The sequence below is a fragment of the Pistacia vera genome, unplaced genomic scaffold (genome assembly GCF_008641045.1).
Source record: "Pistacia vera cultivar Batoury unplaced genomic scaffold, PisVer_v2 Contig299, whole genome shotgun sequence".
Classification (NCBI taxonomy): Eukaryota; Viridiplantae; Streptophyta; class Magnoliopsida; order Sapindales; family Anacardiaceae; genus Pistacia; species Pistacia vera.
The window spans coordinates 194560-266648 of record NW_022196111.1 but is presented as its reverse complement, the minus strand read 5'-3'; the positions used below and the strand labels follow the sequence as shown (position 1 = coordinate 266648).

Genomic DNA, 72089 nt, shown 5'->3' with positions numbered 1-72089 from the left:
TATATTTAAATATAATCTCACTTATTTAATTTTAACATCAAATTAAATATAGGCAACAACCTCAACAAATTTAATTGCACTGTGAGATTACAAAAATATCCTTTCGCCCTAAAAGACAAAAATGCCCCTTGCACAAACTGATTCTTAAATTATCTTCTATGTGTGTGACCCATAGGCTCTTTATCATATCGGCAGTGAGTAGTATCGCGATTAACAACAATTAATCGTCTCACTACACACAGACCAAGATTGGCCCTTAACGAGACATCATGGCCACCCGACAACGAAATAACTACCTGTCAACGATATGGTTACCGTGCAATCAAATCATTTAATCATCTGTTATCTCAACGAGACTGGGGTATAGAAATAGTGTCAACCTCAGTTTATTCTCGATATATTTATATTCAGTTACTAGACTAATTACCAGAATATTAAATTAGATTGAGCAACAACTCAATCCCAGTGTGATCACAGATTTAGTGTCATTGTCATTAACTGAATTGCGCCGTAAGATAACTTCTCCCATACCCAAGAGTGATGAATCCTCTGTCGATCTACCATAGTCTTGATACACTTCTCGATGCAGCCAATCACTATTGTATTAATAGCTCTGAGTAGAACGGCGTTGGGCTAGTGTCAAACTACACCAATCGGTGCACAAGGCGCTCTGATGATCTCAAGTCTACGGATCACATGCACCACCATTCGTTAGAGGATTTGTTCCATAGACACTAGGGTTACCATCTATATGGAATCCTCTGGTGGGTCAGTCCAGTGAACTTGCCTACAGCAAGCACCCATGTTGTAACACACACATTGAGGTATGTAGCTTTCCGTATTCCCTAATATCCTTAGTTGAATTTTGTTAAAGTTATCTTGAACAAGTGTGAAGAAAATGCCTTAAAATTTCATTAGGGGTAAAATGGTCTTTTCACTCATAATTAGTTGAAAAAGTGGAAAGTAAAAAGAGATAGAATTTCATGGAGAAGTTAATAAAAATAAGGGCATTATTGTAATTGACTAAGGGACATAGATGGAATTTCATAGAAAGTGCAAGGGCAAAATGGGAAAGTAAAAGTAATAAATGAGATATTTTGAGTTCATTCTTGAAAACCCTATCATTCTCTACTCCCTTACATGCCACTTTCATCTCCAAATTCTCTTATTTTCTTCATCAAATTTCCAAGGCAATTTAGAGGATTTTTGGTTGGATTTTAGTAGATATTCAACCTAAGCATCCAAAGGTAAGAGTTCTTGCAATATGATGTGAGATTAATTTTTAAAGTGTTGAATTCTTATAGTTATATGCTTAGGGTTTAAGAAGAAGAGGAGATCTACCCAAAGAGAGAGTTTCTAGTATGGAACTACCCAAGATCAAGGTAAGTAAATCCAACTCTAAGTTTGATTTGGGTAAGTTTGTAGAGATTTGTACATGTATGTATGTGCTTATGTTTTTGAGAAGTTTTAATGAGATTGATACTTGAAAATAATTAAAATTAAGCCATGAAAATGTAGACTTTGCCTATATGGTGATTGATGGAAGTTTGGTTGAATTTAGAAAGAGTTTGAGTAGACTTTATGGAGTGTAGTTTCCTGGGCAGGTTTAGAGTTGATTTAATGGAGTTTTGCTCCAAATATTGGTGGCGTGAGAAAGAAGTAGAAGTGTATCCAAATAGAGTTTGAGTATGCATGCAATTTGTTTGATGAAAATCCTAAGAGAAAACATGTTACCATGGTTGCCCTATCACAGCCGTGACCTTCTGAGTGATTTTTGGGCATTTTACCGATTGAACTGTGTAAGAACTCCTATATACTAGGATACTCATAGAAATACATAAAGTAAAATACATTTATATCAACAAAAATAGATGGGCCCAAAATTTTCTTTTAGTACATTTAAGAGTTATGGGGACAGACGAGTAGAGAATTTACTTACTGAGCATCATTTTTGTGCGTACCCCGTTGTTTTTCTTTGTTTTTACAGGATCTAGGTGAGGACGCAGTCGGATTGGCGTCGGCAAGCGAGGAGCAATAGCTACACTGTCCACTATTTTTGATAACTTTTTGTAAAATGATATCTTATTTGGTAATAAGAATGTTTATATGTACTAAAAGAAAATTTTGGGCCCATCTATTTTTGTTGATATAAATGTATTTTACTTTATGTATTTCTATGAGTATCCTAGTATAAAGGAGTTATTAAATTTTTTGGTATCAGAGCAGAGATTTTGGGATTTGACAGTGTACTATTCTCATCGCCACGACGTCCGATAATTGACTGTGTGAGTTAATTCTTTCCTTACTATAAGTGTTTCTCGAGTTGATTAAATGTGGTTGTTTTGTAGATGAGGCGTAGTAACCGAAAGCGTGGTAAGGGTGTGATGAATGAGGGACAACCTTCTAACCCACCAGAAGCTACGTCCCCTTCCTTGGATGAAGCTAGAGTTCGAGGGATTGTACAGCAAGTTATGGCAGAGAGCTAAGGGAGAGTTGGAACCCCCATGCAGGTACCACCAACCACTACTGTAGAAAGAGAACAATCGGTACCTCCCCCAGTACAGAACAGAATTGAACCAATTTATGGTCTTCCCAATCAATATCAACTGTCAGAGTTTAAGGGTACTACGGACCTGGTAGTAGTAGAGGAATGGTTTAAGTCCGTAGAACATATAACAGCCTTGTTTCCCATGATGGACCGGGAGAAAATCTGATATACGAGTTTCTTATTTTGGGGTGATGCCCGAATTTGGTGGGAATTAATAGAAGATACCCATGATGTGGCAGTGATGACTTGGGAAGAATTCAGACAAGAGTTTGAGGCCGAGTACAGAACAGAGGACCGAGTTCATGAGAAGGTCCAAGAATTTATTAGTTTACAGTAGGGGTCTAGTACAGTGAAAGAGTATTCAGTGAGATTTAATTCCCTTGCCAGGTTTGCACCTGGAATAGTCAGTACTCCAGAATTGAGAAGAGATAAGTTTGTCCATGGGTTGAAGCCGGAGATAGATATGGGAGGGATCACTTATATACTTGCGAAGCATCAAGACATGAAATACATTGTGAACTCTGTCCATATTGGGTGGCAGTGCTAATCTGTAGGCCACCTTTCCTACTCGCTGCAACACCTCAAATGGACCAATGAATCTTGGTGCTAATTTTCCTTTATTACCAAAACGCATCACCCGTTTGTGGGGGAAAACTTTCAGAAAAGCTTTGTCACCCACTTCAAACTCAACTTCTTTTCTTTTTAGATCAGCATAGATTTTCTGCCTATCCTAGGCTTGTTTCATTTTGCTTCTGATCAGCTTTACATCTTCTATCATTTTCTGAGTAATTTCTAGCCCAAGAGCTATATTCAACTCATCTCTCTCGCCCATCTCATCCAATGCAGTGGAGATCTACACCATCTACCATACAAAGCCTCATAAGGAGCCATCTTAATTGTAGACTGGTAGCTGTTATTATAAGCAAACTCCACCAAGGGTAACATCTCATGCCAGGATACTTTATAATCCATACAGCATACTCTCAACATGTCCTCAAGCACTTGATTTGTTCTCTCTGTCTGGCCATTTGTCTGAGGATGATAGGCAGTACTGAAAGCCAATCTGGTACCCGAATTCCTCTGTAAACTCATCTAGAAAGCTAAGACAAATCTGGAATCTCTGTCTGATACTATTGTCTTGGGTACACCATGAAGTCTCCCTATTTCTTTAATATACATCCGGGCCAATTGATTCGAAGTGGTACTCTCCTTTACTGGAAGAAAATGGGCTGATTTCGTCAATCTGTCTATTATCACCCATATAGCATTGTATCCTTTCTGCACTCTAGGGAGACCTGTAATAAAATCCATCAAAATACTCTCCCATTTCCATTCAGGAATACTAAGTGGCTGAAGCAACCCTGATGGCCTTTGGTGTTCTGCTTTCACTTACTGACAAGTCAGGCATTTAGCTACAAACGCTGCAATATCTTTCTTCATCCCTAGCCACCAATAGCCTTTCTTTAAATCTTGATACATCTTGGTTGCTCCAGGATGAGCAGTTTACGGTGTATCATGAGCCTTTGTCAGGATTCTCTTTCTCAACTCATCATCCTGAGGAACACACAACCGACTCCTAAAATAGAGAACATCATCCAACAATCTAAACTCTGATGTCTTGCCCTCATGCACTTGCTGAACTGTTTTCTGACACCACTCATCAATTAGCTGCTTTTCTTTAATTTCTTCTAGTAAGGTAGACTGAACCTCTAATCTGGCAATTTTTCCTGGTATGACCTCAATCTGCTCTTTACACAACTCTTTTATTAACTTTTTCTAGCCTTCATACTACTAATCAACATACTTAATTGATGGCCCTCTCTAAAACTAAACTTATCTCCATTATCAAGATTAAATCTCGCTTTCTTCTTCCGACAGTCAATTTCTACTCCATACTTCCCTAGGAAATCCATACCCAAAATCACATCAAAGTCGGGCATATCAAACACTATCAAATCAACTGCTAACTCCTGACCATGGATCACTACGGACTCTCCTGACAGCATCTCATAGGTCATAACACTAACCCCATCAGGTAACTCTATCTTAATAGGTTGGCTCACTCTAGTAGGTTTCAAACCTAACCTCTCTATCATCCCATAAGATATAAAAGAATGAGTGGCTCCTGAATCAATTAAGGCATATAAAGGAACAGCATGGAATAATAACTGACCAGTAACTGCTGATGGGCTAGCCTCTACTTCACCCTGTGCCACTGTAAACACTCTGGCATTAGTAGTACTTCCAGAACTCTGTACGGGTGATGGAAGAGGAGCTTTACAATCTCTCATCAAGTGCCCTGGTTGTCGGCATCTATAACACACCCTCTGGTACCTCAAACACTCTCCTGGGTGGTTCCTCCCACATTTAGGACATGGGGGAAACTCCACTGTTCTCGGCCGTTTATTCTGCCAATCGTTTTTGTTCTTCTTCGGCTGAAACTTCTTCTTATTCTTCACTTCTCTGTTTCTTGCACTTTCAAATCTTTCTCTCTCTAGGGCAGGAGATAGTTCACTTGATCCTCCTATCGAGGGACCTACTGGGGTGATTTTGTTCTCAAATATTTCTGCCCTCATTGCTCGCCTCAAGGCCTTACTATAAGTTCAAGGGGGATCAGCACCCGTCAACTAATTTTGAGTGAAAAGACCATTTACCCTTAATACAAGTTTAGGGCATTTTCTTCATATTCTCTTAAAAGAACTTTAATAAAAATTAACTAAGGGCTATAAAACATAATTTAAATCATGTACCTTCATGTTGGGCTTTACAATTTGGGTTGAGACCTAAACATAAAAGTTGTAGCCTTGTCTCTAAGCTTTAAAACGAGACCAAGATCGTAGCAATCCGATGTGTATAACTCGAGATATGCCTTCTTGAATATAACCTGTGTAGAATGACTACCTCAAAATATTTTGTAGTCTAATAATCTATGATTGATTTCAAGTATGGGAATGTTGTTGGTAGAAAATATTAGTTCTCTAATGATAGTTTTATATGCCATAATGCATTCTCATATTCTCACATTTGCACTTAGAAAGAATAGCAAAGAATGAGCACAGTTCCATGCACATACACATGGATGAGAATAGTAAAGAATAAAGAAAAAGAAATAAAAGAAATAATTGTAGAAAGATAAGAGAAGAGAAGGTTGTTACGATGGGGAACCAGTGAGTGGCAGAGAAGAATAGTCCCATATACACGCCGCCTTCAGTGAGTGGCCTCAGAATCAGAAAGAAGTAAGTGTACAGTTTTTTAGAAGTGTATAGATGAGATGCAGTCGCTTGGAATGTCAAGATGCGGAAGGGTCGGGCAACACTGTCGAGCTTCTTGAGAAATTTATTTACACTATGTATAGTTTTGTATATATAAAGAAAAATTAGGCCCATTATTTTATACTCATCTACATGTACATTTTCGTAATATTTATATTTAGTGAGTTTTACTGTTTATTTTATGAATATACTAGCTAGAGAGAGAAAGTCATTACACATGTGTTGTACCAGGTTGTCACCAAACAACTTTGACAAGTGAGATCTGTCACTGCCTTTCGACAGGGTCGTTCAACATTATGATAGCCTTACCGTATTATCTGTGCCTTTGGTCAGAATAATACTAGGGCTATGAATGTTTCTAGAATGGCCACCATATGTGCTCATAGGGTTCCCACTATCAAGATTTGAAACACTTGATACCGTCGTCATGGTTCTACCATTTTAAGGACATATATCAATACATACAACTATGGTTTGCATGATATAGTAGATAATGACTTTTATTGATTAATAAACATTATTACAAAGAGTCAATTTCACAATAATTGATTGGCTTTAGGGCACCTACTGCAATAGAGTGATCATCAAATAAGTTCTAGAATTTGGGGGATCTCACAATGTCGTAGGAAGATTACACACAAAACATCTATAAGTGCTAGAACTAACCAACTAGACAAACTACATTCTTGAGAGTTTCAAACTACAACAAAACCAACATCCAGAATAATTCACAGACTAGAGTAAAAATTGACTTCTTCTAGACACTACATGTCATTGCAATCATGTTATATCATAGAAATATGAAATAATCCAGGAAACACAAATTCCCACAAACTAGAAAAAATTTATAAGCATATTTTATATCTTCCCCATCCCTAACCAAAATCCTACATTGTCCCCAATATAGTCATCAAAACAAAGCAGAGGTAAAGGGATAGAAATACCGAAAGTAACTCTATTGAATGTGCATCTTGTAATCAACATGAACATCTACCAACACAAAAAATGAACACATGGTGCGTTTGGAATAGAATCCATGTCATCGGTTAATCAACATGAGTTTGTGGGAGTAGAAATAAATAGAAAACAAGAAAGTTATGAAATCAACAACTATAGTAAATAAAGTTTATACAAAGACCAAAAACATAAATGAAAGCAATAAACAAGCATCAGAAACAAAATAGAAAATAGAAACAACACAAAATAGAACAAACAATAAAGTCAATAGAACATCTAGATTATTAGGAATCGATCTACCCAACATAGTGGAAAAACAAAATAAAAGATAAATCAATTCCTTTAAAACCCAAAATCAGAGTAAAGATTATATAGTTAATGTGTTAAATAAAAAGTTATGCAGAATATAAATAATCCACACATGGATCAGAGATCTTACGCACGTTTGGAGGCTCCTTCACTTTGTCTTTGATTTGGATTTGCTACCGATTCAAAGTAGAATCGAACAAACGGTGATCCACACGAAGACAATTCAAAGAACCAAAGAGGGATTTGCTAGATCCTCTTTGGCTTCAAGAATCAACTTGAATCAAAGGAAACTTTGATTCAAAAACCCAAGGGTGGCTTGAGAGAGTAAAAGGAAGAGAGAGGGATGCCTTTTCTTTTCAATAATTGAATAATAATAAGATTAGACCCTTTTCTCTCAACACACATGCGCTTATATAGTGCATGTGTGAAAACCCTAATCCCTTTAGGGATAGGATTGGGCTCCACCCTAAATTAGCCCTTGTGTCCAAACACTCTCAATTTGTATTTTATTTTAATTATTATTATTGTAATTAAAATCAATTAATATATTTATAAAATATTTTAACATTTAATAATAATAATAATTCATTTAAATATATGCGTAATATATTTTAATATAACCTCACTGATTTGATTTAACATTAAATCTAGGCAACAACCTTAGCAAATCTAATTGCACGAACTGATTCTCAAATTATCTTCTATGTGTGTGACCCGTAGACTCCTCATCATACTGGTAGTGAGTAGTATCGCGATTAACACCAATTAATCGTCTCACTACGCATAGACCAAGATTGGCCCCTAGCAAGACATCATGGCCATCCAATAGATTCATATTTAGCGAAATATCTACCTATCAATGATATGGTTACCGTGCAATCAAATCCTTTCATCATCTGTTATCTCATCGAGACTAAGGTACAGAAATAGTGTTAACCTCAATTACTCTCAATATGTTTGTATTAAGTTATTTGGACCAATGATCGAAATAGTAAATTAGATTGAGCAACAACTCAATCCTACTTCGGCCAAAACTTTAGTGTCATTGCCATTTACTGAATTGCGTAGTGAGATAACTTCTCCTGTACCTGAGAGTGATGAATCCTCTGTTGATCCACCATAGTCTTGATACACTCCTCGATGCAGCTAATCACTATTGTATTGACAGCTCTGAACAGAACTGCATTGGGCTAGGGTCAACTACAACAAATCGGCTTGCACACGGGCTGTATGGTGATCTCAAGTCTAAAGATCACATGCACCACCATTCGTTAGAAGATTGTTCCATGACACTAGGGTTACCATTAATGGAATCCTCTGGTGGGTAGTCCGTGAACTTGCCTACACAAGCACCCATGCATTGCATCAAGTTGTCCGGCAAATAACCTTGACAAGTGTGTTAGGAACGATCCATTAAGGCAGTGGAAACAAAACATTATAACAAGGATGATCGTTCCATAGAACCAAGATCAGGTACAATTTTTACAGTTTATATCAAAGGAATCTGCAGAAAATTAATCTAGAGTTTTAAGAAACCATACGCACGTTTGGAGGCTCCTCCAAATTTGTCTCTAATGTATTTTGCTACCGACCCAAGTATAGGGTCGAACCAACTAGTCCCACACGAAGACAATCGCAAGGATCTAAGGAGGGATTTGCCGAATCCCTCTTTAGCTTAAGAATCAAGAAGAATGAGAGAAATTGATTTTAGGCAAAAACCAAGTCTGGCGTGGAGAGAGTTTGGGGCTGTGTGGTTTTTCTCTTTACAATGAAATGAACTAATGAAAAATCTCTCTCTCTTTTTTTTTAACTAAAAACATTTCTTTTATAGAACATTTTAATTGCCTATTCCCATATGGAATAGGCTTGGGCTCCAACCAAACACCCCATGTTTCCAAACACCTCCTAATTAGATATTTATTTAATTCATCATTGTCTCAATTAAAATCCATATTATATATTTAATATATAATATATATATATATTATATATATATATATATTATATATATAATAATAACATTTAACAATAATGATAATTTATTTAAATATGTAACACTATTAAACGTAATTTCACTTATTTAATTTTCTAAACAATTAAATAAAAGGCTACGACCTTAGCAAATTTAATTGATGGGAAATTACCAAAATATCATTTCGCGTAAAAAAAAAGCGAAAATGCCCTTCTTACTTCCTAAGTCTTAAATTATCTTCTATGTGTGTGACCAAAGGGTTCATCATACGGTAGTGTATAGTATCGCGATTAACACCAATTAATCATTCACTAATACACAGACAAGATTGGCCCTAGCAAGGCATCATGGCCACCCGATAGATGCGATTCAGTAAAGTAGCTACCTGTCAACGATATGGTACCGTACATTGATCCTTTCATCATACGTTATCTCGAACGAGAAGGCACAAAAAATGTCAACCTTCGGTACTCTCGATATTATGTATTCAGTTCTGGACCAATGACCTGTATTTAAATGGATAGAGTAACAACTCAATCCCATTGTGGCCACAGTTTTGTGTCGTTGCCATATACTGAATTGCGCGTGAGATAACTTCTCCAATACTCGGGAGTGATGATCCTCTGTCAATCCATCATAGTCTTGATACACTCCTTGATACACCAATCACCATGTATTGACAACTCTGAATAGAACTGCGTTAGGCTAGTGAAACTGCTAATCGGTGCACAAGGCGCCCGGTGATCTCAAGTCTAAGGATCACATGTACACCATTCGTTAGAGGATTTGTTCATAGACACTAAGGTTACCATCCATATGGAATCCTTGGTGGGTTAGTCCAGTGAACTTGCTGTGGTGTATTCGCTACAGCAAGTACTCATGGTTGCCACTGGTTGTCACCAAACAACCTTGATAGTGAGACAGTCACTGCCTTTCGATAGGGTCGTTCAAACACTATGATAGCCTTACCGTATTATCTATGCCTTACTTCAAGAATAATACTAGGGCTACGGACGTTTCTAGAAGGCTACCATGTGGCTTATAGGGTCTTACTATCAAGATTTGAAACACTGATACCCTATCGTGTTTTACCATTCTAATGTTAGAGAGATGCCCTAGAGCCAATCAATTATTGTGAGAATTGACTCTTTGTAATAATGTTCATTAATCAATAAAATGCATTTTATTCTATATCGTGTAAATCATTATTATTGCAATATGTATGATATATGTCCTCGAATGGTAGAACCGTGACGAGGGTATCAAGTGTTTCAAATCTTGATAGTGAGAACCCTATGAGCACATATGGTGGCCATTCTAGAAACGTCCATAGCCCCAGTATATTCTGAAGTAAGGGCACAAGATAATATGTAAGGCTTCATAGTGTTGAAGACGCCCTGCGAAAGGCAGTGCGATGACTCATTGTTAAGGTTGTTTGGTGACAACCTGGTGCAACACATGGGTGCTTGCTGCAGGCGATTACACGCAGCAAGTTCACTAGACTGACCCACCAAGGATTCCATATGGATGGTAACCCCAGTGTCTATGAACAAATCTCTAACGAATGGTGGTGCATGTGATCCTTAGACTTGAGATCACCGGAGCGCCTTGTGCACCGTTGGTGTAGTTTGACACTGCCTAATGCAGTTCTTTTTCAGAGCTGTCAATACAGTGGTGATTGGCTGGCATCAAGGAGTGTATCAAGACTTGGTGGATTGAGAAAGGATTCATCACCCCGGATAGGGAGGAAAGTTATCTCATGGCGTAATTTAGTTATGACAATGACATAAAACTGTGGCCACAGTGGGATGAGTTGTTGCTCTATCCGTTTATAATACGGGTCATTGGTTAGAAACTGAATAAATAATATCGAGAGTAAAAGAAGGTTGACAATATTTCTATGCCTTCGTCTCGTCAGATAACGTATGATGAAAGGATCGAATTGATGGTAACCATATCGTTGACAGGTAGCTACTTTGCTAAATCCGAATCTATCAGGTGGCCATGATGCCTGCTAGGGGCCAATCTTGGTCTGTGTATTAGTGAGATGATTAATTGGTGTTAATCGTGATACTATACATGCTGGTATGATGAGGAGCCTATGGGTCACACACATAGAAGATAATTTAAGATCCAAGAAGAAAGAAGGGCGTTTTATCTTTTAAGGCAAAGGGGATTTTGGTAATTTCACAGCAACAAATTTGCTGAGGTCGTAGCCTTTATTTAATTTGTTAGAAAAAATTGAATAAGTGAAATTACGGTTAAATTGTGTTCGACATATTTAATTAACCTCATTATTAATGTTAATTAAATATTAATGATTTTAATTGAAGATAATCATGAATTAAATAAATATCTAAATGGGAGTGTTTGGCAAAATTGGGGTGTTGGGTTGAGCCAAGCCCATTCCATATGGAATGGGCAACTGAAATAACACTATAAAAAAAAAGGTTTTTAGTTGAAAAAAATAAGTGTTATTTTATTATTTTACTGTTTCTGAAAAGAAAAAAACCCAACCCTAAACACTCTCACTCTCACGCCACTTTTGCTTTTACAAAGAATCAAAGTCTTTTTGTTTGTTCTTTTGATTTCTTAAGGCCAAGGAGGATCTAGCAAATCCCTCAGTGGTTCTTGTTGATGTCTTCGTGTGGACCTCTAGTTCGATCCTAATTGGATCGTAGCAAACACGTTCAGAGACAATATTGGTTGAAGCCTCCAAAAGTGCGTATGTTTCTAAACACAGATATTAATTTCTGCAGATTCTTGTTTAATATGAAGTGTAAAATTATACCCTTGATCTTGGCTCATGTAAACGATCCTGTTATATTAATTTTTGTTTCCGCTGCGTATACGGGACCGTTTACTAACATCTAAGGACATATATCAATACATATTGCAATAATAATGATTTACGCGATATAGAATAAAATGCTTTTTATTGATTAATGAATATTATTATAAAGAGTCAATTCTACAATAATTGATTGGCTCTAGGGCATCTACTCTAACAAAGTGAAATCAGTCAATGCCTTTTAACAGGCTCATTCAACACTATGATACCCTTACCGTATTATCTGTGTCCTTGGTCAGAATAATATTGAGGCTACAGACATTTTTAGAATGGCCACCATATGTGATCATAGGGTTCTCACTATCAAGATTTGAAACACTTGATACCCTCGTCACGGGTCTACCATCCTAAGGACATATATCAATACATACAAATATGATTTACATGATATAGAATAAAATGCCTTTTATCGATTAATGAACATTATTACAAAAAGTCAATTCTACAATAATTGATTGGCTCTAGGGCACCTACTCCTAACAATCTCCCACTTGCACTATAGCCAATCATTCATGTATTTAATACCAAATGACCTCAAGTGTTGTTCATGCTTCTACTGTGATAAATGTTTTATCAGTAGATCTGCGAGATTGTCATCAGTATGTACTTTACTGATCTGCACATCTTTCCTCTCAACCATTTCTCTGATGAGATGGAATTGTCTAAGTATGTGTCTGGACTTCTAGTGAGATCGTGGCTCCTTAGCTTGAGCTATTGCTCCATTTTTGTCACAATAGACATCTATTGATCAACAATTATGGAAACCACACCAAGTTCGGTGACAAACTTCTTAATCTAGACTGCTTCCTTGGCCGCATCGGATAATGCAATATACTTAGCCTCCATTGTAGAGTCTACTACAGTTCTTTGCTTGGAGCTCTTCCAGCTCACTGCACCCCCATTGAAAAAAAAAATACAAACCCAGATTGCAAACGATAATCATCTTTATCAGTTTGGAAACTAGCATCACTATATCCTCATACAGTGAGCTCATCTTCCCCTCCATAAACCAAGAACATATCCTTAGTCCTCTTCAAGTACTTAAGAATGTCCTTGACAACCATCTAGTGACACTCACCTAGATTTGATTGATATCTACTACAAGTGCTTAATGCACATGAGACATCAATCAGAGTACACAACATGGCATACATGATGGATCCAATTGTTAATGCATATGGGATCCTCTTCATCCTGTCTCTCTCATCTTCTGTTTTAGGACACATATGGTTAGAGAGATAGACACCATGTGACATCGAAAGAAATCACTTCTTGGATTCGTCCATATTGAATCTCTTTAGTACTTTGTCGATGTATGTACTCTAACTTAGGCCAAGCAACCTACTTGATCTATCACAATAGATCTTTAGTTCGAGGATGTAGGTTGTTTCTCCTAAGTTCTTCATGGAGAAGCACTTGGATAACCAAGTCTTTACTGACTGCAAGTTTGGTATATCATTCCCGATTAGAAGTATGTCATCGGCATACAGCACTAGGAATGCCACTACGGTCCCATTCACTTTCTTGTAAACACAGGGCTTAGCTTCGATCTTGATGAAACCAAATTCTTTTATGGCTTCATCGAAATGAATGTTCTAGCTCCTTGAAGCTTGCTTGAGTCCATAAATGGACTTCTACAACTTGCATACCTTATCAGCTTGCCCATCAAGAATGAAACCATCGGGTTGTGTCATGTACACATCCTCTTCAAGGTTTCCATTCAGGAAAGTTGTTTTGACATCCATTTGCCAAATCTCATAGTCATGATATGCACCAATCGCAAGCATAATCCGGATAGATTTAACCATGGCAATTGGCAAAAAGGTTTTCTCATAGTCAATACCATTAATTTCTCTGAAACCTTTTGGCAACCAGTTGTGCCTTATATGTATGCACCTTGCCATCCATGTCAGTCTTCTTCTTGAAGACCCATTTACACCCTATGGGTTTTACCCCTTCAGGTGGATCCACTAGAGACCACACTTGGTTCTGGTACATGGAGTCCATCTTAGATTTCATGGCTTCAAGCCATTTAATGGAATCTGGGTCTGATATAGCGTCTTCGTAGGTTTTGTGTTCATTGTCTTGGTATACCAGTATGTCACCATGTTGAGTCACGAGATAACCATATCTCTTGGGCTCACGACTATTCTCCTAGACTTACATAGCTCCTATGCTACTTGAGGTAGTTCACTTTGATCCACAAATTGTGGAGTAACCTTTTCACAATGTTTAACCTTTTCTTGTGGCACATCTTCCCGTCCTTCGTCCAATGTATCCTATGGTACTAGAACTTCATCGAGTTCTACTTTTTTCCTACTAGAACTTCTTAGAAAAAATTCCTTTTCTAGGAAGACACCAATGCAAGTGACAAAAATTCTACGCTGTTCTGGATGGTAGAAATAGTATCCTTTTGTCTCTTTAGGATACCCCACAAATATACATTTGCAAGGTTTTGGGCCCAGCTTGTTCGAAGTCAATTTCTTGACATAAGCTTCACAACCCCAGATTCTTAGATAAGGCAAGTTAGGCTTTCACCCACTCCATAGTTCATATGGAGTCTTACCTACAAACTTTGACAACACACGGTTTAATACGTAAGTCGTATTCTCTAGGTCATAACTGTTATGAAACGACCCGGTTGCGCAGCGGAAAACAAAAATTTACAACCATGGATCGTTCCTTAGAACCCAAAATCAGGGCATAGAAAATTACAGTTTATATATTTTATAAGAATCTGCAGAAAAATAAATCCAAGGATTTAGATTCATACCCACGTTTGGAGGCTCCACCAATGTTGTCTCTGAACGTGTTTGCTACCGATCCAAGTATAGAATCGAACCAAAAAGTCCACACGAAGACAACCACCAAGAACCAAGGAGGGATTTGCTAGATCCTCCTTGGCCTTAAGAAATCAAGAAGAACAAAAGAAAAGTTTGATTTTCAATGGAACAGTAAAAGTGGCGTGGGAGAGTTTTTGGCTGGAGGTTTTTCTTTTCAAAATTAAAGAATGAATAAAATAACACACACACTTTTTCAACTAAAACCTTTTTCCTTTTATAGTCTTATTTTAGTTGCCCTATTCCCATATGGAATGGGCTTGGGCTACAACCCAAACACCCCCAAATTTGCCAAACACTCCCAATTAGATATTTTAATTTAATTCATCATTATTTCAATTAAAATCAATTAATATTTAATTAACATTTAACAATAATGATGATTTAATTAAATATGTGCGAACACACATTTAACCGTAATTTCACTTATTTAATTTTTTAACAAATTAAATAAAAGGCTACGACCTCAGCAAATTTAATTGCACTGTGAAATTACCAAAATACCCTTTCGCCTAAAAAGACGAAAACGCCCTTCTTTCTTCTTGGCTCTTAAATTATCTTCTATGTGTGTGACCCATAGGCTCCTCATCATACCGGTAGTGTATAGTATCGCGATTAACACCAATTAATCGTCTCACTAATACACAGACCAAGATTGGCCCCTAGCAAGGCATCATGGCCACCCGATAGATTCGGATTCAGCAAAGTAGCTACCTGTCAACGATATGGTTACCGTACAATACGATCCTTTCATCATACGTTATCTCGACGAGACGAAGGCATAGAAATAGTGTCAACCTTCGGTTACTCTCGATATTATATATTCAGTTTCTGGACCAATGACCCGTATTATAATCTGGATAGAGCAACAACTCAATCCCACTGTGGCCACAGTTTTAGTGTCATTGCCATATACTGAATTGCGCCGTGAGATAACTTCTCCCGTACCCGGGAGTGATGAATCCTTTGTCAATCCACCATAGTCTTGATACACTCCTTGATATAGCCAATCACCACCGTACTGACAGCTCTGAATAGAACTGCGTTAGGCTAGTGTCAAATTGTACCAATCGGTGTACAAGGCGCTCCGGTGATCTCAAGTCTAAGGATCACATGCACCACCATTCATTAGAGGATTTGTTCCATAGACACTGGGGTTACCATCCATATGGAATCCTCTGGTGGGTCAGTCCAGTGAACTTGCTGCGGTATATCCGCCTACAACAAGCACCATGTGTTGCACCAGGTTGTCACCAAACAACCTTGACAAGTGAGATCAGTCACTACCTTTCGACAGGGTCGTTCAACACTATGATTGCCTTACTGTATTATCTGTGCCCTTACTTCAGAATAATACTGGGGCTATGGACGTTTCTAGAGTGGCCACCATATGTGCTCATAGGGTTCTCACTATCAAGATTTGAAACACCTGATACCCTCGTCACGGTTCTACCATTCTAAGGACATATATCAGTACATATTGCAATAATAATGATTTACGCGATATAGAATTAAATGCCTTCTATTATTGATTAATGAACATTATTACAAAGAGTCAATTCCACAATAATTGATTGGCTCTAGGGCATCTACTCTAACAATAACCCCAAAATAAAACTCATCTTGGACCTAACCATATCATGTAAGGTCTTATTCCTCCTCTCAGACACTCTATTGTGTTGGGGTGTGTACAGAGGAGTAAATTGTGATACTATCCCACATTCCTTTAAGTATTCCGAAAACCCTGAGCTCAAGTATTCACCTTTTCGATCTGACTGAAGAGCTTTAATACTTTTGCACAACATTTATCAAAGACTTCAAATTTATGTCTCATAGGATAGACATAACCATATCTACTAAGATCATCGGTAAATGTGATGAAGTATGAATATCCACCTCTGGCTTCAACTGTTAGTAGACCACATACATCACTATGGATAATGCCTAACAGTTCAGTAGCCCTTTCACTTTGTCCTATGAAAAGAGACTTGGTCATCTTGCCTAAAAGGCATGACTCACATACCTTAAATGACTTGAAGTCAAAGGGGTCCAAAACTCCATCCCTTTGAAGTTTTGCGATGCGAATTTGGTTAACATGACCCAATCTACAATGCCAGAGGTATGTTTGGTTTCTATCGCTGTGTTTAGCTTTCTTGGTTTCAACATTGAGAATATCCTTATTGTTTAAATCAAGAACATATAACCCGTTATATAACCTTGCAATTCCAAATAGAATACCATTCAAACTAAAGGACAACAATCCATTAGAAATCTTAAAGTGATACCTTGTATTATCCAAAGTGAATACTGAAATAATATTTCTGGAAATAGAAGGTACATAATAACAGTTACGAAATTCCAAAAACAAGCCCATAGGCAAAGATAAACAATAAGTTCCTACAGTCAATGCAGCCACAAGTGCTCCATTTCTAACTCATAGGTCCACTTCTCCCTTGGCGAGCGATCTACTTTGCCTTAGTCCCTGCACGTCAGTGTAAGTGTGAGTACCACATCTTGTGTCAATGACCCAAGATGTTGGAAGACAAAAGTTAATCTCAATCATGAACATACCTGAAGTCAAAGCTTCTAACTTCTTCTTGCTAGGGAGAAAACCCTTACAGTGCTTTCTCTAGTGGCTATGCTTGCCGCAATAGAAGCAGACTATTTTCCCGCCCTTCCCAACACCACTTTTAGGCCTAAGAGCATCCTGTCCTTTAGGTTTGGACTTGGGTTTGGCCTTGGCCTTACCCTTCCCTTTACCAACACCAACCAGTAAAACAGGCTTGGACAGTTTCATGTCCTGCTCTGTGGGCATGTTCAGAAGCTCTAACAAGGATTTCACCATTGTGTTCACATTGAAGTTCATTATGAATGGTACAAAAGAATCAAGTAAGGATTGTAGAATTAAATCCACTTGTAAGTCTAAATCCAACCCAAACCCCAAAGTCTCAAGCCTCTCCATGTACTCAATCAGCGTGAGCACATGAGGGCCAACTTGGGCTCCCTCAATCATGCGGCTCCTAAACATCGCACTTGCCACCTTGTACCTCTCATGTCGAGCATTTCCTTTGAAAATCTCCTGGAGGTGCAGAATAATGGAAACTGCGTCCATATTCTCATGCTACTTTTGTAGCTCAAGTGTCATCGATGCTAACATAAGGCATTAAATGCCATCAGCATCATCAAGGAACTTTTGATAAGTGTCCTTTACTTCCTAAGTGGCATTAGGGTCAGGCTCAACCATATATGGTTCATCAAGGATATACAATTTCTTTTTGGACTTCAGTATAATCCAGAGATTACGATATCAGTCCAAGAAATTGGATCCATCCAGCCTGTTTTCTTTCTCGATTATCAGTTGTAGGTTCATAATGCTCATTTTGGTGAATCTACAATTGCCCATAAGTAAGAGTCAATATAATGTGTTAGAGTAGATGCCCTAGAACCAATCAATTATTGTAGAATTGACTCTTTGTAATAATGTTCATTAATCAATAAAAGGCATTTTATTCTATATCACGTAAATCATTATTATTGCAATATGTATTGATATATATCCTTAGAATGGTAGAACCGTGACGAGGGTATCAAGTGTTTCAAATCTTGATAGTGAGAACCCTATGAGCACATATGATGGCCATTCTAGAAACGTCCGTAGCCCTAGTATTATTCTGAAGTAAGGGCACAGATAATACGGTAAGGCTATCATAGTGTTGAACGACCCTGTCGAAAGGCAGTGACTGATCTCACTTGTCAAGGTTGTTTGGTGACAACCTGGTGCAACACATGGGTGCTTGTTGTAGGCGGATATACCGCAGCAAGTTCACTGGACTGACCCACCAGAGGATTCCATATGGATGGTAACCCTAGTGTCTATGGAACAAATCCTTTAATGAATGGTGGTGCATGTGATCCTTAGACTTGAGATCACCGGAGCGCCTTGTGCACCGATTGGTGCAGTTTGACACTAGCCTAACGTAGTTCTATTCAGAGCTGTCAATACGGTTGTGATTGGCTGCATCAAGGAGTGTATCAAAATTATGGTGGATTGACAGAGTATTCATCACTCCTGGGTACGGTTATCTCAGGGCGTAATTCAGTATATGGCAAAGACACTAAAACTGTGGCCACAGTGGGATTGAGTTGTTGCTCTATCCAGATTATAATATAGGTCATTGGTCCAGAAACTGAATACATAATATCGAGAGTAACCGGAGGTTGACACTATTTCTATGGCTTCGTCTCATCGAGATACAATATGATGAAAGGATCAAATTGTACGATAACCATATAGTTGACAGGTAGCTACTTTATTGAATCCGAATCTATCGGGTGGCCATGATGTCTTGCTAGGGGCCAATCTTGGTTTGTGTATTCGTGAGATGATTAATTGGTGTTAATCGCGATACTATACACTGCCGGTATGACGAGGAGCCTATGGGTCACACATATAGAAGATAATTTAAGACTCAGAAAGAAAGAAGGGCGTTTTCGTCTTTTTGGATGAAAGGGTATTTTGGTAATTTCATAGTGTAATTAAATTTGCTGAGGTCGTAGCCTTTATTTAATTTGTTAGAAAAATTAAATTAGTGAAATTACGTTTAAATGTGTGTTGAAGCATATTTAATTAAATCATCATTATTGTCAAATGTTAATTAAATATTAATTGATTTTAATTGAGATAATGATGAAATAAATTAAAATATCTAATTGGGAGTGTTTGGCAACATGGGGTGTTTGGGTTGGAGCCCAAGCCCATTTGATAATCCGAGGATTATACTATTTGAATTAAGCTTTTAGGCCGGATTTTAGATACTTCTTAGTCTATTTTTGCCTGGATTGATACTTAATTCCTTACATTTTATGTTTCAGGTTAAAATGGAAATTTTGAGCGAATAAAGGCAGATTTGGAGTTTTTGGACTCAGAAGCAAGCGGAGGGCAATTCTGGAATTTTAGAATTCTTCAGAAAGCTTCGCCGCCGCGAAAGTTGTAATTCGCCGCGGTGAAATGGGCCAATGACGCACTAGATTCAGATTTCTTTGTCGCCGCGGTGAAGTCTGCGTACTCCACTTTTTATAAAACGCACAGTTTCGTTTTTAGGCTAGGTTGTAATATTTTGGGCGAGGTATAAAAGTAGGACTTAGTCTATTTGTTTAGGGCGTTCGTGGAGAGATAGAGAGAGTTTTTACATTTTTTTTTAGATTCATTTTTGAGTGATTTTGCATTAACAAAGTTGGAAGATTCAAGGAAGCCAGTGGATTCATCAATTTGGGGAGATTCTTTTCCTTTTCTTTTGTTTCCATTATGTTGAACCTAGAGTTTTTCATTTCTTTTAATTGTTTTATTGATTTAGCCATGAACTAACCTATTTTGGGTTAGGGTTTTGATATAGTTCGGATTCTAATGGGTTAGAAAGTTGATGATTATTAATTTCATATGATTTTGCTTTGATTGTGTGATTATTCTGTATTTATTATTTGTATGTGATGAACATGATGAGATCGAGAGATAATTTATGTTAAGCATCTTGGGTAATCACCGTTGTATTATTGGATGCTAGAGATAGATTCAAGAACCAATGAAATCAATCTAGGATTCTTGTGCTTAATGAACTTAGATTTATTAACTTTCATTTTGTTGGGTGCGGAAGGTTAATAGGGAAGAGTAGGACAACATAGCCTGAGAAGGTATGTTGGACACTTTAGAGAGTTCGATTTACAATCAATGCATGAGAATATGAATTTAGTTTAATTCTTAAAGTTTAACCCATAGAGTCTGAATGAAGTCAAAACCCTACCCGTTTGTTTGAATTGATTTTATCCCGTTTTAAATCTTGCTTTCATAGTTTAACTTTATTTTAGTAAAATTTTGTTTTAATTATAGTTAAATTGCTCCTTTAAATCCAAAAAATTCGATTTCTTCAACTTGAAAACGGTAGAAAACTTAGTGCTTAGCAGCAGTCCTCGTGGGAACGATACTCACTCATCATTAAATTACTTGTGTGACTAGTATACTTGCTACATATTGCATGTTGTAGGAAACATGCATCAAGTTTTTGGCGCCGTTGTTGGGGATTGAGTTTTAAGTTAACATTGAGTTTTTCTATAGTTAGCTAGATTGAGGTTTTAATTTTTGTTTTAAATTTTCAGTTGGTTTGTGATCTCACTTTCTTTTGCTAATTCTGTGCAGTTTATGCGAAGAGCGAGACGTCATCCAGTGGTTTCTGTTGATCTTGAGATTGAGAGAACCGCCAGATGACTTAACAGAGAGAGAAGAGAAAGAGAGGACATAGTGGTTGAAACAGAAGAAATAGTTGTTGAAATGGCAAAACCAGAAAACAGGACACTAAGGGAATTCTCAGTTCCCACGGTTAATGGCAGTGGGTCGAGTATTAGTAGGCCTACAGTGCAAGCCAACAACTTTGAGATTAAGCCGGCAATCATTCAGATGATCCAGCAGTCGGTAAGGTTTAATGGTGATTTGAAGGAAGATCCGAATCAGCATATTGCGAACTTCTTGGAAATTTGTGACACCTTCAAGTTTAACGGANCTTCAATTGCTCCAATTTCATTAAAAATCACAAAGAAAGCTCCAAATTTTCAAAACCTAGGGGTTGCTAATAATTTCTTCAAAATGGGTTAAACTGGGGCAATTGAAAGGTACATGATTGTTTAAAGAGGTAAAGGAGTGGAATAGTGGGAAGAAAATTCAATGAAAACTCTCTAGATTGAAGGTGGAAGTGTTTGACTCTTGGATGTGTTTTGAAGTTTTTCGTGAAAAATGAAAAGTCGCATGGGTTTTTAAATAAAACAGTGTTTGCCGTGATGAAATTCTTTATGCAATACAAAAATGAAACCGAGTCAATGCCGCAGCGAAAATTTCCAGAGAGTACGTCGCCCCGGTGGCGACGGTGAAGAACAAAGTTCACCGGGGCGAAGTCTGGGACTTTTTGAATTCCTCTTCTTGCAAAATGTATCTCGCTGCGGCAAATAAAATGCTTCGCCGCTGCAAAACTGGATAATTCCCTTTTTTCGCCTTAATTCGATATTTCACCTAAAACACCAAAAAAGACACGAAATCAAAACCATTCTAATTCATAAAACAACTAAACAAATTCAAAACAACAAACAAATGAAAAACAAATAAAAACACTTGGGTTGCCTCCCAAGAAGCCCTTGTTTATAGTTGGAAGCTCAACTTTCTCATTCTTTCATCAATGTGGATCCTTGTGGGGGTTCTTCACTTCCCATTGCCACCTCTTGGTCTTTCCTTTGGAATTTCGAGCATTCTCATAAGCATCTTTTTAGAACTTCAAATTCGTGTATGCATACTTGAGATGAAATGGTGATTGGTTGAGTCCAATGTTTGGAGTCTCTTCTAACACCAATTTTGACTTGTGCACATTTACACCAAATTCCTCAAATTGTTCCTTGTGAAGTGAGTTGCTTGGTTGAAATTCCCCTAAGTATCTTGCACACATTTTTGCTTTGAGATTTTCCTCTTCATTAGTCGAGTCTTCATGTTCTTCCCACTTTTCTTCATTGTGAGGTTGCTCTAACACTATACCTCTCCTCAATGTTATGACATTTAATTGTTCTTTAGGATTTGTGACTGTTGTGCTCGGTAAAGACCCTTGAGATCTCTCTGTCAATTGTTCAACCAATTGCCCCACTTAAACCTCCAAATTTCGAATGGACACTCCTTGATTTCTGAAGTTTGGGCGTGTCTCATTCATAAAACTTATGGCTTCTTGCATGAACTTTTTGAACATATCTTCCAATTTTGACACTCTTTACTCTACTGGTTGAAGATTCCCCACTGGTTGATGGTTTGGCACTGTTCTTTGATTTAATTGATTGCTTTGATTGCTCCAGGACAAATTTGGGTGATTCCCCCAATCCGGACTATAGGTGTTGGAGAAAGGGTCATTTTGCAGCCTTTTTGAACTAACCATGTAATTCACTTGCTCGGTTGTTGAGAAGACTAATTGGTTTCCATCTTGGCATTCCACACTCCCATGGTTTCCTGCACAAAATTCACAAGTTATAAAAGGTGAGTGAATAGAATTTACATTCATACCTCCCAATTGGCTTTGAAATGATGCAATTTGTGCAGATAATGTGGCGAACTCATCGACTTCATGTAGACCCATTGTTCTCTTTTGCATTGCTCTCTCATTAGGTCTTTGATAGTTATTGTTGGCCATCACCTCAAGCAATTCATAATCATCTTCTGGGGTCTTGTTATTTAAGGCTCCGCTTATTGCCACATCTATCATAGATTGAATATTTGGTAACAACCCATTGTAAAACGTTTGGACTTGTATCCAAAACGGTAGACCATGATGTGGACATTTCCTTAACAACTTTGTGTACCTCTCATAAGCTTTATAAAGTGATTCATCATTGCCTTGCATGAAAGAGATAATGTCATTTCTCATTTTTGCCGTCTTCTCTGGTGGGAAGTATTTTGCAAGAAACTTTTGAGCTAATCCATCCCATGCGGTGATTGTCCCAATCGGGTGTGACATGAGCCAACCTTTCGCTTTCTCTCTCAATGAAAATGGGAACAATCTCAACCTAATTGCATCATCAGTCATTCCATTAACCTTGAATGTTTCACATATCTCTAGAAAGCTAGCGATATGCAAAATTGGATCCTCATATGAATATCCACCAAATTGGACTGACTGTTGGATAATCTGAATTATTGCACTATTGGTATGGCATAATCCATCAACGTTCTATGTACTTCTGCCATGATCTCCACATGCACTACAAGAAATAGTTAATTAACCTTAACTAACAAAAATAAAAATAAAAATTGCAAACAAAAGAACTCAAACTTACGACTATACAATATTTACGATTAACTACAAAAAATGAAATAAAAGCTTCAATTTAGCACTACACTAGATACTATCAATATTAATAATCAACTATCCCTGGCAACAGCTCCAAAAACTTGATGCGTGATTTCATAAACATGCAAATGTAGCAAGTGTACTAGTCGCACAAAGTAATAAAGTGATGAGTGAGTATCGTTCCCACGAGGATAGTGTTACTAAGTACCGATTTCTCTAGTTTAAGTTCTAATTGAAGCAACAATAAATTGGATTGATGGAAAATTAACAAACTAAATACAAATTAACAAAATAGAAATGAATGATAATGAAATTAAAGCAAAACCCAACAACTTAACTACCTAAACAATGCTAAAAAATGCTAGGGTGTTGATTTCACCTAGATACGCAAACCCAATTCATAGAATCTATTACCCAAGTTCTAATTCCTTGATTGAAAATGGAATTCCCTAAGTTGAAGAATCTGGATAAGCAGTTTTCAAAATTTATTGAAATTTTTTAAAAATTGCATATTAACATTCCTTTTGCAGATGCATTGCAGCAGATGCCGAGTTATGTGAAGTTCCTTAAGGAAATCCTATCTAACAAAAGGAAGTTAGAAGATGAGGAAACGGTGATGGTTACGGAGGAGTGCAGTGCCATTCTCCAGAAGAAGTTACCCCCGAAGCTCAAAGATCCAGGGACTTTTACTATTCCTTGCATTATAGGAGATATTATGTTTGATTGTGTTTTATGTGATTTAGGTGCTAGTATTAATTTAATGCCCTTTTTTGTTTTCAGGAGATTGGGAATTGGTGAAGTGAAGCCAACGACCATGTCATTGCAACTAGCAGATAGGTCCATAAAACATCTGAGGGGGATAGTGGAAGATGAGTTGGTGAAGGTGGATAAGATAATTTTTTTGATAGACATTGTTGTTCTGGATATGGAGGAGGATAAGGAAATTCCTCTTATTTTGGGCCGACCATTCTTGGCCACAGGGAGAGCACTAATAGATGTGCAAGAAGGAAAGTTACTGTTGAGAGTTCAAGATGAAACAGTAACTTTCAATGTCTTTAAGGCAATAAAGTTTTAATCCGAATCAGATTCGTGTTTTAGTGTCGATGTGGTGGATAAATTGGTTGTGGAATCTATTGAAGAAAACACCCACAATTACCTCTAGAAGCGTGTATAGCCAAATCAAAAACAGTAGAGGTAGATGATTCAACGAGTAATGAATGTGCTAGGTTGTTAGAAGCACTTGAACCGATTGATGAGAGTCAAGATTTAGAATTTGAGGAGTTTGATTTTGAACAAGAGAAGGAAAAGGAAAAGGAAAAAAATTAAGAACCTCCAAAGCTTGAGTTGAAACCTTTACCTTCCCACCTCAAATATGTATATCTTGGGGAATCAGAAACCTTCCCAGTGATCACTAGTTCAGGATTGAGTAAATTGGAGGAAGAGCGGTTGATAAGGGTGTTGAGGGAACATAGACTAGCAATTGGATGGATGATTTCGGACATTAGAGGCATCTCGCCATCATTTTGCATGCATAAGATACTCATGGAGGATGATATTAAGCCTAGGGTGCAACCACAACGAAGATTGAATCCTTCGATGAAGGAAGTGGTGAGAAAGGAGGTGATAAAACTCTTAGATGTGGGGATTATCTATCCTATTTCCGACAGTCCATGGGTGAGCTCGGTACAAATGGTTCTGAAGAAGGGAGGTATCACAGTAGTAAGGAATGAGAGTAACGAATTGATACCAACTAGGACGGTGACAGGCTGGAGAGTGTGCATTGATTACCAGAAATTGAATGAGGTGACAAGGAAGGATCATTTTCCACTACCTTTCATTGATCAGATGTTATAGAGGTTGGCAGGACATGCCTATTATTGTTTCTTGGATAGGTATTCAGGATACAACCAGATTGCCATCGCTCCTTAGGATCAAGAGAAGACGACCTTTAATTGCCCCTATGGCACCTTTGTTAACCGAAAGATGCCTTTTGGGTTATGCAATGCACCAGCGACATTCCAGAGATGCATGATGTCGATCTTTGGAGACATGGTGGAACGGTTCATAGAAGTCTTCATGGATGACTTCTTAGTTTTTGGTTTGTCTTTTGATAGTTGTCTAACTAATCTTTCTCTTGTTTTGTAGCGATGTAAGGAGATGAACTTGGTGCTCAATTGGGAGAAGTGTCACTTCATGGTCCAGGAGGGAATAGTGCTCGGCCATAGGATTTCAAAGGACAGAATAGAAGTTGATCGTGCAAAGACAGAAGTGATAGAGAAGCTGCCACCACCATCAAATGTCAAAGTCGTCCGAAGTTTCTTGGGGCATACGGGGTTTTACAGACGATTCATCAAGGATTTTTCTAAGATTTCTAAACCCTTTTGCAATTTGTTGAATAAAGATGTTGTGTTTGATTTTAATGATGAATGCATGCATGCCTTTCTAACTCTTAAAAAATTATTAGTATCTGCACCTATTATTGCAGTTCCCGATTGGGGACTGCCATTTGAATTGATGTGTGATGCTAGTGATTTTGCTTTAGGGGTAGTGTTAGGACAGCGGAAGAACAAAGTGTTGCATGTAATTCAATATGCTAGCAAAACACTCACTGATGCACAATTGAATTACACCACCACTGAAAAAGAATTGTTGGCTGTGGTTTTTGCTTTTGACAAGTTTCGTTCATATTTGTTAGGTGCAAAGGTGATCATTTACATGGACTATTCGGCACTCAGGTAGTTATTGGCAAAGCAAGAAGCGAAACCTCAGCTGATAAGATGGATCCTATTGCTTCAAGAGTTTGAGTTGGAAATTCGAGATAAGAAGGGGTCAGAAAATGTGGTGGCAGGTCACTTGTTGAGAATTGAGAGACCAATCCAAGGAAATGAAGAGGAAAGTCCAATTATAGAAACATTTTCGGATGAGAAGTTGATGAGAGTGGATGAAGCACCATGGTATGCAGATTTTGCAAATTATTTGTCATCAAGGGTGCTCCCAAGTGGTATGACATTCCAACAAAAGAGAAAATTCTTCTCAGATTTGAAGTGCTACTTTTGGGAAGAGCCATTTCTATACAGACACTGTGCTGATCAAATGATACGGAGATGCATCCCGGATGAGGAGATGAAAAGCATTCTACGGCATTGTCACAAGAGGGAAGTAGATGGCCATTTTGGAGGAACTAGGACAACAGCCAAGGTTCTACAATCGGGGTTTTATTGGCCAACCCTCTTTAAGGATTCTTTCCGGATGATTCAAGAGTGCGACCAGTGTCAATAGAGTGGTAATATTTCAAAAAGAGATGAGATGCTGTTAAACAACATCCTGGTGGTTGAGCTTTTTGATGTGTGGGGGATTGATTTCATGGGTCCCTTCCTAAATTCTTTTGGGAATACATATATCTTGATAACGGTGGATTACATGTCGAAGTGGGTAGAAGCAGTTGCATTGTCGACTAATGATGCTAGGGTAGTGATTAAGTTTGTGAGAAGGCATATTTTCTCAAGGTTTGGGGTACCACGGGCAATTATTAGTGATGGAGGTTCCCACTTTTGCAATAGGCAATTGGATGCACTGTTGGGTAAGTATGGAGTGACACATAGAGTTGCAACACATTACCATCCACAAACGAGCGGGCAAGTGGAACTGTCTAATAGAGAGCTTAAAGGCATTTTAGAAAAGATATTAATGCATCTAGGAAGATTGGTCACGGAAATTGGATGATGCATTATATATGGGCCTACCAACTGCATTTAAGAATCCATTTGTTGTCCCCATTTAGAATGGTTTATGGAAAGCATGTCACTTACCAGTGGAACTCGAGCATAAAGCTACTGGGCAGTCAAGCAGCTAAATATGGATTTAAGAGCTGCGGGGGAGGAAAGGATGTTGACTTTGAACGAACTCGATGATTCCATCTCGAAGCATATGAAATGCTCGAATTTACAAGGGAAGACAAAAAGATGGCATGCCAAGCATATCAGAGAAGGATTTTGAAGTGGGGCAAAGAGTGTTGTTGTTCAATTTCTAGACTTAGCTATTCCCCAGAAACTTAAGTTTAGATGTCCAGACCTTTCACGATTACAAGAATTCACTCATTCAGAGCAATGGAGTTTACACATGAAGAAAAGGGCACTTTTACAGTCAATGGACAAAGATTGAAGCCATACATTGACGGGTGATGAGTTGCAAATCCATCCAAACGGCTTGACATTCTGACGTGAAAAATAGCTTACCGACTATAAACAAACTCTTCTTGGGAGGCAACCCAAGTGTTTTAATTTTTGTTCTTCTATTTTTTTATTCAGTGTGTTTGATTCTTTTTAATTTGTGTGTTTTGTGGGTTTCAGGTGAAGGTTTTCAGCTAATGCAAGGAAAGAAATTGCTCCAGACTTCGCCGGGGCGAAGCAACCTGAAAATATATGGTAGCTATTGTTTTATCGCACCGCGAAGAAAAAGCGAAACAGGTTGGACAAAATTCCTCTAAGGCAATTTCGCCACGGCGAAGATTTTTACTCGCCGCGATGATTAGCAACTATATTTTTCGCCCTACGAAGTATTTTCTTTGCCGTGGCGAAACCTGGGTTTCAAATTAGGGTTCTATGAACGAAAACTTTGCCGCGGCCAAGACTGTTTTTCTATAATACCCCTTTGGTTTTTTCATTTTTTCACCGCGACTTTTCAATCCATTTGAGAGAAAAATTTTCCAATTTCAATCCTTGCCTCCCAAGTGTTTTCCCCACCAGTTTCACTCCTTACCCTCCTAACCACCAAAACACTCATTTTAAACAACAAATTTTTCGAAATTTCATGAAAATTTCAGGTTCAAATAAATTGGGCTTCCAATCTGGGCCGATTTTGGGTAAATTGGTGCGTAATCCTTCGTATTGGTAAATCTCAGTTCCCTAAACTCATTTTTCGCACACTTTCAAGTTTTAAGTTGTAGATCTGAAAATTGATATTGGCTGAGTTGCGAATTTTTTGGTGATTGTGAGTTCGATTTTGTTGAGGAAGGTTGATTATGCATGTTGTGATATTGAGGAGTATGGGTTTTGATTTTGGAGTGTTTTGTTGATTTGGAGAAATCGTAGTTGGGGGTCTGATTGGCGAATTTTGGAAGTTTTTTTCATTTTCCTTTTTAGGTTTGAAATTGTTTGTTGGGGGAACCTAGGCTTGAATTTTGGGTTGCGCTGTGAGTTGAATTATAGAAATGGCACCCAAGTTAAGGTTCCATACAAGGCAAGGGAAAAGGAATAAAATGGACAGCCCGCTTGTGAAAAAAGGCCAGTAAACGATATCAAGGGGCTATCCAATAAGTGATAGGGCTTTATTCCTGAGCACGGATTGACCACGAGTCAGGCGTTAGATTGGAGCGAGGGAGACATGGGAATTGTTTATGAGTGCTCCTGCATAGCCGACTATAGAGCCGCTAGTAAGGGAGTTTTATACCAACCTCCCGGATTGTGACAAGGGTACTGCATTTATGAGAGGGTTGATGTGCCGTTTACAGAAGATGTGATCAATGAGTTTATAACCTGCCTGGGTTTGATCAGGATGAGCACATAGGTTAGAGGGACACAGTTTAAGGATAGTATCTTCTTCTGTGTCTTGCAAAACCGATGCACTTGTCCATGGCGAAGAAACAAAAGAAGACCATAAAGGGAACTTACTTGACACCCGATGGCTCGACTGTGGCAGTATTTTGTTAGTGCGACGTTGATGCTGAAAACGCACTATAGCACGGTAACTTACGAGAAGGCATTCTACTTTTACTCTATTGCCAAAGGAAAGAGTACAATGTGTGGACGAATTATCTTGAACACACATTCATCATGCCGCCAAACTAGGGCGATCAAGTTCCTCTTTCCCATATCTCTTTACAGCCTTGTGCATTAGAGTTGGAGCCAAGGTAGATGGTGATAGCAACGTATTCATGCTGCCCCTATCCTTGATTCAGATTATTTTTAGAAGCATCTTGAATGTCCGGAAATTGAGCAACCAAACAGCGCGAACAAAAGACAGAGAACCACACAAGGCCCGGTCACATCCTCCAGCTCCACATACACAGAAGGAGATGATAGAGCAGATATGGGTATTGAACCGTATGGAAAAACGTCAGGAATGGTTGCTGAGCAACCCCAGATTTGTAGATATCAGGAGTAGCTTTAACAATCTCACCGTTGACACTTCAGGATCCAATGGGCTGACTCTGGATTCGATGAGTGGATGGGCCCAGAACGAAGAGGAAAGAAGAAGCAAGGGAGGCAAGAATAGCACCGGAACACCTGTTTTTTTTTCTTTTTTTATTTGTTTTAGTTGATTTTGCTTTTCATCAAACAGTAACTCATTTATATTTGGTTTGGGATTGTTGTAGTTGTTTTCGTGTGTTTCATTTTCTTTTAATGTTAGTTTGTGCACGGACCGAGATAGGTTGTATACTTTCAATTATGTCAATGGATTTTTCTAACCTAGTGGACACCAGAGGTTCATTTGTTTTGACAGATGTTGGGTGATGAAAAGGGCACAGATCGGTGGGGCATTGTGGAGCAAAACTTCACAGATTAATCAGGGACTATCTCGTACCTTTGTACTTTTGTTTTTTCTATTCCAAAAATTTATGGTAAGGGGACATTGGGGACAAGTTCATCTTTTTTGGGGTAGAAAATTTGAAAATTTTTTATTTGTTTATTTTACTTTTGTTTGTTGTGTTTGTCCCGAGATGAATTGTAAAATCAATGATGCGAATTGGATTGTTGTTGTTTTTAGTGGGGTAAAATGTTCACTTGCTTCAAGTTTAGGTTTATTGACTGAATTTTGATTGGTTTGTTGATGGTTCACCACCATTTTTGCTTTTGTGCACATGCATCTCATTGATTCCCCCCCCCCCCCCCCCCCCAAACAAACAACCCCCCCCCCCCAAAACCCCCCCCCCGTCATTCGATGTCTTAGTGTAAAGTCTGTTTGATAATGTGGTGGACTTTAGAACCTAGTAAGAAGTGGTTGAGGCGAAATTTCTGGATTTGACATGGTTGAGGAGATGATTTAGGCATTCTTTTGAACGAATGTGGCCTTTCTAGCACCCATGAATGAAATGGTCCCTAGTCACCCGTTGAGCCGTATGAATCTATTGCTTTATTTTCCTTGGCTAACCACAAATGTCCGATCACTATACCCTAACACTCTGTCGTGCCCTTTAGGAGGAATCAAGTATCCTAATGTAAACACAAAGAACGGTGAAGAGTTGTCAATAAATAAACTAAAAGAATAGTTGTGGGGGTTGTGAGAAGGGCAATGTAAAAAAAAAAAAAACAAAAAAAAAAAAGAGGTAGTGTCACCCCAATTTCAATTGATTTGTTTTGTTTGTTAAAAAAAAAAAAAAATTTCTTTTGCCAAGTTTAAGGGTATCTCGGCTGGAAACCATACTAACTGCCTTAACGAAAACTGCCTAGCAAGTACTTCACGACTTGGTTTAACAACGCCACGTACACCGTTAGATCATTCCCGAACCGCGACATTTACGGTATCAGAAATACAGAAAGATACAAGTTGAGGGTTGTAAATTATGGACATGATTGGTGGCGCTGAGAAGAAGAGAAGTTCGGATGTTATTTGATGTTGGCATAGGAAAAACCGTTCCTCGTACTTTGTTATTACCTATCCTTTTCTTGGAACCACTTCCCGAGACTAGTGTGTTATAAGCTTATAAAGACCTTTGTGATTATTATCGTGTCTAGCCTCATTGAGAGTAGTTCGATATTAGGCTTATGGAGTCTCCACCATTTGATTAAAACTTGGCTTCCTATTTAAAATAATCCGGGAGGTCGGAAGGTGGATTGAAGTAGGGATTACCTCTCGGGGGACCAATGAGAAAGAAAGTCGATGCAAAACTTTAGTAACTCTTGAGTTTTAAACATTCCTCTATTACTAATTTTGGCAACACTTTTGAGATTGGTATAAATTCTAGGCAGTTGTTTTGTGAGTCGAGTCTTGTGTTTCTCTTATTTAATTTTTTCATTTGCGTTTTTGTTTTTTGAACATTTGGGTTTTTCTTTTAAATCTTGTTTTGTACTTGATTCTTGGGGACAGCATGTCCTTAGTTTGGGGGTAGTTGATAATCCTAGGATTATACTAGGTTTCTTTAAGCTTTTAGGTCGGATTGTTAGATATTTCTTATTTTTTTTGCCTGGATTGTTACTTATTCCTTACATTTTTGTGTTTCAGGTTAATGGAAAATTTGAGCGAATAAGACAGCTTTGGAGTTTTTTGGACTCAGAAGCAGCGGAAGCAATTCTGTAATTTTCAGATTCTACAGGAAGCGTCGCCGCGGTGAAATGGGCCATCACACACCAGATTCGGCTCCTTTGTCGCTCGCGGCGGATCCTTCTTCGCCGCGTGCAAAGTCTACGCTCTCCAGTTTTGGTGAAACACATTTTTCGTTTTTGGAGGCTAAGTTTTTAAGATTTGGGAGGTATAAAGAAGACTTAATCTTTTTGTTTAGGGCGTTCGTAAAGAGATAGACAACAATTTTACATTTTCTTAGATTCATTTTTTAGGGATTTTGGATTAAACAAAGTGTGAAGATTCGAGGTGAAACCAGTGGATTCATCAATTGGGGAGATTCTTTTCCTTTTCTCTTGTTTCCATGATGTTGAACTTGGAGTTTTCCGTTTCTTTTAATTGTTTTATTGATTTAACCATGAACTAACCTTTTTAGGGTTAGGGTTTTGATGTAGTTCGGATTCTAATGGGTTAGAAAGTTGATGATTATTAATTTCATATGATTTTGCTTTGATTGTGTGATTATTCTGTATTTATTGTTTTTGTGTGATGAACATGATGAGATTGAGAGATAATTCATGTGAAGCTTCTTGGGTAATCACCATTGTATTACTGGATGCTAGAGATAGATTCAAGAACCAATGAAATCAATCTAGGATTCTTGTGCTTAATGAGCTTAGATTTATTAACTTTCAATTTGTTGGGTGCGGAAGGTTAATAGGGAAGAGTAGGAAAACATAGCCTGAGAAGGTATGTTGGACACCTTAGAGAGTTTGATTTACAATCAATGCATGTGACTATGATTTTTGTTTAATTCTTTAGGTTTAACCCATAGAGTCCGAGTGAAGTCAAAACCCTACCCGTTTGTTTGAATTGATTTTATCCCGTTTTAAATCTTGCTTTCATAGTTTAATTTTATTTTAGTAAAATTTTGTTTTAGTTATAGTTTAAATTGCTCCCTTAAATCTAAAAGAATTCGATTACTTCAACTTGAAAACAGTAGAAAACTTAGTGCTTAGCAACAATCCTCGTGGGAACGATACTCACTCATCACTCTATTACTTGTGCGACTAGTATACTTGCTACATATTGCATGTTGTAGGAAACACGCATTAATTTTTTGGCGCCGTTGCCGGGGATTGAGTTTTAAGTTAACATTGAGTTTTTCTATAGTTAGCTAGATTGAAGTTTTATTTTTTGTTTTCAATTTTCAATTGGTTTGTGATCTCACTTTCTTTCGTTAATTCTGTGCAGTTTATGCGAAGAGCGAGACGTCAGCCAATGGTTCCTATTGATCTTGAGATTGAGAGAATCGCCAGACGACTTAACAGAGAGAGAAGAGAAAGGGAGGACATAGTGGTTGGAACAGAAGAAATAGTTGTTGAAATGGCTGAACCAGAAAACAGGACACTGAATTCTTAGTTCCCACGATTAATGGCAGTGGGTCGAGTATTACTAGGCCTACGGTGCAAGCAAACAACTTTGAGATTAAGCTGGCAATCATTCAGATGATCCAGCAGTCGGTAAGGTTTAATGGTGATTTGAAGGAAGATCTGAATCAGCATATTGGAAACTTCTTGAAAAGTTGTGACACCTTCAAGTCGAACGGAGTGTTAGATGATGCCATTACGTTGAGGTTATTTCCATTCTCATTGGGGGATAAAGCAAAGGAATGGTTAATGGCACTACCATCGGGAACTATCACAACGTGGAATGATCTAGTACAGAAGTTCCTGACCAAGTTCTTCCCTCCAGCAAAATTAGCAAAACTGAGAAATGATATCACATCATTTCTACAAGATGAATCCGAGTCATTGTATGAGGCTTGGGAGAGGTACAAGGAATTGATGAGGAAATGTCCACACCATGGGTTGCTAGTTTGGCTTCAAGTCCAAACTTTCTACAATGGACTGATGGGTAACGTGCAAACCATGATAGATGTAGCATCGGGGGGAGCTTTACAGAATAAGACACCAAAGGAGGCTTATGAGCTGCTTGAGGTTTTGGCAAGCAACAACTATCAAAGACCAAATGAGAGAGCAATACCAAGAAAATCTACGAGTCTTCATGAAGTTGATGCCTTCATAGCCATCTCAGCCTAACTCACGGCACTTTAGAAATAGTTGGGAAGTATGCAGGTAAACTCTATTCAAGCACCTCAACTAAGTTGTGATTTTTGTGCAGGAAACCATGTGAGTAGTGAATGTCAAGTGGGCAACACATTTGCTTCGTCATCTTCATCATTGGAGCAAGTGAATTACTTGGCAGGAAATCAGAGGCAACCAAACAACCCGTACTCCAACACATACAATCCGGGGTGGAGAAATCATCCAAATCTGGCTTGGGGCAATCAGAACCACAAAATAATCAATGGAACCAAAGGACATTGCCAAATAACCAACCAGGGGTGAATAATCAACCAGGAGATCCAATAGTGACAAAGTTGGAGGACATTTTTGGGAAATTCATGCAGGAGACCACGGGATTTATGAATGAGACAAGGACGAATTTCAGAAATCAAGGGGCGTCCATTTGGAATCTTGAGGTACAGATGGGCCAATTGTTGGCCGAGAAGCTGAATGAGAGACTGTAGGGTTCCTTACCAAGCAATACAGTGACTAACCCACGTGAGCAAGCAAATGCCATAATTTTGAGGAGTGGGATAGTTTTGGAAGAGGTTGAACAAGTTGGGAAGAAAGAATCTGAAAAGGAAGAATCTGAAGAGGAAGTTCATGAAGAGATTGTAGTTGATGAGAAACCAAGCGGTTTGGAGGAAGAGAACAAGAAGAAGGATGAAAGGCAAAAGAAGAAGGAGAAATTTCCATTCCCCGAGATACCACCAGAGTTGGCACATCACACTCCACCCGTGCCTTTTCCTTAGAGACTGAAGAAAAAGAATCAGGATAAGCAGTTTTCAAAATTTATTGAAATTTTTTAAAAATTGCATATTAACATTCCTTTTGCAGATGTATTATAGTAGATGCCGAGCTACATGAAGTTCTTTGAGGAAATCCTATCGAACAAAATGAAGTTAGAAGATGAGGAAATGGTGATGCTTACGGAGGAGTGCAGTGCCATTCTCCAGAAGAAGTTACCCCCGAAGCTCAAAGATCCAGGGAGTTTTACTATTCCTTGCATTATATGAGATATTATGTTTGATCGTGTTTTATGTGATTTAGGTGCTAGTATTAATTTAATGCCCTTTTCTGTTTTCAGGAGATTGGGAATTGGTGAAGTGAAGCCAACGACNTCTATTAATAATTTTGCAACAACTTTTGAGATTGGTATAAATTCTAGGCAGTTGTTTTGTGAGTCGAGTCTTTTGTTTCTCTTATTTAATTTTTGTCATTTGCTGTTTTGTGTTTTTGAACATTTGTGTTTTTCTTTTATCTTGTTTTGTACTTGATGCTTGGGGACGAGCATGTCCTTAGTTTGGGGGTATTTGATAATCCGAGGATTATACTAGTTTATTTAAGCTTTTAGGTCGGATTTTAGATATTTCTTAGTTATTTTTGCCTGAATTGTTACTTAATTCCTTACATTTTGTGTTTCAGGTTAAAATGGAAATTTTGAGCGAATAAAGACAGATTTGGAGTTTTTGGACTCAGAAGCAAGCGGAAGCAATTCTGTAATTTCAGAATTCTTCAGGAAGCTTCGCCGCGGTGAAATGGGCCATACACACACCAGATTCAGCTCCTTTGTCGCCGCGGCGAGATTCCTTCTTCGCCGCGGCAAAGTCTACGCTCTCCAGTTTTTGTGAAACAAACAGTTTCGTTTTTAGGCTAAGTTTTAAGATTTTGGGCGAGGTATAAAAGAAAGACTTAATCTTTTTGTTTAGGGCGTTCGTAAAGAGATAGACAACAATTTTACATTTTCTTAGATTCATTTTTTAGGGATTTTGGATTAAACAAAGTGTGAAGATTCGAGGTGAAACCAGTGGATTCATCAATTGGGGAGATTCTTTTCCTTTTCTCTTGTTTCCATGATGTTGAACTTGGAGTTTTCCGTTTCTTTTAATTGTTTTATTGATTTAACCATGAACTAACCTTTTTAGGGTTAGGGTTTTGATGTAGTTCGGATTCTAATGGGTTAGAAAGTTGATGATTATTAATTTCATATGATTTTGCTTTGATTGTGTGATTATTCTGTATTTATTGTTTTTGTGTGATGAACATGATGAGATTGAGAGATAATTCATGTGAAGCTTCTTGGGTAATCACCATTGTATTACTGGATGCTAGAGATAGATTCAAGAACCAATGAAATCAATCTAGGATTCTTGTGCTTAATGAGCTTAGAATTATTAACTTTCAATTTGTTGGGTGCGGAAGGTTAATAGGGAAGAGTAGGAAAACATAGCCTGAGAAGGTATGTTGGACACCTTAGAGAGTTTGATTTACAATCAATGCATGTGACTATGATTTTTGTTTAATTCTTTAGGTTTAACCCATAGAGTCCGAGTGAAGTCAAAACCCTACCCGTTTGTTTGAATTGATTTTATCCCGTTTTAAATCTTGCTTTCATAGTTTAATTTTATTTTAGTAAAATTTTGTTTTAGTTATAGTTTAAATTGCTCCCTNCTTTACCTTCCCAGTGATCATTAGTTTAGGATTGAGTAAATTGGAGGAAGAGCGGTTGATTAGGGTGTTGAGGGAACATAGACTAGCAATTAGATGGACGATTTCGGACATTAGAGGCATCTCGCTATCATTTTGCATGCATAAGATACTCATGGAGGATGATATTAAGCCTAGGGTGCAACCACAACGAAGATTGAATCCTTCGATGAAGGAAGTGGTGAGAAAGGAGGTGGTGAAACTCTTAGATGCAAGGATTATCTATCCTATTTCCGACAATCCGTGGGTGAGCCCGGTACAAGTGGTTCCAAAGAAGGGAGGTATTACAGTAGTAAGGAATGAGAGTAATGAATTGATACCAACTAGGACGGTGACGGGTTGGAGAGTGTGCATTGATTACCGGAAATTGAATAAGGCGACAAGGAAGGATCATTTTTCACTACCTTCATCGATCAGATGTTGGAGAGGTTGGCAGGACATGCCTATTATTGTTTCTTCGATAGGTATTCAGGATACAACCAGATTGCCATTGCTCCTGAAGATCAAGAGAAAACGACCTTTACTTGCCCCTATGGCACCTTTGCTTACCGAAGGATGCCTTTTGGGTTATGCAATGCACCAGCAACATTCCAGAGATGCATGATGTCGATCTTTGGAGACATGGTGGAACGGTTCATAGAAGTCTTCATGGATGACTTCTCAGTTTTTGGTTCATCTTTTGATAGTTGTCTAACAAATCTTTCTCTTGTTTTGCAGCGATGTAAGGAGACGAACTTGGTGCTCAATTGGGAGAAGTGTCACTTCATGGTCCAGGAGGGAATAGTACTCGACCATAGGATTTCAAAGGACGGAATAGAAGTTGATCGAGCAAAGACAGAAGTGATTGAGAAGCTGCCACCACCATTGAATGTCAAAGCAGTCCAAAGTTTCTTGAGGCATGCGGGGTTTTACAGACGATTCATCAAAGATTTTTCTAAGATTTCTAAACCCCTTTGCAATTTATTGAATAAAGATGTTGTGTTCGATTTTAATGATGAATGCATGCATGCCTTTCTAACTCTAAAAAAATTATTAGTATCTGTACCTATTATTATAGTTCCCGATTGGGGACTGCCATTTGAATTAATATGTGATGTTAGTGATTTTGCTTTAGGGGTAGTGTTAGGACAGAGGAAAAACAAAGTGTTGCATGTAATTCAATATGCTAGCAAAACACTCACTGATGCACAATTGAATTACACCACCATTGAAAAAGAATTGTTGGCTGTGGTTTTTGCTTTTGACAAATTTCTTTTGTATTTGTTAGGTGCAAAGGCGATCGTCTACACAGACCATTCAGCACTTAGGCACCTATTGGCAAAGTAAGAAGCGAAACCTCGGCTCATAAGATGGATCCTATTACTTAAGGAGTTTGAGTTGGAAATTCACGATAAGAATGGGTCAGAAAATGTGGTGGCAGATCACTTGTTGAGAATTGAGAGACCACTTTAGGGAAATGTGGAGGAAATCCCAATTGGAGAAACCTTTTCGAATGAGAAGTTGATGAGAGTGGATGAAGCACCATGGTATGCAGATTTTGCAAATTATTTGTCATCAAGGGTGCTCCCAAGTGGTATGACGTACCAACAAAAGAGAAAATTCTTCTCAGATTTGAAGTACTACTTTTGGGAAGAGCCATTTCTATACAAACACTGTGCTGACCAAGTGATACGGAGATGTGTCCTGGAGGAAGAGATGAAAAACATTGTACGACATTGTCACGAGAGGGAAGTAGGTGGCCATTTTGGAGGAACTAGGACAGCAGCCAAGGTTCTACAATCGGGGTTTTATTGGCCGACTCTCTTTAAGGATTCTTTCCCGATGATTCAGGAGTGTGACCACTGTCAACGGAGTGGTAATATTTCAAAAAGAGATGAGATGTTGTTGAACAACATCCTGGTGGTTGAGCTTTTTGATGTGTGGGGAATTGATTTAATGGGTCCCTTCCCAAATTCCTGTGGGAACACATATATCTTGGTAGCGGTGGATTACGTGTCAAAGTGGGTAGAAGCAGTTGCATTGCCGACTAGTGATGCTAGAGCAGTGATTAACTTTGTGAGAAAACATATTTTCTCAAGGTTTGGGGCACCACAGGCAATTATTAGTGATGGAGGTTCCCACTTTTGCAATAGGCAATTGGATGCACTATTAGGTAAATATGGAGTGACACATAGAGTTGCAACGCCGTACCATCCACAAACGAGCGGGCAAGTGGAACTGTCTAATAAAGAGCTTAAAGGCATTTTAGAAAAGACAGTTAATGCATCTAGAAAAGATTGGTCACGGAAATTGGATGATGCATTATGGGCCTATCGAACTCAATTTAAGAATCCGATTGGTATGTCCCCCTTTAGGATGATTTATGGGAAAGCATGTCACTTACCAGTGGAACTTGAGCATAAAGCATACTGGGCAGTCAAACAGCTAAATATGGATTTAAGAGCTGTTGGGGAGGAAAGGATGCTGACTTTGAACGAACTCGATGAGTTCCGTCTCGAAGCATATGAAAATGCTTGAATTTACAAGGAAAACACAAAAAGGTGGCATGACAAGCATATCAGGAAGAAGAATTTTGAAGTGGGGCAAAGAGTGTTGTTGTTCAATTCTAGACTTAGGCTATTCCCCAGAAAACTTAAGTCTAGATAGTCCGGACCGTTCACGATTACAAGAATTCACTCATCCGGAGCAGTGGAAGTTACACATGAAGAAAAGGGCACCTTTACAGTCAATGGATAGAGATTGAAGCCATACATTGATGGGGTGATGAGTTGCAAATCCATCCCAATAAGGCTTGACATTCCGACGTGAAAAATTGAGAGAGTCGAGCTTACCGACTATAAACAAGCGCTTCTTGGGAGGCAACCCAAGTGTCTTAAATTTTTGTTCTTTTTTTATTTTTTTTTTTATTTCAGTGTGTTTGAATGTGTTTGATTCTTTTTAATTTTTGTGTTTTTGGGTGTTTTAGGTGAAGTTTTCAGCTAATGCAAGGGAAGAAAATGCTCCAGACTTCGCCGCGGCGAAGCACATTGTGAAAAAAATAAGTTTTGAAAAGTCCTAGACTTTGCCGCAGCGAAGATTGTTCTTCACCGGGGCGAAGCAACCTGAAATTTGTTGCAGCTACTGTAAGTTTTCGCCCTAGCGAAGAATTATTCTTTGCCGCGGCGAAGCAGGTTGGACGAAATTCCTCTAAGGTAATTTCGCCGCGGCGAAGATTTTTTCTTCACCGGGGCGATTAGCCACAGTAATGTTTCACCCCGGCGAAGTATTTTGCTTCGCCCCGGCGAAACCTGGGTTTCAAATTAGGGTTCTAAGAACGAAGAACTTCACCGCAGCGAAGACTGTTTTCTATAAATACTCACTTTGAGTTTTCATTTTTCACGCGACTTTTCATATCCTTTTGAGAGAAAATTTTTCCAATTTCAATCTTGTGCCTCCCAAGTGCTTTCCCAACCAAAGTTTTCACTCCTTAACCCTCATAAACACCAAAACAACTCATTTCCACAACAAATTTTTCGAAAATTTCACGAAAATTTCAGGTTCAAGAAATTTGGGGCTTTCCAATCTGGGCTAATTCTTGGTAAATTGGTGGTGAATAATCCTTCGTATTGGTAAGATCTCAAGTTCCCTAACTTCATTTTCGCATAATTTCAAGTTTTAAGTTGTAGATCTGAAAAATTTATTTTTGGTTGAGTTGCGAATTTTTGGGTGATTGTGAGTTCAATTTTGTTGAGGAAGGGTTGATTGTGCATGTTGTGATATTTAGGAGTGTGGGTTTTGAGTTTTGGAGTGTTTTGTTGAATTTGGAGAAATCGTAGTTTGGGGGTCTGATTGCAAATTTTTGGAAGTGTTTTCAATTGTCTTTTCCAGGTTTGAATTGTTTGTTGAGGGGACCCTAGGCTTGAATTTTTGGGTGGCGCTGTTATTTGAATTATAGAAAATGGCACCCAAGGTTAAGGTTCCATACAAGGGCAAAGGGAAAGGAAAGAAAGTGGACAGCCGCTTTGTGAGTGAAGAGGCCCAGAAACGATATCAAGGGGCTATCCAAAGGAAAGATAAGGGCTTTATTCCTGAGTGCAGATTGACCGCGAGTCAGGCGTTGGATTAGAGTTGAGGGAGAAAGTGGGAACTATTTATGAGTGCTCCTGCACAACCGGCTGTAGAGCCGCTAGTAAGGGAGTTTCATGCCAATCTCTCGGTGTGATCAATGAGTTTTATAACCTGCCTAGGCTTTATCAGGATGAGTATGCAAGGTTTAGGGCATCACAGTTTCAGGATAGTATCATTCTTCCGGTCATTGCCAAACCTGATGCAACTTGGGCAGTGTCGAAGAAACAAAAGAAGACCATTAAGGGAACCTCTTTGACATCGATGGCGCGACTGTGGCAGTATTTTGTTAGTGCGAGGTTGATGCCGGAGACGCACTATAGCACAGTAACTTACGAGAAGGCATTATTGTTTTATGCTATTGCCACAGGAAAAAGTATAAATGTGGGACGAATTATCTTTAACAACATCCAACATGCCGCCAAACTAGGGCGATCAAGTTATTCTTTCCCACATCTCATTACAGCCTTGTGCATTAGAGCAGGAGCTAAGGTGGAAGGTGATGAGCAACCAAGGGCAGGAACAAAACGGCAGAGAACCACACAAGGCCGTGTCACATCCTCTAGCTCCACAGCTACACAGAAGGAGATGATGCAGTAGATGATGGGTATGATGAAACGGATGGCAAAATGTCAGGATTGGTTGGTTAAGCAGACCCAGATGATGTATGAGATGCAGAAGAGTAGCTTTAACAAGCTCAACGTTGACACTTCAGGATTCCAATGGGCCGACTGGGATTCAGATGAGTGGATGGGCTCAGAGTCGGAAAAGGAAGAAAAAGACGAAGAGGAAGACGAGGGAGGCGAAGAATGAGCACCGGAACACCTGTTTTGTTTTTCTTTATTTTTAATTGTTTTTCATTGATTTTGTTTTTCATTTCAAACATTAAACTCAGTTTATATTTGTGTTTTGGATTGTTGTAGTTGTTTTCGCTGTTTCATTTTTCTTTTCATTTGTAGTTTGTGCAAGGATGAGATTAGGTTGTAATACTTTCATATTAGTCTGTAAATTTTTCTAACCTAGTGGACACCACAGTTTCAATTGTTTTGACAGATGTTGGGTGATGAAAAGGTCATAGATCGGGTGTGCATTGTGGAGTGAAACTTCACGGATTAATCAGGGAACTATCTCGTACCTTTGTTATTTTTGTTTTTTTTTTTCTATTCCTAATTTATGCGTAATGGGACATTGGGGACAATGTCATCTTTTGTTTGGGGGTAGGAAAATTTGAAATTTTTTTGATTCTGTTTATTGTATTTTGGTTTGATTGTTTTTGCCGATGATGAATTGTATAAATCAATGATGCGAATTGGATTGTTGCGTTTTTATTGTTGAGAAATGTTAAGCATTGCTTCAAGTTTAGGTTTATTGACTAAATTTTGATTGAGGTTTGTTGAGTGGTTCAACCACCATTTTCGCTTTTTCGGCATGCTTAGATTCATTTTATGTACTTAGGTAAAGTTTTGACAATGTTGGTGGACTCTAGAACCTAGTAGAGAAGTGCTTGAGGCGAAATTCTAGGATTAGATATAGCTGAGGAGATGATTTAGGCATTCTTTTTGGAACGTTTGAGCCTGTCTAGCCGACCTAGGAATGAAATTGTCCCTAGTCACCTGTTTGAGCTGTATGAATCATTATTGCTTCATTTTTTCTTGGCTAACCAAAAATTGTCCGATCCTTGTACCCTAAACACTCTGTCGTACCCTTAGGAGAATTCGATCCTAATGCAAATACAAAGAACGGGAAGAGTTGTACGAATAGACTAAAAGAATAGTTTGGGGGTTATGAGAAGGGCAATAACAATAAAAGAGGTAGTTCACCTCAATTCAATGGATTTGTTTTGTTTCAAAAAAAAAAATGTGTGCCAAGTTTAAGGGTATCTCGGCTGGAAACCAGTAACCGCTTTAAAAACTGCCTAGCAGTACTTGGTGACCTCTGGTTTAACAACGCTACATACACCTTAAACGCACTTCCCGGCCGCGCATTTATGGTATCAGAAATAAGAAAGATACAAGTTTGAGGGATGTAAATTAGTGGACACGTTGATTGGTGGTTGAGAAGAAGTGGAGTTCGATTTGATTTGAGTGTTTGTATTAGGAAAACCGAGTTCTCTTGCTTTGTATTTCCTATCCTTTTTCTTGGAACCCACTTCTCGAGCCTAGTGTTACAAGCTTATAAAGACCTGTTGATTCTTATCTATGTCTAGTCCTCATTAGTGGAGAGTAGTTCGATATTTAGGCTTATGGAGTCTGCCACCATTTGATAAACTTTGCATTCCTACATAAAAAAATCTGGGAAGTCGGAAGGTGGATTGAAGTGGGGATTACCTACTCGGGGGACCAATTGAGAAAGAAAATCGATGCAACTTATAACTTCTTGAAGTGTTAAAAATTTTTCTTTTAATAATTTTGCAACAACTTTTGAGATTGGTATAAATTCTAGGCAGTTGTTTTTTGAGTCGAGTTTTTGTTTCTCTTATTTAATTTTTTTCATTTGCTGTTTTGTGTTTTTGAACGTTTGTGTTTTTTCTTTTATCTTGTTTTGTACCTGATGCTCAGGGACGAGCATGTTCTTAGTTTGGGGGTATTTGATAATCCGAGGATTATGCTATTTGATTTAAGCTTTTAGGCCGGATTTTAGAAACTTCTTAGTCTATTTTTGCCTAAATTGATACTTAATTCCTTACATTTTGTGTTTCAGGTTAAAATGGAAATTTTGAGCGAATAAAGGCAGATTTGGAGTTTTTGGACTCAGAAGCAAGCGGAGGGCAATTCTAGAATTTCAGAATTCTTCCGGAAGCTTCGCCGCGACGAAATGGGCTANCACCTATCCAAAATTGGATAAATTATATCCACGTTGAGCTCCGGAATTAGAGGAGCTTGCCGCACTAATCAATTAAGAATAACCGTTTACAAACACACAGATAAATCAAATATCTCTCACTTGATTACAACCAAATCACCCCATAACTTCTAACCTAGAGAACCTCTTCCTGGAATCCCTAAATCTTTAGAGAAAAACCCCCTCACTGAATGACTAACACCCTAATCACTCAACTTCAACAAGTTACATAGATTTGATCACAAGATTGTAAACCCTAGCAAAGGAAATTGCTCAATGAACACAAAGAAGACTCTCTTATATGAAATTGGCGATTGGGCTTCTTAAATACTGTTGACCAGATGTTGAATAACAACAGTTGGATCAAACTTGGATTCACTCCGGGAATCCACTAAAACGACCGGGTATTACTAAAGGCTCAGCGACACCGTTTCAAGTCTTCATTTCAACACGTAGCTTTACAAACGGAGGTGATATGATAATTAGAAACACGTAGGCCATCCAGAAAAGATATATAGGGTTGCAAAATGATTGAGTTTAGGATTAATAAAGAAAAAAGAATAGGGAAATCTCTATTGTATATGATAATGAGAAAGCTCGTGCTGAGAGGTTATGTAATAAGTATAAAGAGGTACAATAATAGTAACAAAAGTACAAGAATTAATAACAATTTAAATAGAAGTAGTAAATTATAGACCGAATCAAGCTGAATGTACAGACAATTTCCATCCCTCTTTCTTGGATAATAACTTATAGTAAAAGTAGTTGAAGGAAAAAAAGTGCAAGCATCTATATGCTACATAAATTATTCCTAGAGGCGAAACTCTAATGATCTACTATAGCAAGGACTACAATAAAAACCAATACATGGTTACTTTCATGTGCACAGATATCATATTTTTGTAGAATAATACTACACTAACAATCTTCTCTCACAAACTTTCTCTCATAACCCTGACGTGATAGTTTGCAGTTGATCAGTTCACAACGGGTCTCACTAATTTATTGTAAGCTGTCACGTTATGATTGTAAGAGAAAGTTAGTGAGAGATGGTTATTGGTATATCATAACTCATTTTTGTAATAAGAAATTGAACCAGCTACCTATTAATTACTACTTCGAGGTAATTATCTTGTTCCAAATGGGGTTCATTACCTTGAACCTCAACCATTTCAGTTTCTTCTTCCGGGTGTATTTCTTGATTCTGGTTTACACAGGTAATGTGTATAGTGGGAATATGGGTTCGTAGAGTGTGATGAAACTGGTTCAAGAACCGCAGAAATAGACTCCATAGCTCCGCAAACCAAGGTGATATGGTAATTAGAAACACGTAGGTCATCCAGAAACAATAGGGATGCAAAATGGTTGAGGTTAGGATTAACAGAGACAAAAGGATAGGTAGATCCCTGCTGTGTGTGATAATGAGAGAGCTCACGCTGAGACTGAAAGGCAGTAAGATGGGTGTAAAGAGGAAGAGTAATAGTATCAGAAGTACATGAACTATTAACAATATAAACAGTACTGGATATTGGAGAATCTGCTTAACAACAACTTGGTCCCATTTCCCGTCGTCTTCTCCGTGCGATTTGAGTAATAGAAAGAAGATGACAAGGTTTAGCAGTAATGGGAAAAAGAGCCGCAAATCAATAAAAAAATTCATGGTTTTTAAATTGTAATTGGATAAATTTTTGCTTGATCTTTAGTAAATCAGTTGCTTTGGGCTTCATTATATATACAAGTAGGAAGGGCAGGGGAAAAAATGGAAGAATCCGCTAAGAAAGTTCGTGAGAAGCGGGTTGGACACACTTAATAGGAACAATATTAAAAGTCTCTTCATTATGAGAGAAGTTGATGTCTTGAGGTGAGGTCTAATTTAGAATCCTCTTGCGGCCACACTGACCAACATTCGTCCAACTTCTAATTCTAACATCGATTTAAAGTGTTTAGATTTTATTAGGGAGTAAACAACTTTTCCCAACCCAAATAATGGGTTAATAACATTTTTCATCCATAGATTTTTAAAATATCACTTTATTACCCAAATCTATCTTCCGTTTTCGATTCCAGCATCATTACAACCTTACACCACCACCATTCTTTTCCCCGATCATCACTTATCAACCTCCCTCAAACACTACTCCCGTCGACCATGCTAATTGTCGACAATCGAGCGATTAAAGTTTACACAATCACCTCTCCTAAGTCAAATTCTTATTAATCTCAACTATCAAAATCTAACCTTCCACCACTAAAATTCTCATCGGCCTCCCCTCTTCAAAAGTCTCAACAGCATAGACTAAGTTTGCTCTATGTTCGCCACCAGAATATAAAATTGGGTAATAAAGTGATATTTTAAAATTTTTTGGGTGAAAAAGTGCTATTAAACCATTATTTGGGTGGAAAAAAGTATTCTTAACTCTTCTATCATGTTACCAACTCTGCTTAAAGTCAGAGTTTGCCATTTATAAAGAGTTTGTGACTAATATAATTTGATTGACACTTTCACATTGGTCACTTATCTTAAATTGTGGGCTAGAAGATGACCACTGTTTACATTTATTTATCAAATTGTTGTGGGCCGATGGGTTCACAAGCAGATGGTATTTCTCAGTCACTGTGTTCGCTTGTATAAAAGGCACCTGGTATTTCTCATTCACTGTGTTCGCTTGCATAAAAGGCACCTGGTATTTCTCATTCAAGAGGAGTGCTAGCTGTTAAACAATCCAAAGAAATAATAAAAAGAGGAGGTTAGGGTTTCATTGATACTACATAATTCAATTGAATACAAAAAGTATGATTTAACCTAAATACAAAGATATATATAGGCTAAACAAAAGAAATAATAAAAAGACAGATCTACCTTTAATAAACAATAAAACAAAATAACCCATATTTCTTAACACTAGCAACCATCGTGGAGCACAGCAAGGAGTCGGAATGTAGGATCCGAATGAGTGGTGGGCCCCGAAAGAATTGGACGGAGAGAGAGGAGGTGTTGGGTCCGGTTGAGTTAGAAAGAAGAAGAAAAGGGAATACAGAGAGGTTGAGACAGCGATGTGTTTTGTGAAATGTCTTTGCCTGACTGCCGTTATCTCTCTCTCTGTATTAGTTTTCTGTAGTCTGGTTGGCACATGGTTTTTTATATCAAATCAGAGAAAGGTTTATCTTATACTTGTACCTAAGTAACTTTGTTCCAATAACATAACAAAATCTTTTATGCATTTTGTCTTTTAATTCCATTTAATTACAATTCCAATAATAATAATAATGTAATTGTTATATCAAGATAATAAATAATGATATTCTTATAATATTTAGTGGATGAATTTGAGGAAAGCGTCTCATTCAGATTAAGCACAACAGTCAATCTCATAAATTAATTAACGACTAACAATCACGCATTTCTCAATCGATTTGTGGATTCTTCTCCCACCCCTGCTAAATTTTATCATCTTCTTCCTCCTGTTATCCAAATCCAATGTGAAAAAGTCTTGGGATGGTTCTATGCAGCTTCTTCTATTCCAGTTTTAAAGAAGTCATACATTTTTATCCTTTCCATTCTGCTATTACGAGTTCTACTACCACCATGTTCATCTCCATCATCAACCCAAATCAACAAGACTCAGAACCACCTCAAATTAACCTCTACCAAAACGGGCACTGCTTGGAAAGAGTTGTGATCGATGACACAACATGAATATTTAATTTTGTACGAAATAACAGTACTATTGGCATTTGAGGTTCGTGGTTCAACTTCTTCTTACAAATATTTTACCTATAATGCTTTAGATTTAGACTTAGACACAATGCTTATGTCGTGCATCCAACGTTACAACTTCAATAACAATACATGTCTGCACTCTACAACAATTTTGATTTACTGATTTACCGTTAGATAAGCAAATTATACAGCCAAAAGGATCCTCATATTATATCAAATGCATGACCATATCATTATAATTTCATTCAACAGCACATCATAATATAAAGAAAGTACTCCATACAACTCGATCATATCATATCCAATCTACACTCCCAATCCCAATCCCAATCCCATCCCAAATAATTATATAGTCTTATTGACTATCTAATCAAAGGTTATTATTATTTCTGTCTAACCCTTGCAGCAAGGTTACTACAGAGTAACCAAAATAGAAGAGTTTGCATTCAGAACCAAAAAATTGCCATCAATATAAATAACTCAAGTAGCGAAACTTGAAATTAAGATGACATGAGTTGCTTCAAGGAAATTGATATACCGTCAAAAGAAAGATTATATTATCTATGTATGGTGTTAGGGCCAAAAATCGTCCTTGGCCCAAATAGGAAAACAGGACCACCAGTGAGGAAGAGACCACGCCCAATTCCAATCCCAAAGAGGCCCAAGCCAGATTAATCCTATTTGATACGAGATACCGCCTGCCCAAACCATCTGGGCACGGGCCTCCCAGTTCTAGTTCACTTCCTGGGCCTATAGACGAGTTCAGAGCCCACGGCCCCCACTGATCACTTTCCTGTTCCTGGTCAATCTCCTATTCGAAGATATCTTCCTGTTCAGATCACTTTCCTACTCGGAAGTTACTTTCCTGATCGGGATCACCTTCCTATTCGAACACTGGAAAGACAACTCCTCACCACCCTAATTCCTCTAGGGTTTGTATCAGAGTCACACTAGGACTCATACTCCCACCAGGACTGGGAGACCAGACAGTCACTATATAAGCAGAGGTCAGCCCTCTCACAAAGAAGAGATTACATTACACCTTCACACCCAAAGCTCTAACTTGAGAGCTTCATATCACTGCCGTAGTCACAGTCTCCGACTAGAATTCTGGTAACCTCTCTACTCCCTAACCCTCGCTACATTAGTCTCTTTCAGCCTTGCTGACTTGAGCGTTGGAGTGCCTACGGCAAACACCACCTCGGTGTTTTCCGTTCGCTTCACGCGTTTGTTTCTCTACGTGTGCAGGTGCAGCGGATCGCTAGTGGCCTCAACCTCACGGGATCAGACCCCCCTTCCGTACAGGTAGATTTTTACGTCTACATACGGTCTATACAGCTTCAAATACAACTAGCGCCCACAATGAACAAAACATCATTTTAAGCTCAAAGTAAACATACGTATATACTGAAAATTCCATCCACTTCATTCACGCCAGACCTTATTTCTTCTCAAGAGTAATTAGGGCTGTAGAACCAAGATACACAGTTACTATTGGCTGATTTGTTCAGCAACTTCACAACACAAATACACAAACAATTTCTAGGAAAAGAAAGTGGAGTGGAGTGGAGTGGAGTTCAAGACCTGAAGAAAACAATCTGAAAAGTTGTCTAAAAACTGAACACAGAGAACAATTTGAGAAATTAAAGAAAGAAGATTTGTGGAGAAGCTTTGGCTTTATCTGCTGGTCTTTTGATTTTCCGTTTCTGCACTTTTTTCTACAGCCCTTTTTTCTTTTTTTCGTCTACTTACAAAGTAAAACACACAACCTTATATATCTTCTTAAGGCCCAAAGCTAACCCAAGAAGTGGTTTCTCCAAAATCATATGTTTTAACTCAAGTTAATTAAACTAACTAAACAATTAACTTGGATAAACTGCAGTAAAAATAAAATAAAACCTACACTGCACATTAACAATTACCTTGGGGGATAGACAACCACCTTGATTTGGGGGTGAGAAGCAGTTTGTTTTTTAGGGAAGAAAATGGCATTGGGTTGGAAGGGAATGACCTGGTTACATAATGTAAGTTTCTTAGCCAGTAGTGTTGCTTCTTTTTTCTTTAGGGTCCTCCATAAAACAAGAAGTGAACTCCATTAGAAATTCATACAAACAAAACTCAAATTTTGAAGACATCGTTTAATTGAGTTTTACCAGACAGCATTGAGATTTTTTTTATTTTCGGTTTGTATATACCAATGAGTGAAACATATTAAAAGAAATCGGAAAGATCCTAGCTCTTCCTTTTTTCTTATAAATGTGAGTTCACACATTGATCATAAATTAATAACCACTAAGAACTACGGGTGTTTGGTTCCGGGTACCCTACACTTTTTGAAGGAACAGGAACCGACAGTTCCTTGAAATTTGGAACCAGAACTGAAACCGACGGTTCCGGTTCCTAGGTACCCAGAACCAGAACCTGTAACAACGGTTCCGGTTCTGGTACCTGTAAAATTACAAGGACCCCCCAAAAGTTTTTAAAATGGTAAAAAAACCCTTAAAAACTTACAAATACCCCCCCACCTGGCACTTGTTAACAAAAATAAAATTACAAATTATAAATTCAAAATTACAAACTCCATTACTTTGTAAAGGTAGATTCTCAAAAGTCAAATCAAGTTACTTTAAATGTTATAAAATATAAATATAAATATATTCACATTACTTTTTCTACAAAAGTTTTTATTAACCCCTCTAATATTTAATTTTATTTTACATTAGTCTTGGTTCCTGGTTCCGGTTCCTAACTATAGGAACCTGAACCGGAACCACACAGTAACGGTTCCAAAAATTTGGAACCAGAACCTACTCATTAACGAATGGTTTTGGGTAGGAACCGGAACCAAACCGAGGGTACTTGCTGGTTCCGGTTCCAACCGGTTCTTTTGAACACCCCTACTAAGAACCATATAAATTTGAGTCTCCTAGAATTGAATCATAATACAAACACCTAATAAGAGTTAAAAAGGGAGAGAAATGCAAGACAGAGAACATAAATTCATCCCATGTTTATTATAATTTGATATGCACAATAAGTTTCACTCACTAAATAGATTATTTATGAAAGAAAAACATTTTCAGTAAAAATCCATTTTTGTGAAACAAAACTTTCAAGTAAACATTCAGGAGAAGGGTATAAGATCTAGGAAGATACCAGAGTTACTAGTTGCAGATATTCTCTTCTCTGTCTATCCGCTAGGCACTCAGAGTAGAAGTTAGTAAAAAGTTATGTATGCTGAACAACATCAACAAGTTGATTACCTGAATCTCTACTAATGGAGAAAACATTCAAACCTGAAATCACTCACTAGAATGCTTAAATATCCATTCATTTTAAGTTGACAATTAAGGCAGCACTAATCACATTAAAAATCTCATAGAAAAGAGTGTGAACTGAATTTTTGCCAATGCTTGACCGATTATTTTGTATCAAGGATTGACATTTAACACAAAGGAATTACCAAAATTGTTAGATTGACCTTAGCATTTTCTATGGAATCTAATAGTCTTATTATAGTCCTGAGAAACGAGTAGATCAAAACTTTTAGGATGGAAAGAATACCATCTATGAATCTGACCTTTGGTATTAACAAATTGATCAATCTCAAGCATTCTGAAAATTAAGATCCAACCATCATGAGAAAACATATCTGTTGACGCTCAATTTTGGACGCCAACGACTCACACATGGGAAATGCTGAGCTAATTCAGGGGACATACGTGAATGGATCCATAAGATTTGAATATGATGTTGAGATTATATATGTTGTAGAAAACATAAATAATAGGCTGACAAGAGAGGTTTTTATAGTGGTTCGGATGCTCAACAAGCGACTCCTACATCCACTGTTATTTTATTGATCTTTGACTATTTCTATGATTTTGCCCATAAGGCATACAAAGATGAAGAAATACAATGTTTACAGAGAGAGAATGAAATGAAGCTCAAATCTCAGCCCAGCCTCCTTCTTCGGGAAGAGGAGTGCCCATTTATACACCTAAACACTCAATGTAATGAGTGTTTTGCAAGTTGCCTTGACACATGGAAGGCTGTCGTCCATTCATTTCTTGAAATGAGATAGAGTTGGTGTGAATATCTTTGAGGAGATATGGGCTTGGCAGCACATTTATTAGGTTGACATAAGCGTGACTTTTGAGGCATAATAATATCCATTCAAAACCATAGCACAACGAAACTTTATTAATTAGGTGCATTTAAAGTCAAGTGTTTAACCATTCAAAGTTCAATCTCAGAGCTTTCTGGAAAAGGAAAAACAACCTCAAAAACATATATTCATTGCAAACCATGGCATAATTGAAACATCATGTCATACAGGCACATAACTCTAGACTGCTCAACGTCAACTAGTGTAAGCATTCAAAGTAGGTAACTGTAGCGACTTATACATGAAAAAAAATGCATTAATACACACATGATAAATACCAAATCAGAGGTTTTAACATGGTAGAATAAGTGACGCATAGCCTATAGCATAATATTCAACAAAAAGATAAGATTGCAAGAACCCGTCTTATCAGGATCTTCACATTTGTTGGATAACTCATTATAGAAATTCCTTTATAAGTCTTTCAGTTCATCTCGATTTTCATTTTCAAGAAACCAAGAATCCCACAATACTCAGTGTTATGATTCTACCTTGGTCCATGATAGAATAACATTGAGGCCAGTTGTTGATAAGAAATTCGCACCAACTAGAGTGATCCGATTGACCTTGACAGAATTGAAACCAATTTGTGCGTGATTAAGGATAACCAACAATGTATGAATGAAATGCAGTAAAGTAAAATGGCAAGAAAGTTTTTAAAGTGGTTCGGCAAGTTTCAATCTTGAGGCTACATCCACTGTATTTTTGTATTTGTTGTGAGAGCTTACAATTATATTCCTAGAACAATTTGCTAACCCTTTCTCCTCGTTGGAGGGGGATTATATATAGATTTTGGACAAAGGAGAGAGCAAAAATAAAAGGATTACAATTAAGATTGAAATGCAACTCCGATATTCTGGCAATTGAACGCTGAGATAGCGCCAAAATTGTTGTCGATTTGGTCCCTTTCGAGATATCTGAGATCTGAGGTTATTACTGAGCTGGTTGAACAATTGTAAAAATTGGTCACGACTAACTTATGCTAGGTCGAGCTATATCTTGACGAGCTTATGTTGAGTCAGACAATTGATTGAGTTGAACTGATTCTGGATCAGGCTATAACCTTGCTGACCTTTGACTTCTCCGAGCTTGATGGAAAAATCACACACAACATCTATCCCCTATTGTTCGGTGCTCATTTTGAGCTTCAAAGACTAAATGCTTGATTTGATGTCAAGCTCGGACTTCGCAGATTATGCACTAAAGAAAGATCTGACCGAGCTTCATGAGTCGAACTCATCTCTAGTCGACATAATCAACACTTTAACTTTTCTTTGCTATGATATTCTTGACAAACTCAGAATTTGAAATGAAGGGCATGTGTGTAATTTCCACGCGATCATGTCACATTAAAGGCAACAACCTTTGGCAGTTACTTTTCGTCTCATGTGGGCGACTACAACTGTCCATACGTGAAGTCGAGGTGATGTGCAGCGACGGTTATGATTACAGTAGTTCTAAAGGTTGATCGACCTTCGTGGATGATCGACACGTGGCCACGTCCAATGGCCAAGATTGCTTGACGAATGAAGGGCTGAGATTCACCGTAGATCGACGGTTACGGTCGAATCTTACCCCTTCGTCCCCATGCAAACCACTATAAAAGGGGGGAACTTTGTCAAAAACCTACACACTTTGCAAAAATTCTCAGACTTTCTTTGCTATTATTCTGTCACTTCTCTTTCGACTTCACGACGCTTTTCCGATGAGTTTCTTCCACTTTCACACTTCGGTAAGGCTTTCTTCTCCTCATTTACTTATTTTTACGTCTTTTGTGGTTGAGGGTGGCCATTGTCATGGCCACATTAAGGTTTTTATGAATTTTTGAGTGTTTCCATCAGTTTTAGGTTCAAAGAGGGTTTACAGAGGTGGCCACCAGAATCATGGTAGCTCGCTTGTGTTTTTGTCTGACGTGAGCTACCCTGGGTGCCTCAACTAAAAGCCAAGTGTGGATAGGTTACTGAATTTGAGCTCTGACACTTGTTCGCTTCTATTTAAGGTACCTAAAGGCGAGCTATCACCATGTCTTCGTCAAACAGCCATAGTATAGACTGCATGTTCGACTCTCTAGCGGGCTCAGCAGTTCTCGGGGACATAATCCCAGAGGTTTCTAAGGACGTCGTTGTATGGAGTTTAGATCCCAATGGAGTGGGCTCTTCTAACCATGCTTCCGTGAAGACTCATCTACCGATGAAGTCTCCAGTTCACAGGCCCCAAAAGGAACCACGTTCCTCGGTTAGGGCCAAGATATTAAGTGCATAACCAAGGTTTATACACCTCAACTTCCTTTGAGGGTTTCGAGGGGCTTCTCCCGAAAAAATCCTCCCATCGGTTGCGTGGTAGTCTCTGATACCCTCATGAGGTGTGGGATGTCCATTGCCCCTCATTTCTTCATCGCCAACATTTTGAAACGGTTTGACATCGTTTCTTTTCAGTTGTTGGTGAACTCATATATAATTATTGTAGGCATGTATATAGCATACCAAATAGCTGACATGGGCGAGCTATCTGTAGAAGAGCTCGTCCACTTGTATAGGCTGAAAAAGAGTCAAGACCAAACGTATTACCTCTCTAAGGCGAGGAAAGTACATTTTAACTGTTTAGTCGATGTCCTAAAGAAAATTCTGCGTTAGGACTCAGTATTTCTTTTATGAGGCTGGGGAGACCATTGTTTTTCCCTCGAAAGCTAGTAAGACTTCGATCTTTGTGCGTACAAATAGTGTTTCCAAGCTTGACAAGTGAACTAATTGATTCTCTTTGTTTTGCAATAAATGTTGAACATAACCACCTTCTAGAAGCGAGCTTATAACAACTTTAGCATTTAAGCAATCTCCTCGACAGTGAGCACAATGTTACTGAGCTTATCACACTTTCTCAGTTGAGAGCATACAACCTTTGTGCCAACGAAGCTAAGTTTAATATCATTTTTGAGAAAGGTAAGTGCTTAATAGCTCGCTGCTTTTGTTCTTGCTTTGCTAGGTTTATAACCACTTACTTCTTCTTTTGTAGATATGTGGGCCGAAAAACCCAAAGGCCTAAAGAAGAAAGCAATAGTGCCTACGACTGCCAAGAAATCCCTGATTGCTCTGGTGAAGAAGTAGGCCGCTGATACTACTGGGGTGCTCAGGTAAGGTACCTTACGTCGGATCCTCAAGCGTAGTGATGGCAAGCTTGGGGAAGGCCCAAGTGCCAAGAAGCCTGTGACTGCTTCCAAGGCAGTCAAGGAGAAAGGTGCCCCCAAGGCCCCAAAGGGCCTGACAAAGAAAACCCCTAAGCTAGCTAGAGGTTAGGGGAAGAAGAAGATGCATGTGCAGCAGAAAGGCTTAGGCAAAAAGAAGTCGACCTAGCCACATGGGGCTCGGGAAAACAAAAGGTTGTCGAGCAATAGGATGACTTGGGCAAGAAAACTGCCAGGTAAGCTGGAGGCCCAAAGAAAACGATGGCCTAGGACTCGGCCACAAAGAAGTTCATTCCCGCTGGTGAGATCGTCAATCTCGTGGAAAGTAGATCAAGCTTGCCTCTGCGAGTAGATAAAGAAAAAGGCAAACGAGGCAGTTTGGGCTGCACCTGACGCGATGATCAATGAGCTCCTCGACTACCTTAACGTAGGGGCCTCAGTGGCCAGGTAGGCCGTCATGTCGCAGACTTATGTGGGGCTCAGAGATGCATCCCCTCACGAGTAGCTTGCTTGGGCATGCAACTATGTGACTAAGGTATTAACAATTCACTCTTTTTCCTTTCTTATGGACACCTCTTTTTATTCCCTGCTAACTTTCCTATCTTTTCAGGCTTGCGTGGCCACCAAGCTTCTCCTTGATGAGAGCTACCCCACATTGGAGGGCACTCATGTGAGCTAGCAAGAGGCAAAGAAGCTGAAGGAAGATGCCTTGGCTAGGGCTGAATTAGTAGAGAAAGAGAAAGAGTCAAAGCAGGTCGAGCTTGAACGGTTGAAAAAAGAGGCTAAGGCCTTTGAGGTCAAGGAAAGGGAGTTCCTTGAAAAACTTAAGGCGAGTGAGGCCGCTCAAGCGAAGGCTGAGGCGAAGTCGGTTGAGCTGAGAAAAGTCTGGCACAACAGCGGGGTGCCAACAACAAGCTAAATTCTGAGCTCACCACGACTCAGAAGGCTGCCTCGGATTGGGATACCAAGTATGAGAAGGCTTCGCACGAGCTTTCCAATGAGGTGGAAGACCGCAAAGAAGTTGAAACAGAGGCTAACCAACTTAAGCTCGATATCAAGGAGCTGAATTCAACCATAAAGGGCCATGCTTGGACACCTCGGTTTTCCTTATGCATAAGCTATTGGAAGCTCACCCTTTGCTCAATTTCTCCTTCATACCAAGGGCTTATCAAAAAGAGGTCAACAGGATGAAGACCTAGGCCTAGAGCTTGGCATACGTATATTTGGATAGCTCTGAGTCCAATAGCGAGGCTGAGGAGATGATCAAAGAAGAGGAGGAAACTGAGATCAAACAAGAAGTTGAAATCCCAACTCATTTGGCCTTGCTCCTAGCTATCACAGTTGACCTTCCTCCGGTCAAGCCTCTGGAAGATGTTCTAGCTCTTGCCCCTGAAGAAGGTGCCAAGACTCTTGCTGCCAATGGTACTCTTACTTCTGTGGGCCATGATCTCCACGCTCCTACTAGCGACGATGCCCCTGTGTCTACTGTCTAGATTTTTTTTTTTTTTATCTCTTTTTTGTTTTACATTTAGTTTAGCTTGTAACAAAACTAATATGATCAAATGAAAAATTTATTTCACCCATTTTTGTCGAGCAATGTTTTTATTTCCTCTGAGTCATTTAAATCGTTCTAATCAAACTTAACATTAAAAATTTGAATTTGTTCCAAGTCATGCGTAGCCCGCTTCTTTGTGAACAAAATAGTTCTAAGTTATGTGTGGCTCGCTCTTTGAGGAACTTTTCAAACATATAAAAAAATCTTATGTGCAACAACTCCGAGTTTGGACTAGTTGTCCATCTCGAGTTTTGGTTGTCGGTTTAATTATGACCAATTTTCTTTCGACATGTCTTACTCAAATGTTTCCCGAGTTTTAACTTCGTCGATTCTAGAATTTCTCCCTTAATGAGTTGAATTTTGGCATGGCTTATAAAATTAAGCTACCTTTTTTCGAACTCTTGACTCAATTTTCGGATGTGATCGCTTAGATCATGATTTTGAAACAATACATTAAAAATAACAAACAAAACAAAGTTTATGAATAATACCTCTTTATTAATGAATGAAGTTTGGTCGTAAAAGACCTTACATCAAATTGGAGAAACAAGAAATTAAACCCCGACCTGCTTATTGGTAATACCTTCGCAAATGCTTGACGTTCTATGCTCGCAGTACAGGTTCACCATTGAGGTGTTCTAAGTGGAAAGTTCCTAGTGCGAGCTTTTCAGAGATCCTGAAAGGACCTTCCCATTTGGGCCCAAATGCCCCTAAGTTCTAGTTTTGGGTACCATGGACGACCTTTCTGAGGACCAGGTTGCCCACTCCGAAGTCCCTATTTTTGACCTTGGAATTGAAGTATCGTCGGCTCGCTACTGATAGGAGGAAAGCCTTAGCTGAGACCTGGCTCAATGTTCTTCGATTAAATCTAGCCTCAGGCGGAAAAGATCTTCGTTTGTTTCTTCATTAAAGACCTCTCTCCGAAACAAACTAATCCCTACTTCAATCAGGGTCATTGCTTCACACCCGTATGAAAGTCAGAACGGGGTTTCTCCTGTTGAGCTTTGGCTATTGTTTTGTAAGACCATAAGGCCTCAGGCAATTCCTCAGCCCATATTCCTTTAAAGGCATCAAGCTTCTTTTTGATGGTGTATTTATCACTTTATTTACAACCTTTACTTGACCGTTGGCTTGAGGCCCATAAATAGCAGCAAAGCTTTTCTTGATCCCAAGCCTTTCGCAAAAAGATTTGAAGATTACACAATCGAACTGCTTCCCATTGTCAGTTATTATAGTGTGGGGAATTCCAAATCTACAAATGATGTTTTTGTAGATGAAATCCTTTAGCTTGTATCGAAGAAGGGGTGAGCGGTTCTAGGTACCTTGTATTTTTTAGAGAATCGGAGCCGGAACTGCATAGTGCAGGTTCCCAAAAAAAGGAACCGGAACTAAAACCTGTCAGTTTCGGTTCTTAAATTCAAGAAACCAGAACCTAAAATGCAGGTTTCGGTTCTTTACCCGGGTACCCTGTAAAAAATAATTACCCCCTATTAGTTTAAAAAATGATAAAAATACCTTAAAAGTTTACAAATACACCCCCAACAAATTAAGAAAACCTACATTTAGTAGTTTTCAAATTTTGATTACTCATTCACTTGTGTCCAATGTGACTCATAAATCATCTAATCTCTAGGCAACATTGAATTCAATCAATTTATCACAATTCACATAAAATTTCTCAATCAAAACCAAAACACAAACAATTATTGAAATAAGAAAAAGAAGAATGAGAGAACACTAAAGCAAAAAAAGAAGCAGTAGATTTAACACTATCTCAAAATGATCAACTCCAAACCGGGTACCCACTTTAGGTTCTTTTCCTAGGTTTTGATTCCGGTTCCCGTTCTTCCACATCTAGGAATTGGAACTGGAAGCGTATAGTCAGTTCCAATAAAATGGAATTGGAATCTACCTGCACAGTGTTGGTTTTGGGTAGGTTTCGGTTCTACTTGCAGGTTTCAGTTCTACCCGCTACTCGTGCTCACCCCTAGTTTGAAGTGATGGTAGCCAAAGGCTCGACTTTCCCTCACTTGGTAAAGTAATCCAGTACGACTAGTACGAACTTCACACCCTTTTTTTTCTTGAGGCGAAGGGCCTATCAAATCAACTCTCCAAATCGCAAATGGCTAAGGGCTTGTTAGAGTAGTTAATTCCTAAGGTGGAGCTCATGGAACATCTGCGAATCTCTGGCATTTGTCACATCTGTGCATGAAATCCGCTGCGTCATCAAAAACTATTGGCCAATAATAACTTTGGCAGAGCACCTTGTATGCTAGAGATTTGCCCCCTACATGGTTTCCACAAATGCCTTCATGGATCTCTTTCAAGACATATTCCACGTCCTCATGATCAACACACCGCAAGAGCAGTGAGTTATATCCATGCTTATATAATTCGCATTGATGAGCGTGTATCGAGCTGACTTGGCTCGGAGTGTCTTGGCTTCACTCCTACCCTCGGGCACTATCTCATCTCTTAGGTAAGCAGTTATTTCATCCATCCAGCTATACCTTTGCCCTGTTACTAAGACTGACTCCTATAAAGCAAGGATGCTGAGACTTGGAAGAAATTTGACAAGAATGGAATCAGCCGCTTCTTGACTCATTGCTGAAGCTAGGCGAGTCAGCCACTGAATTCTTCTCTCTTAGGATCTAAAAAATAGTGAAATATTTGAACTGCTCGAGCTCTGATTTTACCTATCGAAGATAGGATGCTATTCTGTCCTCCTTTGCTTGATATTTCCCATAAATCTAGTAGACCACGAGCTAGGAGTCGTTGTAGATCTTTATAAACTTCGCCCCATTTCTTTGGCGAGGCAAATCCCCGCGAGCATTGCTTCATACTCTGCCTCATTGTTTGAGACAATAAACTCATTTCTGACTGCACCTCGGATCGGGCTCTCTTCAGGACTTTTGAGTAAGAGCCCAGCTCCTGCCCCCTTCTCATTTGAAGACTCATCTATGTACAAGGTCCACTACCATAAACTGTCAAGCTTTAGTTTCTCTGGTTTGCTTGCTTTTGAGGTGTTCGCTTTTAGTGGGCTTACCTCTCCATCGGGCTGATAAGAGATCTCCAAAATAAAGTCTGCTAAAGCTTGCCCCTTAATTGTTGTCCTCGGGACGTACTTGATGTCATGCATATTCATCTCCATGGTCCACTGAATCAATCTACCCATTATCTTGGGCTTTTGCATTATCTTTCTCAGTGGAAAGTTTGTCAGCACATGTATGGAGTGCGCTTGGAAATAGGGCCATAACTTTTGAGTGGAGATGACCAATGCATAAGCGAGCTTTTCTATCTTGGGGTATTATTTCTCAGCATTGAGCAACCTTTTGCTCACATAATGTACAGGCCATTGCACTCCCCCTTCTTTGCATACCAAAGCCACGCTGATCGCGGACTTAGATATCGATAAATACAATAGCAAGGGCTAGTCTTGGATGGGCTTTGACAGTAAAAGGGGCTGCCCCAAATGCTTTTTCAATTCCTGGAATGCTTTCTCGCACTCCTCTATCCATTTCAAACTCTTGTTTCCCTTCAGGGTTTTGAAGAAATGAGGCACCTGTTTGTAGCTCGGGAGAGACCCTATTAAGTGCGGTCACACGCCTTGTCAAGCTATGAACCTGCTTTATGCTAGCCGGGCTCTTCATGTTCAGGAGAACTTGAATCTTGCTAGGTTGGCTTCGACACCTCGCTGATTAACAAGGAAACCTAAAAACTTTCCCGAGCTTACTCTGAAAGCACACTGTAGAGGATTGAGTCTCATTCTGTATTTTCTGAGGATATTGAACATTTTCCCCAAGTGTCCAATATGGCTTTTGGCAACCTTTGATTTGACGAGCATGTCGTCGATGTAATCCTCCATTGTCTTTCCAATTTGCTTGATGAACATTTTGTTCACCAACACGAATAGGTCACTCCAGCGTTCTTTAGGCCAAATGGCATTACCCTGTAATGGTAACTACCCCAGTTAGTAATAAATGAGATGTGTTCTTCATCGGGCTAATACATCGGAATTTGGTTGTATCCCGAGTACGCATCTATGAAGCTTAGTAGTGTGTTCTCGACTGTCACATCTACTAAGCAATCGATTTGGGGTATTGTCTTTGGGACAAGCCTGTAAAACCCCCCTCCAGTCAGGCATCCTCTGAATATCCCTCAATGAGAATCTCGGGGATACATGTCTAGAAAATGAGTTGTATTTAGAAAAAAACATGTGTAAGGATAATAATAATAATAATATCCAAAACATGCATATAAGATATCATGCAAGATCCAAACTTATAATTTCAAAAACTTTAAGAATTTATCCAGAAATTACACAATCAAAACATATTTATAGGGTGGAAGCTTCCAAAGGTGTTTCACAAACATTTATCCTTTACATTATTTACATCAAAATAAAAACATCAAGATGACAATAAATCATCTCCCCTCTCGTGTAGTCCTGCTGTCTCTAACATCCTTCGCTTCTGGTCTACCTGCAAAGCAATCAACAATAAAAGGATGAGCGCTAATCACTCAGTAAGGAATGATCCATTTCATTCTAAATGTGCTATTTGACCTTCATTTAAACATATTTGTTAACACATCACTTATCTTTTACATCTAGGTATACTTCCCATTTTTTTTTTTTTTTTGCTAATTCATATGCTTTTCATCATTTTATCCCATGGCTATATAAAGTATAAACATCAATGCATACACATACAAATAAGTATGTAAACATAGTACACACATATTACATGTCATGATATAACATCTAACATGGGTATAAATCATCTCATGATGTAAATAACATCATAACTCATGTAATGCAACTAAATGCATATGAAGCATTTAATGTGTAGCTGATCAGACTTTTCTTAGTGTCTTAAGCACTTCATATCATCTAGCCTCAAATTCATCTAGAGCTCATATCATCGGGAGGCGTGCTTACACGTTATTTAGCATCAAAAGCATATATTCATCTTTCCTCAACCGGTATACGAGGATATGCTTACGAATTTTCCATTATGTCTATATGCAGCTCTAACATCTTATGGCATGTAAATACATATTTTAGTGAGCTTAACATTTTTAATTCATCTATGGATTATCAATCCATTTACATTACCTCTTGCTTACATACATTATCTTAAAAAAACTGTATTACATTGCATCTTCATGTCATTTCATAACATTAATCTTGCATTGACATCATGACCATGTATATCTTTCAAAGATCATCTAACTAATGGGTAAACATTAGTACATGGCTTAATCACGTCAATATATAATCAATTTATAATCATAAGAATTAATTATGTTAAATCTTAAACTTTAATAACTAGAAGCTTATACTTTAGTCCATTTTCCATCCATTTGATAAACGAATTGGCTCTTGGCCTAAACATAAAAGTTGTAGGGCTATGTCTTAAATTTCTAGTGCTTTAAGAATCATCACATTTCGATTTTTATAACTCAAGTTATTGTCGAAATACTGAAGCATGTTTAACATAACCCTTAAGCTTACCAAATCCGAATTTTCATATTAAACTATGCCACATCAATTCCTATTGACAATTAACCAATAGGTCAACTTATGGATCAAATAAACCTCCCCTTAATAGTTTTTAACATCTTAAAGGAAGTGTAAAATCTCATTCCCATAATCATCCATTATTGTTATAACATTGTAAGCTAATGCAAACAACATATCAACACTTCTAATAGCAACCATTCAACACCATGTGGCCTCCAATACTACAAGTTTTTGTCATAATCAACATCCACACTTCATTTTCTTCAATCAAACATAACAAGTCATAAAACATAAATAGCAATAAATAGAATAAATGAGTTCAACTACACTTGCCATCAACTAATTCTATGCCTTAAAGCTTTAATTTAAGGTTTCATTAAAATCTACAAACCCTAGCATAATCCCTAAAGTCATGGGAGGTTCTTCCTTACCTTTTTAAAGAATTCTTCCAACAAATCCTTTGCCTTTGTCATCTTTTACACCTTATTCCTACATATATAACATTATACCTCAACATCTACTTCAAATCACATCAAAACTAGGGTTTTTAATCCTTACCTTAAACCCTTCAACTTGAAGATCCAAGGCTTCTATCTTGTTCTCCTTGAAAAATATGCAAAACTCCTTTAAAACTTAGAGAAAGAAAGCTTGTTTCATGGAAGATTTGAGAGAAAATGGAAGAAATGTTGAAGAAATGCTCTCTTCCTTGGCTTGAACGAATTTTCTCTCATTTATAGGAAAATATTTCATTAATTTTTCAAAATTATGCTATTGGTCCAATTATATTAATTGTGTAACTCATAAGTCCTTAATTCTTCATATAAGGGCGTTTTGGCCATTTTGCATTAAACATGATTATTACTTAATTAATGCCATTAAATGCAATTAAGCCTACTCGTCCTTGAATTTTTCAATGCTTATCCACAGGCAAAATGACTATTTTGCCCCTAATACCTTTCTATGGATAATTGATTGATATCGTTCCAAATGAATTGACTATTTTGCCCTTAGTTAGATTTTATGCTTTTTAACATAAAATTAACATCTAAGGACTATTTTGAGTTAGGAACACACCTTTGACATCTTGGATATTACAAAGCCTTGTTTAGATTAGTGAAGTCGACGCAAGTCCGCCATTTGCCATTCAACTTCTTCATTAAGATCAAGTTGGTGAGCCAGTTTAGGTACTTTACTTCCCTAATGAAGTTAATGTTTAGGAACTTATCAACTTCATCCTTGAGCGCTCTAGAGCACTCAGCGTCCATAGATCTTCTCTTTTGTCTAATTGGTCGAGCCCTTGGGTCGACGTTTAATCTGTGGCACATTATCTCGGGGATGATCCCCACCATGTCTATGTGCACCCAAGCAAACACCTCGAGGTTATTCTTTAGGAACCCCACAAGATTGCTTGCCAATTTGTTGCATAGACTACTGTCGATTTTCAACACATGAGTTGGGTCTTCCTTGCTGACAGATACTTCTCACAACTCTTTTGTACATTGGCCCTACTATGGGCTTTTCTTTATGGAAACGAGGATTTATGGTGTCTTCCAAAGGTCTGAGCTTTGGCTCAGACTTAGTGGTAACCATGGTTCTCAGGAGTGGCCTTTTTAGTGCAGCATGAATGGCCCAGTTGTAGCATTCCAAGATTCTTTCCTACAACTCCTAATTGTTGCGACCCCGCCTAGAGTTGGGAACCTCATTTCTTGGTAACGTACCGAGGTTACTGCACTCAGATAATCAAGGATCGGTCGCCCAACAATGACATTATAAGTGGTCAGGCAATCCACCACTAAGAACTCTACCATCACTATCCCGATCTTGGGTTCTACCCCTAGAGTCACACATAAATCGATTGTTCCTTTGGGGACTAGGCTATCCCTGGTGAATCCATAGAGCGGCGATGGACACGCGTTTAAGTCTCACTTTGTGAACCTCATTTCTTGGAAAGCTCCCAAGAAAATGATTTTTACTGCATTGCCATTGTCGACCATTACCCTGAGTACTCGGGCATTGTTGATCCTTGCTGTGATTACGATCGCATCATGATTAAGGCGAGCAGATTTTTCACATTCTTCCACAGTGAATCCTATCACCTCGCTCTCTTGCCTAGGTTGCTTTGGCAGCTTTTGTTCACAACTCATTACTTGAGGGACCAAGTCTGTCCTGGCCTCTCGCACATATTGCTCGTGATAGCGCCTTGAGCTCCCTGCAATGTCGAGACCCCCATAGATCATGCCCACCAGAACTTCATTGTTGGTCGAGGCTTGCTGGATCTGATTATTCTACTCGCCTGTATTTTCACGAGCTGGTGCTTCCTTGACAAGTTCTTTCAAGTGGCCCCTTCGTATCAGATCTTCAATGACATCTTTTAAAGCCTGGCACTCATTGGTGTTGTACTTGATGTCCCGGTGATATCAGCAATATTTCTGACAATCTCTTCTGTCTATAGCCCCCCTCATCCTTTTTGGCACAGGCAACCTCTTAGCCTCACAGGAGACTTCATATATATGAGCTATGTCTTGAGTGAAGGGGTTGTACTTTGCATATCAAAGGTTGCCTTTCCCCGTGATTTTCTATTTTCTGCCTCTTTTGGAACCTGTTTTGGTCCTTGTCATTGGGGTCTTAGCCCTTCCGTTTATCTGTTAAGCAATCTTATCGCTTGTCAAGGGCTTTTCTTGGCGAGCTTCTAGCCAAGGTCGCTAGCGAGCTTTCTACCCACTGATGTTTGGCAGCCATTTGGTAGAACTTGGCCAAGCTCACATGATCTTCGCTTTGGAGTTCTTTCCACAACTCCGTTTGCGGCCTTATACCTGCAATTAGCTAAGTCCGAATTGACTCTTCAAGTGCATCCACAACCTCTGCCTGCTCATTCTGGAACCTCATTAAATACGAGATCAGTGTTTCGTCTCTTTCTTGATGAATATTGCTCAGATAGCTAAGCTACATTGCAAACTGCCTCTCGCTTGGAATTGTTGTAGGTTCAAATAGGAGAGTTGCTGCCAAGACTTAATCAAGTTTGCCTTGAGTCTTTTGTACTACCTTTTGGCATCCCCTACCAATGTAACCGCAAAGCAACGACACTTTACCAAGTCGCAGACCTAGTGTAACTCCATTAGGTCATTGAAAGAGTCAAGGTGGTCTCTAAGATCCCTTTTTCCCATCAAACTTGCTCTCTAGCGACCTGAATCCCTTGGGAAGTAGGACCTGGTGAACTTCCTCCATGAATGGAGAGCTCACTATTTCTTCCGTAGCATTGTTATGGCGGGCTCTTAGATTGTCCAACATTTTTTGCACCCGATTTAAGTCTTCATTATGGGGATTATTCTGGCTGGCCCTATTCAGCCTTACCTTGAGCAATGAATTTGGAGATCTATTGCTTATGAGTCTTTTCCATCGTGCACAATGGTGCACAAAGTTGAGTCATGATGGCTGGGTTGATAGGTGATCATACCCATCAGTGCATTGCTCATGACATTGGTTAAAACTAGAACGTCAGTTATTGCCAGATTGGCGCGCATTACTCATCTCGCGAGCTTACGAGGTCAGAACCTGCCTTTAGCATGGGTTATAACCGACACATTGATGTTGGGGATATCATTGAACAGGTCGAGTATCCCTTTGACAACCATTGCCTTTATCCTCTCTCATAGGTTGTTTGCCTGGTTGCCTCTTGGGGTTAGTTTGCCCACGAGATTCTCATTCATGAGCAGAATGTGCCCAATGGTGCCGAGGTTGTCCATCGTTCTTTGGTGCCGACAAACCAGATTGGTCGTTGGCTGGATTTTGACTTGTTGGGGTGGCATCGGTGAAGCATGGCTGGTGAAGGTCTTGAGGGGCCAGTTGTTGGTTTCTTAACTCAACCACATTCTGTTGCATGACCTGTGCAACTATTGTTCTGATCATCTTCACCAGTTGCCCATTCTCAGGATTTGACATCCCTACCCCCTGTTGGTTTGCGACCTGCTACACCGGCAGTACTAATGGTCGACCTAAAGGCACAGTCTGACAAACCTCCTGATTGGTGATTTCCATGTTTTTGTTATTTCCTGTGTTGGTCTTTGATCTGGTACGGGCCATTGAGATTTTCAGGTGAACGGGTTACTGAAATTGATTGCCAAAAATTCTGAGATTTGATGGAGGCCCTCCTTCTAGCGCTAAAATGTTGAAACAAAATTCGAACCAACTAGAGTGATTTGATTGACCTTGATAGAATCAAAACCGATGTGTGCATGATTAAGGATAACCAGCAATGTATGAATGGAATGTAGTAAAGCAAAATGACAAGAAAGTTTTTAAAGTGGTTCGACAAGTTTCAATCTTGAGCCTACGTCCACTGTTTTTTGTATTTGCTATGAGAGCTGACAATGATATTCCTAGAACAATTTGCTAACCCCATTCTCCTAGTTGGAGGGGGTTTATATATAGATTTTGTACAAAGGAAGAGCGAAAAATAAAGGGAACATAATTAAGATTGAAATGCAACTTTGATATTCTCACGATTGAGCGTTGAGATAGCACCAAGATTGTAGTCGATCTGATCTCTTTTGATATATCTGAGATCTGAGGTTATTTGTGAGCTGGTTGAACAACTGTTGAAATTGGTCGCAACTAGCTTATGCTAGGTCGAGCTACATATCGACGAGCTTATGCTGGGTCGGACAATTGATTGAGCCAAACTGATTCTAGATCAAGCTATAACCTCATTGACCTCTGACTTCTCCGAACACAACACTACCAAAACAAATTCTGCTAATCCACAAAGACCAATGCAAAGTCAGGAACTAGTGAATAAACACATATGCCCAATTGGAATTGTATATTACCACGCATTTTGATCCTCTAAGACCTTCTAGAGAGATTTGATGTTGAATTTCTAGGTTTTGGTGGCAAAACAAAAGCCTTTTGTTTTGTCATTTCTGATTTAATAAAAACAGATTATAAGGTAAAATCACAAATTATTTTGCGCTAAAGAGCACATTAAAAATGCAAAATCAAGCCCTAAAAAGAATGATTGAATAAACAAGCTTTAAAAATTAATGACTCGAGTAAAGCACAGAGATTAATGATTCGTAAGTAGTTTGGTAAAGTTTTAGCTTCTTTGTCTTCTAAATTCCAATTTCCCAATATATAAATAACGAATGAACCTACATTACGAGCTTCAAATCACTACAAATACCTATATTTTAGTCTCAGAATTCGAACCAAATTAACATAATCCCTCAAATAATTAGATTTAACTTCTATAGAAAATTCAAGTATCGCATAATAAATACTCGAAACGGACCCGAATTTTTGGGTACCCGAAAATTCTAGATCAATTCGGTTCGGTTAACGGTTTTTTTTTGCACACCCTTACAAAGAGATACTTCTATTTGGAAATCTATAGATAGAGAAGAGAGTAACTAGAGAGGAAAGCTTAAGAGGGAGAATTTGAATCGTCCATAAACTCTCTCCTCACAAAGCACAGTGAAAATTCATCCTTGTTTGAGAATATTATAAAACAAACAAGGGATGTTTTTGCAAGGCATCTTTTAAATTTAGCTCACAATTTCTGCAACTACGATGACCCAAATCTTGAACTCAAAACAAACTAGAAGAAAAAAGGGAGAAAAGAGAACTAACACTCCAAGTTTGGAATCACAGCCAAAGGAAACCAGTCAAAGTAGCCACATCGAAAAGGCAACAAGACTACGACTAAAATAAACCCAGAAAGAGTAAACGAGTATCACCATCAAAGAGAGGGCAAGCTGAAACAGATTATGGGTATTTTGTTCTTTTACTTGCTTTCTGGTTTGGGAAACAGAGTATGGAACTGTGTGACCTTTCGACTTACTTCACAAGAAAGTTTATTTTATTTAGCATTTTTACCTTCTTTTTTTTTCACTGCCCATGTTCCAACTTTTCATTTTCTAGATTTTCTTTTAATTTGGATGGCTGCAATCCAACGGAAAATATTGATTTATTTTTTACCAAGATATAATATATCAAAATCCAATAGCAAAGATACCTTCCAGATTACATTTAAAAACATGTAAAAACGATTCATTTCTGGGATACATTAATAAAGTAAAAGAAACAGAAAATACATCACTGCAAAATCAAATTAACTCACAAATAACCAATTATCATAACTTACTAAATTACTATAAAAAGAACCATGATTCCAAATAACTGCAAGTTCCAACCTTTGTACTATGTGTACTAATTGCAAAGTCATGAATTAGATTCTCAATATAGCAACATGAGAATTAACCATCACCAGTCATGAATTAGATTCTCAATATAGCAACATGAGAATTAACCACCACCATGTCTCTACAAAGACACTAATTACCTATCTATGAATCTCAATTTGCTCCAGATTATGCTTGATTAGGTTACCTCTTACTTCAAGTCCTTCAATCTCTTCAACTGTAGCAAAAGCTGGTTATGGGTTTTCTTTGTTTTGGTTGACCCAAATGATGAAGATGTTAGGAAGTGATGGTAGAGGGTGAAGAAGGCAATTGAAGAAGCGTTCAATTAGACATATGACAATCAGAAACAAACAGGCTATGAAGAAATGTGAGAGTGGTAAAACAAATGATGCTAGAATTGAAAGAGCTAGGAGAAGAGAGAATTTTTCAGGACGCAAGATGATGGGACGACTCGTATTAAGAGGGAGTGTGATGGGTGTGAAAAGAAAAACTAGTAGTAAAAGAAGAGCAAGAATCAATAACAGGATAATTAATAGAAATAAATATCGAAGAATGTTTTTACTTTAAACCTCAAAATGACCTCTTTCTCATTCTAGAACTCTAAGATCGTCAAAGTCTCCATTGAACCTCCAGCGGTCGAATTTGTCAATGTCTGAAAACTGCATATTATACTCTACTTTCATTCGGATGCCTCCATTCATTTCCTAATTCACAAAATATATTAATCAACTTAATTTATTACAAAATATATCACAAAGATCGATATAAAGGGATTAAAAATAACAATGATTGAATACTTATAAATAGTTCTAGAGACTTGTTGAGAAAAAGAGAAGCTGATTTTTTTATATTTCGTAATAATGCTTTACAACTACAATGCACTCTTTTATATGAACGTGAAGAAGTAAGTAAAGCTTAACAGTAACTGCTCTAACAAACTCTTATTTGTTTTACAGAAAACGACATCGTTTGTTCAAATTACCGGTTGAGCCATTACTTTTAACAACTATCATTCTGGCCCTTTGACTTGTACAGATCCATAAATGATATATTTTCGATTTTAAAACTGAAACTTGAAGAAAACGAAACGTCGAAACTTTCAAGGAAGGAAGAAAATGTTTTTATTTGTAAGAGAAAAGAGAGAAAAAAAATTTTTATTACCACTTGCAGTTACAATTAATGTTGTGTACTTTTTTATTCCACATTGTCTCGAGCCCACCAAAATGAGTGTTCAAACACTGTTTTTGTTAACCATGTCATGCCATTCAGTGCATATAGTTTGAGTTGAGGTAAATTATTGGCATTAGTTAAAACTAAATACTTATTATCAATTACCGATTCGTTGAAATTTGGTGACTACATTTAAGTAACAGTATGCCACGAGTTATATTAGTAATATTTTTGTATTTTTTTTATTGGTACACCTACTGACCTACACAATGAGCTTACAGAGCTCAAAAAGGTCATTACAAAGTCTTAATGATGTATACGTGCAATACCTTTTTCCAATATTATTAGTTTCTAAATTTATATATTATGATGGGTTTATTTCATTTCCCCCTTTGTGAGGTTATTAAGTATAAACTTATTAACTTCGTTTAGAAAGTATTAAAAACCCTTTTGTATTTATCAAAAATCTTCTTAAAATTATCAAACACCATCTTAAAAATGATGAGGAATCCCCTTGAATGGGTATTTAATATTTTTTTGAACGAAACAAGTAAGTTAATATTAAACGATTTTATAGGGAGAAAAATGAAAGAAATAAACCAATTTTTAGAATAATTAAATTATGTGAGGTTATGTGTTCAATAGTGCAAACATTTACAACCAAAATCAATAATTTAATCGATAATCTTCAATGCTTGTAAATTACTCTATAGATTCTTGTTGTATCAATCATACATGTAAATCACTCTATAGATTCTTGTTGTATTGATAATCTTCAATGCTTGTAAATTACTCAATAATCTTCAATGCATGTAAATTACTCTATATATTCTTTTTGTATCAATTATACATATAAGCTCAGACCATTGTTTTGAAACCCAGACCGGGTTTGGTTGGTTCAACCGATTCGATCAGGAACCGGCTGCTCCTTTGGTCCGGTTTAGCAATATAACCGTTATTATGCTAAAACCCACTCTTGACCGCGGTTTGACTGGTGGAATAGTACAAGACTGCTGGTCGAACTAGTCTGTGACCCAAACCAAGTCACTAATGTTTGCCAAAACGAACTAAAGCTTGTAAATTGTAATTTGTAAGCCCTAAAAAAATCATTTCAATTAGCCAACAATACTGCATTTTAAACTTCAAGCACATGTCGCCAATTAATCTCCATTTTCCGATCGTCGTAAACCTCACCCACCGACAATCTATCTCCGCTTCTTCCAAGTCCAAACGCATTCGCACTTCACTCGGAACTTCACCCATTGGCTTTTCCATCTCTATTCTCCAGTCGCTGTGAACCTTACCTGCCAACAATCCATCCGCATCGCCAAACATGTTCACACATCAAGAATTGCTTCAAAATTAACTTCTTAATCCAGTCATTTCTGGCCATTAAAAGGGAGTTGAGAACTTGCTAAGCTCTTCTTGGAGAAGAAGGAAGAAGAAGAGAGAATGGGGTTAATTGTTTGTTATAAAATAAGGACAGTGTGCCGTGAATTCAAAGTCGTGTTGAAAGAGAGTGAAAAGAAGAGACAAACAGAAGGAGAGGAATTAGGGGTTTTGGTGTTTTAAGAACTGTAAAACACTGTTTGGGGATGCTGACGTGGCCGATTTGACCCATCGGTCGGACCACTCAGTCCAAGACCTGGGCGCCTGAACAGGCCGGGTCTCAAAACAGTGGTTCAAACTAAAAAGGAATTAAAATAGAAATCCTAAATCCAATGACCTGTTAATTAGTTTATTGAAATTGTTCTTGTGAGCTTGATTTTAATGACTTGTTATTTGGTGTTAATAAAGCAAGAAAAGAGAGTTTTGAAATGTATTTTGGGATAATGAAGTCATACTTTACTGATGCACCATTGTTTCTTTATATACAATAGCTAACTATGAGTTAACTAACTCAACTTCTCTAAAACTAACTAAACAACAATAAAACTAACTAAACAACAGTTAGCAATAAATTACATAAATGTCCTGTATATCTAATACCCCCCCCCCCCCCCCTTTTAAAGTTGGAGGGTGATAGAGATCTAGCATACCCAACTTGTGTAATAGGTGATGAGGAGGAGTCTTTCCAAGGGCCTTAGTAAGAATATCGGTTGGCTGCTTAGAGGAGGAAATATGCACAGTAGTGATAAGGCCAGTCATGAGCTGCTCACGGAAAATATGACAATCAATGTCAATGTGTTTGGTCCGCTCATGGAACATAGGATTGGAGGCAATGTGATGGGCAGCTTGATTGTCACAGTGAAGGGTGATTGGAAACAAATTTGAGAAGCCAAGTTCTTTGAGTAATTGGACCAACCAGATGACTTGACAGACGGTAGAGGCCATAGCTTTATATTCAGCCTCTAAGGAAGACTTTGAAATAGTAGCTTGGCGCATAGACTTCCAGGAAATGAGAGAAGAGCCAAGAAAGATGCAAAAACCAGTAACGAATTTCCTTGTCATTAAGCAAGAACCCCAATCAGAGTCATTATAGGCTGATAAAGACAGAGTAGTATGAGCAAGAAAGAATAAACCAAGTCCAAGAGTTGATTTCACATATCTGACCACCTTTAGAGCAGCTGCCATATGGGATTGCTTGGGCTGATGCATAAACTGACTTAATAGGCTGAGTAGCTAAGATCTGGCCTAGTCATACAGAGGTACAACAGCTTATCTATCAATCTTTGATAAACAGTTGGATCCTCAAGGAGATTATCATGCTGTGCACTGTTAGAAGGAAATTGATGGTCATAGACTACTGAGGTAAGCTTAATATTGGACTCCATGGGAACCAAGGATGGTTTAGAACCTGATAAACCTAACTCCGAGATAAGTTCCAATGCATATTTATGTTGACAGATGCTGATTCCTTTAGATGATCGAGCTATTTCAAATCCTACGAAATATCTCAATACACCTAAATCTTTCAACTTGAAATTGTTGTGCAGCAGTTGCTTAGTTTGACTGAGCAAAACTGGATCATTACCTGTTATCACAATGTCATTTACATACACAAGGAGCATGACAACGTGAGACTGATTTCTTTTGATAAACAGGAAGTAATCTGACCTAGACTGCTGGAAACCACCATCCAAAAGGGTTGTAGTCAGCTTAAAATTCCAGGCTCTAGAAGCTTG

At 38.3% G+C, this 72089-nt stretch overlaps 1 non-coding gene across 1 annotated transcript; it reads right to left on the bottom strand.

Annotated features, from left to right (window-relative positions):
• Positions 1 to 33656: 33656 nt before the first annotated feature.
• On the bottom strand, positions 33657 to 33763 carry LOC116135369. Its single transcript, XR_004128881.1, has one exon. It is a non-coding gene; the product is annotated as a small nucleolar RNA R71 (small nucleolar RNA).
• Between the last annotated feature and the right edge of the window lie 38326 nt (positions 33764 to 72089).